The 72,089-nt window shown below is 36.1% G+C and overlaps 3 protein-coding genes across 4 annotated transcripts; all 3 read right to left on the reverse strand.

Moving 5' to 3' along the window:
• Positions 1 to 17,691: 17,691 nt before the first annotated feature.
• Positions 17,692 to 21,190, reverse strand: LOC110805618 (uncharacterized). Its single transcript, XM_022011237.2, has 5 exons — positions 20,732 to 21,190; positions 19,984 to 20,069; positions 19,457 to 19,762; positions 19,279 to 19,362; positions 17,692 to 18,321 (listed from the first exon to the last, which is right to left on the reverse strand). The coding sequence occupies exons 1-5, from the start codon at positions 21,173 to 21,175 to the stop codon at positions 17,970 to 17,972; spliced, it is 1,272 nt and encodes a 423-aa protein (XP_021866929.1). The 5' UTR covers positions 21,176 to 21,190; the 3' UTR covers positions 17,692 to 17,969.
• A 4,711-nt stretch (positions 21,191 to 25,901) lies between these two features.
• Positions 25,902 to 30,062, reverse strand: LOC110805620 (serine/threonine-protein kinase D6PK). 2 transcript variants are annotated; one of them, XM_022011239.2, is made up of 4 exons: positions 29,779 to 30,062; positions 28,968 to 29,077; positions 28,046 to 28,856; positions 25,902 to 26,918 (listed from the first exon to the last, which is right to left on the reverse strand). In XM_022011239.2, exons 2-4 carry the CDS (start codon positions 29,053 to 29,055, stop codon positions 26,087 to 26,089), a joined length of 1,731 nt encoding a protein of 576 aa, XP_021866931.1. In that variant the 5' UTR covers positions 29,056 to 29,077; positions 29,779 to 30,062; the 3' UTR covers positions 25,902 to 26,086. The 2 variants fall into 2 exon arrangements, with proteins under 2 accessions (XP_021866931.1, XP_056696329.1); XM_056840351.1 differs by lacking the exon at positions 29,779 to 30,062 and adding an exon at positions 29,662 to 29,762.
• Positions 30,063 to 68,792: 38,730 nt separating this feature from the next.
• On the reverse strand, positions 68,793 to 71,629 carry LOC110796562 (uncharacterized). Its single transcript, XM_022001623.2, has 3 exons — positions 71,489 to 71,629; positions 71,283 to 71,402; positions 68,793 to 69,118 (listed from the first exon to the last, which is right to left on the reverse strand). The coding sequence occupies exons 1-3, from the start codon at positions 71,522 to 71,524 to the stop codon at positions 68,939 to 68,941; spliced, it is 336 nt and encodes a 111-aa protein (XP_021857315.1). The 5' UTR covers positions 71,525 to 71,629; the 3' UTR covers positions 68,793 to 68,938.
• Between the last annotated feature and the right edge of the window lie 460 nt (positions 71,630 to 72,089).

Consider the following 72,089-nt stretch of genomic DNA (forward strand, 5'->3'; position numbering starts at 1 on the left):
CATAATTTAGATGCATACTCTTTGTTGCGTGCCCTCCCTAGCTGCGCCCGAACCGAACAAGAACAAGTCTTTAGGACTCCAAGTGTCGTCCCTCCGTAGATAGTCCACAGTACGTCCGGATCCGCCTTAAGATTGACCAACTAGAATCGCCCTTAAGGTACTAGAAAATTTCGGCACTTTTATGAGCAAGATGTGTGTTTTAATTTTCTCTCAAAAAACTCACTTTTGAATACTTTGAAACTCGTTATAAATTGTGAGCCCTAGCCTCATATTTATAGGGGTATGGAAAGGGAATCGAAATCCTATTCAGATACAAATTAATTAAACCTAGAATCCTACAAGAACTCTAATTTTAATTAATTTATCAAATAGAATTAGGAATTTAATCATTAACCGAACTCTGCATGTTTTAGGAAACGTGCACGAACACAAACACTTACGCACACACACACGGCAGCCTCGATGGGCCGCCCATGCGTGCGTGCGAGCAGCAGCCCACGCAGCGAGGCCTGCGCGAGCTGCAAGCCCACGCAGCTCCCGCGCGCGCTGCGCGCGCTGTGCGCGCTGCCACGGCCTGCTGGGCCTGGCCTTGCGCTGGGCCTGGCGTGGCTGTTTGTGCGGCGCGCTTGGCTTGCTGGGCGATGGCCTGGCTTCGTGCTGGGCCCTCGTCCGGCAGGCTTCGTCCGATGCTTATTCGTACGATACGCTTCCGATTAAATTTCCGATTCCGGAATTCATTTCCGATACGAACAATATTTAACATTTTCGATTCCGGAATTAATTTCCGTTTCGAACAAATATTTAATATTTCCGTTTCCGGAATTATTTTCCGATTCCGGTAATATTTCCGATTCTGACAATATTTCCGTTTCCGGCAATATTTCCGATTCTGGTAATATTTCCATTTCCGATAATATTTTCCGATACGTACCATGTTTCCGTTTCCGGCAACATCTACGACTTGGATAATATTTATATTTCCGATACGATCCATATTTCCGTTTCCGGTAATATCATCGTTTCCGGAGTATTCATTTCTTGCCTGTGACGATCTCAGCTCCCACTGAAACCAAGATCCGTCGATTCCGAATATCCATAGATAGAGTATTTAATGCCATTAAATACTTGATCCGTTTACGTACTATTTGTGTGACCCTACGGGTTCAGTCAAGAGTAAGCTGTGGATTAATATCATTAATTCCACTTGAACTGAAGCGGCCTCTAGCTAGGCATTCAGCTCACTTGATCTCACTGAATTATTAACTTGTTAATTAATACTGAACCGCATTTATTAGACTTAACATAGAATGCATACTTGGACCAAGGGCATTATTTCCTTCAGTCTCCCACTTGTCCTTAGGGACAAGTGTGCGTTTCCTAATTCCTTTGTCGCTCGATGCTTGCTCTTGAACATAAGGTAAGAGTTGTCATCCTTATTATGTCCAGAGGTGTTCCTCGGTTTCAGAGTTCAACTGATCAAATAAACAGACAATCATAGCCTATGATTCATCCGAGCACGGCCATGCATTTCACAGTTTCTAGCTCTCCGAGTGGCCTTGTACAACTTTTAAGCATCTCATCCCGATTTATGGGAGGACAATCCCAATCTTGCGATCTTGAGATTAGACTTCGTTTGATAGGTGATTACCTGAGCGTTGCCTTTATAGCCTCCTTTTACGGTGCGACGGTTGGTCAACGTCAAAGCAACCAGTTCTCAAACAAGTAATCTCAAATCTCTCAGGTATTGAGGATTTAGTGTCTAATAATTTAATGAAATTTACTTATGACAGACTTTCATCTCTTACAGTAAAGTTTCATAGGTCTTGTCCGATGCTAGTCTTCCCAAAGTAAGTATCTATGCAAATGATTATGACATTGCCATGTCCACATAGTTCAAGAAACAGAACTACTAGTCATCTTGCATTCTAGTCGTCTAACGTTTTCTATGCGTCCAATTTTATAGAAAACTCCGACTAGGGACCATTTTCAACTTTTGACATTCAAGTTCACTTGATAGACATTTCTTAGTCACAGGACTGGTCCTGACAGTCTATCTTGAATATATTGTCAAATTGAAGGGACTCATCATTTAATACTAAACCAAGATTAAATGGAATATGAAAACACATTTCATATATGATAAATGTTCAACCCCAATGTTTTACAACCATGGGCCTCTAACCCATCTTTAAAACAATTCATGGAATTCAAAGCTATGTTTGATTTCCAGTGCTACAACGTGAGTGTTGCTTCTCACTTGTTGCATAGGTTTAGTTATCATGCTTTGCCAATCTTAATATCCTTTTCATCGAATGTTCTTCGAGATATGATGATAAGATCTTTTGAGTTTGTTTATTATGTGATCTAGTCTTTCTTACTTCGATAGTGGTTCTACGCATTTTGCAATGAAGAATCATCAAGTTAGCAGACATGTGATCCACCCAAGTTCAATGAAGAACTCATTAATATAAACAACTCTGTTTTATTGCTTCTTAGGCAATAAGTACTTTTACTTCAACTGTTTAGGTTGCTAGTGATGCTTTGTTTTGATTTGCTTATCCAAGCAGTTCACAGATATGTGGAAGACTTTCCAGCTATATCTTAGAACATATTTAATTTCCCACGCAACAACTCATGGTCTTCAATCCATGTTGCCATTTCAAAACACGATGCTCTTTAGCTCGTCCTTGTCAATGGTTAACTCCAAAGGGTCTTGCTTGATCCTTTGCCAGTGTTTATGCGTGTAGCATCAATATTTAGCATATCTTTATTTCCTTGAATCAAGAAGTAATCCTATGTACCTTTTCAGGTACCATAAGTTTTTCTTGATCTCAATCTAATTGGTCTTCACTTAGATCAATAGAGATTGGTATATGTTCGTCATGCCTAAAGTCATACGATACGTTTTTGGCGATCCTCATATTATATCATACATGATAAATTCTTTTGTAGAATAATTCCCAATTGAATTCTATTCATGTAACTTTAGCTCATTCAATTTCAGTAGATACTGAATCCAACTAAATTCTTTGACATATAATATAGGTGAAGAATCTCATTAGATTCTTTGATGTTAACTTAGTAAATGCTTATACATAGTTCAAACATCCTTTACTTAGATTTATTCACATGGGTCGAATATCTCCAATGGAGACTTTCGTGTTTGATTTAGTAAATGCCATTACTTAATCCAAAACAATATCATAAGATCTTTGTAAATAGATCTTAATACCCAGTATGTACTAAGTTTCGCCATGGTCCATCATTGATGAATAATTTCAAATCTAAGTCATTAGCATTTGAATGTTATTTTACAATAGAGAGATATGTGTGTGATACACATAGGACCAATTAAGTTTTATGTACTCCCACTAAACTTCTTATATATCTATAAGAATCATGTACATTTTTATGAAACTAAAATACTTATTAGCTTCATTAAAATACATTTCTAATTCCCAATTGCTTGCTTAAATCTGTACTTAGATTTCATAAGCTAGCTTTCCTTTTCAAGCATTTATTTGGATCCACAAATCCTATGACATATCATGTACATAGTTTATTCCTAACATTTTATTGAGGAATTGTTTTGTCATCCAATTGCTATATGTACCGATATGCAATCATTGCTTGAATTATAGACTTGAGCATTATGATTATGCATGAGGTTTCAACACAATCCATGCCATGAATTTGCTTGTAACCTTTTAGCAACTAATCTAGCTAGCTTTGTGTTGTGAACACAATTTCATGTTTGATGGTTTTTATCCTTAAAACAAACTTGTAACCAATAGGTGTGAACCTATTCTTGCAAATCAACAAAATTTCAATTTTGTCATCAAAACATTGAGTATGTTTTATGGCCTTTAACCATTTAAAACATTTGAGTCTATATATGGCCTCTAACCATTTTAGGGAATCTGGGTTTCGTCATAGCTTTCTTACAAGTCACAAACTCATTAATCTACATGATAATAGTTTGACTGCAAGTTGTAGGTTTCTTCACTATTTAATAGAAGAATCTCATAGTTTCATTGACCTGATCTCTATGTTTCTTCACTATCTAATAGAAGAATCTCATAGTTTCAGTGACTTGAATTCTATGCCTACTTGGGTATAGAACATCAAACAATAGAATATCAATAGCCACTTGAAAGTCCTTTGAATATTCTGTTCTCCTTGAAGCACTTGTAAAGTCTTCTAAGAGATGTCTATTCTTTAAAGCCACTTCTAAAGTCCTTAAAGAATAAGTTCGGATTTTCTGAAGCACTTCGAAAAGCCTCCGGAATGTCCGTTTATGTTTGTTGTTCGCCTCGAAGACTTTCGAGGTCTATTTTCTCCCACTTGTCATTTTGGAAACGAATCTCCAAAAGGACATTATTCCGAGCAAACAAACATTATGTTCTCAAAAATTCGTGGTAGAAATAATACCCTTGTGTCTCATTTGAATAAATCATAATGAAACATATATCTATACTTGAGCCTTAGTTTGTCGAATGACAAACATTAAGCTCCCACTGAGTTTTGCAACTCTCTAGATATATTTTATGAAAAGTTATTCTGAAATTACTTTTCAATAGCTTTGACGAATTTGGTTTAGTTTGGTGGTAGTTGAGCATTTTGTTTTAGAAATTAAAGGAAAAGTCTTTATGATCCATCATTGATCGAATCAAGTACTAATCGACTTCGATCATTCCAACTTAGATATGCCATATCTTATGGAGCTAGATTGTGAATTTTACTACACAATCATTGATGATCATTCTTGATTTAAGTAATCATCAACATGATCTAACCTAGATCTTTATGATTTCTTACCAAGTGGATTTTATACTTCTGAATCTTTGAACTAGCCAAACAGATTCAACTTATATCACATTTTAGTAAATAAACCTATATTCACTCAAATCCATGTGAAATAATAAAGTCATAAAATCTTTCTTTAGCTTTGAACTCTATTGTCTAGGCGTTCTAACAATAGTTCATATCTTTTGTTACTTTCAACAAGTAAGACTAGCTTGTCTTGAATTGATCTAGAAATCAATCAACTTTCAAAAGTCCATCAAAATAGAGCTTTTGAATGTTAACTTATTGATATGGTCTAAGCAACAATGCCAAAGATTAGTGGAACTCAAATTAAGGGGTTGATTTGAACCTAGTAAAGTTCTTTAAAGAGTTGTTTGTTTTAATCAAGCATATTGACTCAACCTGTAATTGACCATTTCATTCAAATAAACAAACAAACATTGTTTTTGTTTTTCTTGAATGTGAGTCTTTCTGTGTTTGAAACAGAAATTTAGGTATGCTGATTATGGAACAAAATAGCCATTAAGTTCCAGCCTTTGAAAGGACTTAAAACAAACTTAGATGACCCTACAATTAATGTAGCATTGCCATGCTTCATTTCCCACTTGTAGGTCATTAGTGTATCCTAGCTTCCATTGTTTGAGTTATTACCAAAGTAAGAACCTCAAGCGGTATATGATACCAAGGAAGTTTGATTGCTAGGTCACTTCTCTTTAAACATAAACTTATAGGTAGAAACGGAATCGTAAATTCCTTTCATTGTTCCTCGTTTTCCTATTTCTTGTACCCTTTCTTATAGTCTTATTGAATTCTTTAGTGTTGACTTTTATACTTTGTTAGACATGTCCAATGTCACCAACAAGGTTCTTTACCATTTTAATTTATGTTGAATATTTTGTTTCAACTAGATGATCTTACCAGAAGCTTCTAAAGTTCTCTAAGCATCGATCTATTCGAATGTCTAGGGACTAGACTCATTCGAGAATTAAATGGACAAAGATATTAGGTTGTTAATCATTGGTAAAGCTGAGCGTATTAAACTCAATGCTTTATGATCTCAAAACTACAGTGTATTTTGAATTCACAAGCACCAATTGGTTTGCTATTCAATTTTGATATTCGAAAACAACCATAAAAGTCGATATAAGAAACGTACATTTTAAATTGCTCACTTTCTCTCTTTTCCGTGAATCGTTCTTGGATTCACTACCAATCGAGGAAATTTACTGTTACCTTTCTAAAAGGATTTATTGCAGTGCAAGATATTTAATTATAAACAATAATTAAAACATACATTGAAGCATGCAAAGTCTAAACATTTATCATGAATAATAACTTGAAATTAAAGCAACCATGCAATTCAAACAAGTTATTAGCATTTTATTCGATTTTATTGTTCCGGCAGGTGTGAATAAAATGATTCCAAGATCCTAAAGTCATTGAAGAACTAAGCACAGTTTGTCGACTTAATCCTAAAACATTTTAGGTAAGCAAAAGCCTTTTGCTAATAGTCTAGAAACTACTCTTGGTTGATAGGTACGTCTAAGAACTTATTAGGTAAACCTATCGATTTTGCCACGACATAAAAGGACTCCTTACTTATATCGTTGAGTTTCACCAAAACTAACATGTACTCACAATTATTTGTGTACCTTGCCCCTTTAGGACCAATAAGTAACACCTCGCTGAGCGAAAACTATTACTAGATTGATGTAAAGGATATCCAAGCAAGTGTATATTTTGGCATGGCACCTTATAACTCAATTTTTAAGTTTGGAACTTAAGGCTCTTACTATGTTGGTTAGATTTTAAGTGAACTAAAATCCTTAATCATGCAACATAATCAAGCCGTAATCTCATGCATTTTAAGACATATTTAAAGCAATAAATAACTTAAAACATGCATAAGATAAATGTGATCTAGTATGGCCCGACTTCATCTTGAAGCTTTGACTTCAAAGTCCGTCTTGAAAATCTCCGTGGGAGGCACCATTTTCTTCAAATAGGATAAGCTATAACTAATTACAACTATTTGATGGTTCGCAGACCATATTTGAATTGAAAAATAACTTTGGTACTTTAGACCAATTACATTCAAATTAATGGTACGCAGACCATATTTTCTATCCTATTTGGGCCATACTAGTCACTTCATAACCTGCAAAACAGTACATATACAATATATACCATTCACCCATTCATTATCATGAATGGCCCACATAGCTGGTTAGTAAAACACATTATGCATCACGTAAACATTTGCAGCAATTAATCAAGGGCACCAATAATCTACCAATTATTCAGTCCTTATTAATTCTAATCAAGTTGTTTTAACCTTACGGATTTGTAGACCTAATCAAGAGTTTATGACTAAAAGCGCTCCCACTTAAACCAATAAATTTATATGCTTTACTAATTTTAAACATAAAAATGTATTTCTAGTCCAACCGGAAACATACAAATTTAATTAAAATTTAAAGCTCATATCAATTTATAATTGAATCCAAAAAGTTTAATTTAATTTCAGTCGTATTTAAATTAATTCATGATTTTAATTTTAGTAAAATAATTAGAATAAATAACATTTATTATAATTACAATATTCAAAATTAAAATCCAAGAAAATAATTTAAATTATTAATTTTAAAATTAATTAAAATTACGTGAACTGAAATTTTCAAATTAAACATTCAAAACGATCTTTAATCGTAACGCAAACACCCTACGCGTTGCACGCCCATGGGCCGCACGCACACAGCCATTGCTGGCCATGTGCGCGCAGCCCATGCGCTCGTCGCATAGCTGCTGCATCCCCATCGCAAGCCTCCGCACGCATTGGTGCTCGCTGCGCGCGCCAGCGCTCATCGCACGCGAGCTATCGCTCGCAGTGCGCGCGCGACATCGCTCGCTGGGCGCGCGACATCGCTCGCTGGGCGCGCGAGCCATCGCTCGCTGGGCGCGCGACATCGCTCGCTGTGCGCGCGAGCAATGCTGGCTGTGCGCGCGCGAGTCCTCGCTCGTTGTGCGCACGAGCAATGCTGGGCGCAGCGCTCGTGGCACGCGAGCTTGCGCTCGCTGCGCGCGAGGCTGCGCGCTCTTGTGCGAGGCAGCGCGCGTTGTGGCGCAGCTCGCTTGCTGCCCACACGCGACTGCCTTGGCTCGCCCTTCGCCCATGCCCATTCGTCCATTGCTCGTGGCACACGACACAAGGCAGGGCTGCTGCCTTGTGCTCGTGCACTACGCCCTTGCTCATTGCATTCGTGCCGCACGGGCGACGAGCTCCCTTGCTCGTCGTCGCATGCCCGCATTATACAACACCCCTTAAGGGTAACACGAAGCGTCCATTGCTTCGTGCGTGCAAGTTTTATGAACGAATCGCATAAAAATTTAAAATTTATATTTAAAATTAATGACAAATTAATAAATAATATTAATTTCATAATTTTAGGGCGAAAAAATCGAAAATTTATTATCCAATTGATTTCCGATTGTTATGGATTCAAGTCTAGGTCATAAAAATTAAAAATTTATCATAAATTTACAATTTTTATGGTGGTTTTTAATCATAGGTTTCTAATTAAATTACAATTAATTATGAAAATCAAATTAATTCTAAATTATTCTAATTTTCAACAAATTAATCATAATTACAAATTAGATTGCATAATTAACAAGACTAGGCATTCAAACTTGTTAAACATATGCAGTAGGTCAATCAAAAATTCAAGATTTATCAACAAGAATCGCAAATATTTAATTTAACATCTTAAATTTACGAAATTTTGCATTCGAAAAACTAAAACCTTCGAAAAGTCATAGTTGGCCTTCGAATTTGAGAATTCTGGGTTCGGCAGAAAAATAATATTTTTGTCAAAATTTTAGAATGCCTTTTACATGCGGAATTGACACAAAAATCACTCAATTCGGATGAGTAACGAAGAAACTGCCGAAAAACTGCGTACGTATAATTAAATAAACGCAATTTGCAATTAATTAACAATTACGAAAATTAATCACCCCTTTTAATTCTTGCAAATTTGTAATATTTAACCATGTTCATGCAATTTAGATTATGAAAATAATAAGGGGCTCGTGATACCACTGTTAGGTTATGATACATATGATATTACATAAATCATGCGGAAACAACCATTAACCCAGGACAACATATTATTTACACATAATCATATAGCATAATTTAGATGCATACTCTTTGTTGCGTGCCCTCCCTAGCTGCGCCCGAACCGAACAAGAACAAGTCTTTAGGACTCCAAGTGTCGTCCCTCCGTAGATAGTCCACAGTACGTCCGGATCCGCCTTAAGATTGACCAACTAGAATCGCCCTTAAGGTACTAGAAAATTTCGGCACTTTTATGAGCAAGATGTGTGTTTTAATTTTCTCTCAAAAAACTCACTTTTGAATACTTTGAAACTCGTTATAAATTGTGAGCCCTAGCCTCATATTTATAGGGGTATGGAAAGGGAATCGAAATCCTATTCAGATACAAATTAATTAAACCTAGAATCCTACAAGAACTCTAATTTTAATTAATTTATCAAATAGAATTAGGAATTTAATCATTAACCGAACTCTGCATGTTTTAGGAAACGTGCACGAACACAAACACTTACGCACACACACACGGCAGCCTCGATGGGCCGCCCATGCGTGCGTGCGAGCAGCAGCCCACGCAGCGAGGCCTGCGCGAGCTGCAAGCCCACGCAGCTCCCGCGCGCGCTGCGCGCGCTGTGCGCGCTGCCACGGCCTGCTGGGCCTGGCCTTGCGCTGGGCCTGGCGTGGCTGTTTGTGCGGCGCGCTTGGCTTGCTGGGCGATGGCCTGGCTTCGTGCTGGGCCCTCGTCCGGCAGGTTTCGTCCGATGCTTATTCGTACGATACGCTTCCGATTAAATTTCCGATTCCGGAATTCATTTCCGATACGAACAATATTTAACATTTCCGATTCCGGAATTAATTTTCGTTTCGAACAAATATTTAATATTTCCGTTTCCGGAATTATTTTCCGATTCCGGTAATATTTCCGATTCTGACAATATTTCCGTTTCCGGCAATATTTCCGATTCTGGTAATATTTCCATTTCCGATAATATTTTCCGATACGTACCATGTTTCCGTTTCCGGCAACATCTACGACTTGGATAATATTTATATTTCCGATACGATCCATATTTCCGTTTCCTGTAATATCATCGTTTCCGGAGTATTCATTTCTTGCCTGTGACGATCTCAGCTCCCACTGAAACCAAGATCCGTCGATTCCGAATATCCATAGATAGAGTATTTAATGCCATTAAATACTTGATCCGTTTACGTACTATTTGTGTGACCCTACGGGTTCAGTCAAGAGTAAGCTGTGGATTAATATCATTAATTCCACTTGAACTGAAGCGGCCTCTAGCTAGGCATTCAGCTCACTTGATCTCACTGAATTATTAACTTGTTAATTAATACTGAACCGCATTTATTTGACTTAACATAGAATGCATACTTGGACCAAGGGCATTATTTCCTTCAAATACAAGATTCTGATACATGCTGCAAGTGGTTGTTGCTATTCTCTGCTATTTGATACAGGCATCCTGGCCAAGTGTGCAACAAACTGCACCAGAAGACTGCAGACCACCACAAAGCAAACCACAAAACTTCAAAGCTGCAACAACCACTCAAAACGAACAAGGAGTACCCAGTCTGATTGAACCAACCTTACACTGTTGATCTCTGTAGTAAGCTAAACTGAAAACAATAGGGCTGCAGGCATTTTGAAATTGTAACCCAAGCTTCTGCTTGCCTGTTCTAAAAAATCAGCCAATGTACGTTAAAGATTTTAGTTTACTTTTACATAAATTTAGTTTACTTTTATAGAGATTTAGTCTACTTTAAGATAAATAGACATTGGAGGAAATCAAGGCAGTGTTTTGGTCTTTGCTTTACTTTTATTTATTCTATTTAAAAACATTAGCCTACTAGCTCAACTGATAGAGCATTGTGCAAATGCACAAAAGATGTGGGTTTTGAATCCCACGTAGGTTCATCTTTACTTTTTGTATTACTTTATTTACTTTTAATTGGAAAACCTCTACTTTGTCCTCATACCGCTTTCTTATTTGTTTATGTCTCCCCACCACTTCAGATGTTGTGTCTGCTCTCAAAAGCTACATTTGACCTAACTGATTCGTTGATAAATGAATACATTTCCCACCTTACCTGCATTTCTAGTTTTCTATTTTTATTTACTTTTTGTATTGTTTTATTTACTTTTAAGTTAAAAACCTTTACTTTGACATCCGACCATATATTTATTTCTTATAGTTTGTTTCATATTGTACGGAGATGAAAATTACAATTGAAGTTTCATTATTGTTTTGTTTACATTTAAAGGGATTTAGTTTACTATTAGAGAGATTTAGTTTACTTTTGCTCAAACTTGTAGAACGTTTCCAGTTTTCTTCCTTCACAAAGTTCGATATTCATCATGTATACATGGCATATCAACTCAAAGCTTAGAATCACACTTAAGATGTCCAATATTCCATTTATGGAAAAATATTATACAAATTCATAATTAGCTTAATGAATTTACTTCTTAGACAAATTCATTTACTTTTATCAAATAATAGAAGAATACGATAAGACTTTTACACGTAGTAATCATCAACCTATGTAGGATTTGAACCTACACCCATGTGCAATGGCACATTGCTCTACCATTTGAGCTAATAGGTTTCGACTTTATATTTAAGAAAAAAATTAAAATAAAAGTTGTAGAACTGATTTCTCTGTGCCTATCTTCTTGCACATGAAGTCTATATGACTGTCAAATGTTTTGTGGGACTCGTCATCAGTGTTTAGGGTTGGAGGTTCGTCATTGGGACTTGCTGGGGTTCTAGTAATGCTGATGCTTATCCTATCCTGGCAAGACTCTGTTCAAAATTTTCTTTGGAAATGAGAGAAAACACCTGAACCCTGCAGTCAAAGGCAGCAATACATCAGCTGAAATGCAGCAGCAATGCATACAACAACATCATTTGAGCTTATAGTTATTGTTTGTTTTCTAGTCAAAACACGGATGATGTTCTACTGTGCATTATCTGAAAGATATCCCCAGGAGACACTAGAATCTGTTCTTGTCATAGCAGATGGATTGTTGCATTATACTAGCCGAATCCTGGTTGACCGACTCAAACAGGTGGCGGATTGCTTGGGATTGTGTCATTCCTGGAAATATTGGTTGCACCACGTCAAGGTGGTGGATTGAGACCAAAGGTGTGACTAGATGTGCTGCTAGCATCCCCAATAGGTCTCCGTACCCATCATACTGCATTTAGCAATTAGCATCACAACTTATAGTTTTGTTGTCTGTTAACTCAGTGGTATTGTCATACATATGTGCATATATTTGCCTCATTGCATTATTTCCAATTCAACTCCATTATTTCTCGAACATATGCCTCCCCAAAATAAAGTCCAAGATCAAACCATGAATTAAACAACCAAACAAGCGGATACTCTGCCTCATTGATTGAAAAAGCATACCCAAAAAATACAAAATTAAAGGCAAAAACTCAGATCGCAACTACTAAAAACTAAGATAAAATATGAGTCAATCACAAAAATGCATAATACAAACAATTTATAGCAAGAACTGTTCAAAGGTTTAATCATCTAGTGATTTAGTTTTCTTTTAAAGAGAACTAGTTTACTTTAAGAGAGATTAAGTTTAATTTTGTACAATTGTCATTTACTTAAAGTCTACAATGTAGCACCCCGTAACCGATTCAGTTTTCTTTTAAAGAGAATTAGTTTACTTTAAGAAAGATTACGTTTACTTTTGTACAATTTTCATTTACTTCAAGTCTATAATCTAGCAACCCCTAACTGACTTAGTTTTCGTTTAAAGAGAGTTAGTTTACTTTAAGATATATTAAGTTTACTTTTGTACCATTTTCATTTACTTCAAGTCTATAATATAGCAACCCCTAACTAACTAACAACCTGCAACAACAACAGCCCAATCGCAATACCCTAAGACATACTGCAAGCTTAGAACTTGAACCCTGTAGTCAGACCAAGCCAAAACCAGTTGCTAAAATGCAACAACATATTGTAAACAACAGCAGCTTCTGAGCCTGCATCACTCTCAAATGACTACACAAGAAGGATCTAGAACAAGCCTCTGTAACAATTAGTTTACTTTAAGAGATATTAGGGTTACTTTTGTTCAATTTTTATTTACTTTAACTCATTTTTAGTCTAGCTAAATGATTCACTTCTAATAACTTTCAATCTAATTTTAAAAACAGGAGAGCTATAGGGGAGAAAATATGCAATTGTGTTTGCTAGTCATCTATCCCAAATTGAGGATGAAAATATTATACCTAACAGTCAAAGCATAGAAAAACTATGCTGCAAAACATACCCTAGCATACCAGATTTTATACCAGTAGGCACAACTTTAACCCATCAGTCATGCTGGTCAACCCAGGCAGAACAAGAAGAAGCTGATGCTCTAACACAATTTTAAAAAAAAAAAACTGGCTATACATCAAACCACAATTCAGCACACTTGAGTTGTGCCTAAAAATTAAATTCAAAATTCGTTTGCAACATCTCTTAAGTATCACAAATTCACCTTAAGTTATAGCTAGCAAACTGATAAAATTTACAGAAATTAGAGCGTCAAATGTCCTCACAATTGACTTGAAAAAAGCACTTAATTCAGAATTATAGGTTGCTAATTTGCAGCGAATTGAACAATAAATTTTTGGATGATATTATTGTCGAACTTAAGCATATTCCAATATTTCCCGCTTTGAGCTCGATTTAGAAAATCCTAGAGACGAATTTACTGTCGTCGCAGAAGAAATTTGGAGTAAACCATATTAAGAAACTTATCGAATTTACAACTTCAAGTCGAAAAAGGATTTAATCAATATGCACAGATCAAAGAAAATTTATCAATGAAAATTAGAGAAATTAAAAACCTAGAAATCTAATTCAATCAAATTAGCAAGTAATACCTGTGTCCGAGATCAACTTCTTAAATCGATGAAGAATTCAACGCCGCATAATTCGATTTTGCAAAAAATCGACTGAATTTGTAACTTAATATTGACAAAAGTATCAAATTTGAGACCAAATTTCTGAAATTATGAAGCAAAATGAAGAGTAAGAAGTTGCAAAATGAAGAGTGAGTAATTTGCAGATATTTGTGCAAAATTCGCAGATAATTGAGTTTATTTTCAAGCAAATTCGACAAAAAAATAATTAAAGGAACAAAATCGAAAGAAGAATGCAAAATACCTCAAAATCTCTGCAATGTTCGCGAAATTACGACTTAATTTGCGGTCTTTCAAGTGTATTTCAAGAAAATTCGTTGAGGAGGGAGATGAGAAGAGAGAAAATGTCAGTTCGATCAGGAGGGAGAGAGGGAACCGCATCCAAATTCATTTAATTAGCGAGATATGATCTCTGATGAGTCATATTTGTATAGGGTATTTTAGGCGGGTTTAGGTTGCATTGTTAGGCATTTATATCATTTTAGTTGCATTTAGGATCACATTTGCATAAGTTATCGTTGCCGTACTCTATTAAGCCCCGTTTGTGTTTTCTTAATGTTTCAGGTGATTTTACGGTCATTTGGATGCTTTCGGAGTGTTATGAGTTGATTTGGATGATGAACGGATGAAATGTTGACTCGAGGATCATTACATGTCTCTAGGGATAATTTTGAGTCAACATCGAAGCTAAACGCTATTTTTCTAAGCATCGAAACGGACAAGAGTTCACTCTTTTGATGATATCTCAAGTTCTACATGTCGGAATGAGGCGATTTTGATTGGAATAGAAAGTAGGTTTCAAGATCTTTCCAACGACAGGTCACACGTCCCGATAGGCATTGTAGAACAAGAGTTATGACATAAACAAGATGGCTCGACTATCCGATTCGCCCACAGCCCAAACGATGGCCCGATTCCTCTCCTTGGGCGCGAAAACCAGCGACGGACCAGCGGGCCCGCTGATTTCTCCGCCCAACTTACTTCCGTGCAAAATCGTGTGCGTTCGTTTCTTGATCGTCCAATTAAATCATAGCTTATGTAATTGTTATTTTTTTTTCTATTTTCTTTAGAATTTTGGAAGCATATAAATACTTGAAGGGAATTAATTTATTTCCCTTATGCTTTTATTTTCCTAAGGTTTTAACTCTCCTAGAATTCTAATTCACGTTCTTTTTCTCTCTTTTCTTTTTCATGAACCCTAGTTTTTCTACATACTCCATCAATGTAATTCTTTGAGGTATTATCGAATTTTCTCTTTATTTTATTTATTGCTTTTAATTATGTTTTCATTCTTAGATTTGATTTTCATTGTTCGTTTCATGATTGAGTAGTTCGCTTTCTAGGGTTTGGGAATCCATGTTTATATTATGAATCCTTATTATTATTGTTGATGGTTTGATTATTCATTGACATTTCTAGTTGATTAGGTTCATTGATATTGACATTGTTAGTTTCGCCATACCTTGAAAGCTAGATTTAAATAGCCATCTCTCTGTAGATTCGACCTTGTTTACCCTACTACATTGTTAGGAGGTTTCGTTAGGATTTTATTTTTGACAGGTGTACGACAACCTATCAATCTCGGCCGTCCATTTTATGTTAATCTAACGGTTGTCATATGTTCTCATTGGAAGGAGGTTCTCATCTTAAGAGGGTTCTCACCAGAACCTTGTCTCTACTAATGTATTATATATATATGGGATCTATCAAATGTAAAGTTAATGTCTTACCATCTTAGCCAACCATTAGATATAATTTTTATTGCACATAAATATATATAACTTGGAACATCCAAGAGTATAATAAACACCATACTTTTTACATATGATATTCAAAGTAGTAACCCGGAGTATCGCCTGAGAACCAAACACTAGTTATTTGTTAAATCACGTGCATGATATCAAACGTAAAGATTAAAAAATGATGGAGGGAGTATAATAAATATGATTTAATTGAAGATCAAAAAGGAAATGTATGTATCAACAAATATGATTTGTAAATAGTGAAAATAACAGGCACTTCACAATTACATCAATAAGAAAAATAAATAAATAAAATAAAAATAAAAAACTGAACTAAATAAATAAAATTTGAGCTTAAATGAATAAACTTTGAGTTCAAATGTATATATTGAAAGTATATTCATTGAAGATGTTCATGTCATGTTGTTTGTATTATTATCAATTGATTTGGAATCACCCGATCAAAAGGTTCCCAACTTCCCATGCATATGCACTAAATGACGTTTGATCTAACTTTGAGGTCATGAAATACTTCGTACCCGGAGTTGTTCCAAGGGCTCACTCCCAAAATTAGGAACAAGGTACATTATTCATAGAATAGGGTTTAGAACTGGAGCTTTAAACTATACTCCGTAAAAAATCATATGTAAGAATTAAACTACCTTTGTTATTATTAATTATGATTTTAGATGGTCAAATCCGACCATTTAAGCTCTAGATCTAAAGTTTTCATAGTCGAATTCGACCATGTAAACCTCACACTTGACCTTATTGTGGTGGTAAATATGGAGAAGAGAGAGAAAGAGCAAACGACGGTGGAAAGTAGGAGGAGGGCAGTGGCCGAAGTGGAGAAAAGGCGACGACGATCAAGTGCAGAGGAGGCGGCAGCGGCCGATTGGATAGGAGGTGGTGAAATCATATGAGAGGAAGTGAATGGTGAATGGTGGGAGAAAGATGAGAGGTGAAAAACCCTTAAATGTCACACAAACAACCTATTCTTGTTTGGATGTGGTCCATAATAATACTAGTGTAGACCCAAAAGCAATAATTTCTCTAGCACATTTTTTACATAAGAACCTTTACTGTTCATGTAGTGACTATAATAAATTAAACACCAAATTTCTTAGACATATTAACTATTTTTTGAATCACAGTAACCTATGTTTTTAAAACTCAAATGTGACTTAAAAATCATATTATTCAAGCACAACATGTATCAACAACACCAATTTGATTTGTTTTTTTGTTCAAAATAATCCTAATAAGCATGTCAAAATAAATTAGGAACAAGTTTTTTACCTCTTTTAGGCATGGTCAACAATAAAAAATAGTGTGTACTAGATCTATTTAAGAATTAGTGTTATAACAAATGGATTTGATTTCTTTTCCCTTTCATTACATTACTTGATTTCATTCCTTTTAACTTGTGCGAACCTAACACCCCTTAGGCTCCGTTTTGCAGTGTGTGAAACATTTTCGTGGAAAACGATTTTCCCCCTTTCAATTATTTTACATTGTTTGGTTTGACAATTGATGAAAAATAATTTTCCATAACTTGCTCAAAGGTGGAAAACCTTTTCCATTTAAAAGGGAGGGAAACCACTTTTCCACCTTTTCTCTTTACCTCCCTCTCCCTTCTTCCCTTCAATCTTCACCATCTTCTCTCATTTTCTTTTAAGGAACCAAGCAAAAGAAAACTAGTTTGGATTTGCGTTTTTCCTTGTAAATATTTTCCATGAAAATCATTTTACACTGAACCCATTTTACCCCGTACAAAACAAAGCCTTAGTATCTTCCGGTCCTTTCCTTTTTCAATCGAAACATGGGCTGCTAATTTAAGCAGCAGAGTTATTTAAAAATCATCTGCCAACATATATTAGCTAATGTAGATCTATCCAATTCCAATTCCAATTCCAATAACTGAAAGCCAAGGTTTCTCGTAAGCTATACCTTTCCCTCCCCTATGCCCCATCCCATCAAAAAGCACACACACAAATACAATTGGATAAGTATCAATCATAGATGCACGAATAGAAAATATGTTTTACTGTCGGGTAATAGCTGGAAATTTACTAGCAAAGAAGTACAGATCAATTTCAATTTCAGACAAGGATTCTCCAATCCCCCGACATATAAACTGTGCAGTGCTTAAGAAGCAATATATTGGTACATCGAAGTGATTCATCTTAAAATCCCACCGAATCACCCAAATCTATCCCTACCTTTTAAGGGCTATACTAGCAGTTAACCAGTAACCAAAGGTGTGGGTTTAAGAATCATTGTTTACATCTTGCTACAAAAAGATCATCATTCACACAACAAATTGCAAGCAGACATTTCGAGAACCTATGCCGACCTTCTGAAGATGCTATAAGCCACAGCAACAGTTGCTACAGCCCCAACAACTGCACCAGCCATCAGAAGATCACTTTGCTCCCATTTCCCTGTCCAAGCTGGCAAGCATACCCTGATTTTCTTGCAAGGCTCGTTTGTGGATTTCTTCAAGTTTGCTTCTGCAACTTCACCATTGCCAACAGAGCTATCCCTGCAACATGAAACTCCATTTGTACCCTGGCAACAGCTTGTGGAGCTTTCCTTAACCTCGTTTCCAGAATCCTGCGATTTCTCCTGAATGTTTTCAGTTGGAGATTTGTTATCTCCTTTCTCAGCAGCCTCCAATTTCAAGCCCATTTGGCCCCTGAAATCGATTATCACGAGTCAAAGATACAACCAGAAAACACACTTCCCAGAATAATACTTCCTCCTCAAAATACAAGGCACGTAGAACTTTAACAAATAATTCTCTCAATAATATTGACAAATTGTTTTGTACCACCTAAAAAAATAAAAATTGTTTTTTACCACGTAAAAATGAAATAAACATTGTCTTTTACCACCTTTTAACTACAAAATGGACGAAAACGTTATATGAATTAACGGGAAGAGAAAATAGTAGCTTATATATACATGAAAATCGTGGGAGAAGAGAAAGAAATAGAAAATATAGTCGTTGAAATGTGTCCGCATAATGTTTCCGTCCATCTTTTCGGTTAAGAGATGGTAAAAAACAATTTTTATTTTATTTTTAGGCGGTGGAAAAAATTAATTTATCAATTTTTTTAGGTGGTAAAAAACACAATTTAACCCAAAAATATTCCTGGAAATTTTATAGGAATCATAGACTTGGATTCAAAGCAATTTTATATGTTTTATCATTCATCATTATCATTACCCCATTGCCTCAAAGAGGGCTCCCGCAAGAAGCGGGGTAAAGGGGGGTCGGACGTACGCTACCTTACCCATGCATTTGCAGAGAGGTTGTTTCCAATTGACCTACTAGCGATAACGGGACGACAAGGGGACGACCATTTTCTACTTCATGGAAAGGAAGCGAAGAGGTATTAAGAGCCATTTGTTTTATCAGTACCAAAAATTGAAGCTAAACCTCAAAAAGCATTAGTGACTTACATTATGAGGCCCAACAAATTTCGGTAGCAGTAAGCTAGTATTAAGCAAGGAGAACGAAGAAGAGTGCATGCCACCTTGGGCTATGGGAAGGGGGTATAACACATTCAAACCTTTAAAAACTATAACAGCACCAAACAAGACAAATAAATAAGTTATGTAACAGATATAAGCAAAGCTATAATAATACCTCCATAGCTTTTCTATTATTTCTCCTTTGCCAATGTGAACATCAAGCAAGTCTGAAACATCAGCTGGAGTGACGTAACCGTACCTGCAAACCAAGAAAGCAAGCAACAAATAAGCTCACATATCAATGTAAACGCTGAGAAAGTCCACAAAAGGAAGCAGGTGAAATAGTATCTTACCAATCACCAGTAACCTTGCCCTCAGCATTTGTCCCAAAGATGATCACATTTCCAGCGTACTTATGACCGCCAACATGAGAACAACCACTCACGAAAACCTTATCCTTCAAATCTCTGGACTCAATTAACTCGTTGAACTTATCAATGAGAACAGGACCACATACACCACACCTCATATCTCTGCTACCATGGGCACAAACAAAAACATATGCACCAACCAAGGACTCAGGCGTTTCAGAAGCCCATGTTTTACCGTTCACAAGAACGTCATCCACAAATGCATCCACATCAGACTCCTTCAAACCCCTATTATCACCAAAGTTGACCATTTATAAAGATGAAGATGCAATAATAAAGAAAATTGTTCAAAGAAACCAAACAATAAACTAGTCATGTAGAGCCAATCTGAGAATAATTTGTGCACACAAAAACTCTGAAATGAACAATAACCCAAAATGCCAATGGAAGCTAAGAAGCAATCATCATTAGACAGTAAATTAAGGGAAGTCATCGTAAATTTTCTTTACCTATATTTGACCATCTCTGGGAAAATGTATATATCACCATCTGAGCACTCATCCCCATTGCATCCCCCGCATATGGTCAGACGAGTCTGCATAGCAAGAGATATATGAAGGGGAATCATTATTCATTAACAGGTCACGATAAAAAAAAGTAGCCTATGCATCTCAATGCAGAAACAAAGATTCCAGCCCTTGTTATAAGAACCTTTACGAGTCCGTAAATACAAATACACATTTAAGAAGTCCTAAATACAAATGCAAGCTTTCCCGCTTTATTAATCTGAAATAAGAATGCACACTTTTACTACAACGAATTTTCTTCCACCAACTACTAAAACATCAAACCAAGAGTTTCATCCTAGAGGAACGGATTGATCTATTTGGTTATTAAGCAGCCTAGATGATTTCATACGGCATCACATACCATAATTTTACTCCAAACCTAAAAATAATCTATTTCTATATACATCTAGAGATTAGAAGTCTCCGTCATAATTATTTCAAGAGTAAAAATGATCAAATTCCTCGTTTCAAAATTGCGATACCGATAGTAAACAAACCTACATACTCTATAAATTTTGATTGTCAACAATTGCAACACTACGCACGATAATCTAGAGTCAAACCGCAAAAGTTCAAGGAAAATACATCAAAAGGATTCGACGGTCAACAAAAATAAACTCACAACAAATAATAAAACAATAAAAAATCGAACAGCCCACAAAAAAACCGAAATCGAAGAACAACAGACCTTGACAGGAAGGTCATCCTTGCGAGCCTTAAGAGCAGAGGATAGAAGTTTAGGAAGTGGATCGGCATCGGAGTTCTCAACGATAGCAGGCCAAGAATCAGGCGTTTTGTAGCAGAGAAAGACATGGCGATCGTAAGCATCGACAGTATTAGCCACGGAGAGTGAAAACATCTCAGGGCGATCGAAGCCATGGTTGGTGGAGTCGTCCGCCTCCATTGATGAAGTTCGAGGTGAGGAAGAGAAGAAGAAGGTTAGGGTTTTGAAGGGAGAAATTGAGGAAGAGGAGAGAGAAATGGAAGTTTTGAGGAAGAATGAGGAGAGAGAGGGGATGCGATGTTGTTGTTGTCGTTGTCGTTGTCGTTGTCGCTGCTGTTGATGAAATTGCTTTGTGTTGGTTGAATTTATCAGAAGCGGACTTCTTCCACGGGGAAAAGCCAAACGCATTTTTTCCCTTACTACATAGGCAAGAGCCTTTCCGAGTTAATATTACTATATCCCAACACTTATAAAGTCTCATACTTTATTTACTATTTACGCAATAGTGTTTTTCCCATTATGCCCCTATTTTGTGCTTTGTTTTCTATTTTGTCTTATTCTTAATAATAGTGTACATCCCATATTACCCTCAGAGTTTGGGTCATCTTGCACTGCCAGGCGCTAGCCACCAGCCACGCTTTTGTCTTATTCTTGTCAATAATGTTGAGACATTCATACACTTGGTCATATTGCTACCATCTGTCTCTCTTTTTTTCCCCTCTTTTGCCTTTTCTTTTTCCTTTTACGGCCAACCCAATAACTCATTTCACCAAATTTCTTCCGTCACTCTTACTAGCCTAGCTTTCCTCTGCCCACTCGTCTCTCCTATCAATGTTGTTGCTTGTGGAATGCTACAATATCAATGACACAAATATTGTAAACGTATGTATAATTTCATATTATTACTTACATGCAAATCGAACTTTAGCATTGCTTTCTAGCATATAACGTAAATTTATAAATGTTAGTATTTTATGTAACATTTTTGCAAACTAAATTTGTATACCTTGGGGATCGTGCACGCTAGCGCACTGTCCAACAACTAGTTAACTAAATGGCAAGAGCCTTTCCTAGTGATTTGGGGAATTTTTCCAATCAAATGGCATTTTCGTAAATAAATAATGTTTTTATTACGAAAATAATATTAAATGTGGGTTAAAGTACAATGACATGTCATCAAATATGGGCCACATGTACGGTCATTATAGTATTCCATAATACATCAACAACTATATAATATACAGTCAACAGCTCACAATACACAGTAAGCTTCTACTAATAAACAGTCCACAACTATAAATATACAATCAATCACTTACCAATATTACATTTTAGTAATTCATCAATTGTCATAAAATATACAGTTAACGATAATCAAACCGAGTAATATGCAGTCAATAACTACAAATATACAGTCAACACCTAACATTACACCACCAATTGTTTTTAAGAAAAACATTTACGAAAATGCCATTTGATTGGAAATTTTTTCCAATCACTGAGATTAGCTCGGAATTTCTCCATAGGCAATGTCAATAAAAACTTTTTATATAGCTCAAATTTTACGAGAAACAACACTATAAAATTTTGGAAAAATTGATAAAGCAGGTCCTAATTATATGAACATTCATCTTTAAAAGATTTCAAGTATGGATTATTACTGGCAGGTCCCAACTAAAGAGGTGTTGACTTCGTGTGTGGTTCTTTTTACTGGTGACCGGGCCCAACGTTCCTAGATGAATGTTCATAGTTGGCAAAGTCACTTTTAACTAAAATTTCTTTGCAAGACACAACCTCTTTCCATTATGTGACAATAACCTGAATTCTCAAGCCATTAACTCTCACGTGTCAGGCACATGTGCTCACTTTTCACTACGTGCACTCTTTTTCTCTCCATTTCCAACACATAAATACTAACCCCTTGCCTTTCATCTCTCCCCACCCAGAAATATCAAAAAAAGATATCTCTGCATCCAAAATCGCTGAAATTGCAAGGCTTGGAGGTGGATTTTTCTCAATTCAATCATCCATCATGTTTCGACTGTGTTCATCCACATCCGAGAAAGTTTTATGTATAATTTTCTGGAACTTTAATTTTTTAAAATTAGAAAATTATGGTTTTTTCCCTAAATCTTTGAATTGGATAGTGTTTGTTAATTGTTGCAGAAAATAATGCTCCCGTCAACAAAGTAAAATGTGGATTTGGGTTTCCTGTTGCTAAGAGGACGGACCATAGAATACCAGAGAAAAATTTAGTATCTTGCAAATTCTACAATACCGAGACCGAACAAAGGGCTTGCACAAAGTTTGATTCAGTTGATGAAGATATTGTTGATTGGTAAAGGAATGTCACTAATGTCCTTGTAGCAGAAAAGCATAGGTTGTCAACTGATTGAATCGTTCTGAGAAATAGAGTCTCATGTGTTGAGCAGGAGAATAATACGCTAGTTGAAGAGCTTGACAGATTGAAGAACAAGAGCATGAGGAAGAATGACTAGGGGTTTAAGAAGGACGATGTAGACATATAATTTGTATCTCCCCAAAAGTGTCATGTGATTGGACTAAAATCAAGATTTTGTACCTGGTCTGACTTTAATCATGTGGGACCGCAATCACAAAAAGGGTTAAAATGTCATTTCACTTGTTCATTAATCATCAAAACACATTTACAAACATTTTCAATTGCTTTTGGGCTCGATTGTACCTAAATCCCTAAACTCCAACCTTATTAATGACTGGATTAACATAATTTAATATGTCGTCATTAATATCTTCATAATCTTTCAAATTTCTTAAATCAATTTGGCGGCTTACACCAGCACCCAACGCAAGCCGCTGGCCTTGGCAGCCCGAGCTGGATCCAGCGTCTCCCTCTGAGTTTAATGGCTCGTCTATTTCTTAACCTAATTTCTAATGTTTTGCCATAAATACAATAGAAGTTAGGGTCATTGGACATCTTATTATGCATTAAAGCCACCCTTTTCAACTTGAAACTCAAAAACACTTCATTTTCATTTACATGCTAAAATTCGCATTAATCATTTCACAAATCGTTCATCGAATTTAACCACAATTTGACCCTTACGTGATTGCGCCCTATTGAAGGCTCGTAATTCTTTAAGACCCAAAAAATATTCGTTATAATTATGTCATTTTGCATAGTTAATTAATATTCTATAACGTTTGAAATCCTTAAATGCGTACGTGTATTATTGTGTACAGTATAATTTGATAATTTGATTAATTACTAACACCATTTTTTGTAGGTTTTAATGTGTGATTCCGTGCGTTCATTATACACATTCAATATTGTTAACTTGTTGCATTTTTTAGAATTTCATTGATGCACGAATCACACATAAATTATTTTATAATCGCTTAATTAAATGAGTTTTATTTCAATTAATCGTTTAAACAAACAAAAAACGGAAGCAAGCGTACGCGCATGTTCCTAGTGGGGCCCGCCAATTACCGATTGGGTCCGGCGTGTTGTGCCTGGTACAGGCGCGGGCCGCCTTCTTCTAGCGCTCTTGGTGGAGTTCGGAGGCCTTCTCTTATCATGGGGCTGAATGTTTTCGCATCCAATCAAAAAAAAACTAACTTTGGCGTTTTACTCGTTTTTTCTCAGGTATAATAAGACTCTTTATTATATAGTTAGTGAGAATAATTACGCATGTAATTATTTATTTATACGACTAATTAATTTGTTTTGTAAGGGTTGTCCATGGGCCAGCGCTGCGCCCATGGGCCTTGCGCCTCGTGTGCTTGGCTCGTGGGTTTGCTTTCGTGTTTGCTATTAAATTATTATTCAATAATTTATTTATCGTCATACTTGAAGATCCATTGTCGTACAATACGATTATTCGTTTCGCCTAGCTTACGGATATACGCAACACGATATACGATTTCACAATCCAATGTTAAATCGTATAATTATGTTTTCCGAACTAATTTCCCGAAAAGCTATTAAATGAATTTCCGATTCATTTTAATCCGATGATCTGTTACATGCCAATGGTGTGACCTTATAGGTTCAGTCAAGAGTAAGTTGTGAGCCTAATTAGGATTAGAACTCACTGATCGGAAGCATTGCTCTAACCAGCTGTTCCGATCACTTGATCTCACTGAATTAATTGTTCGTAATTAATCTGAACCTTTGGTATTAGACTAATGCACATTGGGTTATAGGGTCAATCAAAGCCAAATCATGATGCCTCAAATATCATCATCTAGCTAGATAGTTGCACCCGAGTATATATAATATAATTTCTGACTATCAGAAAATACATGGTATATATCTCTAACTCATAACACTCCTTCAATTTATGTACTACTATTGTACGAAACAAAAGCTCAAAAGATATAAAGTGTAGTTTAATCTTTGTGATTCATCAATTCCATGACAAATTGACAGCAAGTCAGCAACACTAGCCAAAGAGGATCAAACCCAGTAATCAATTAAGTTTTTATCTCAGTGTAGTGTAAAAAAACTAAGGCCCCTCTTGAAACTCCGGTAGCACAATGGGGACTTGGTCTCCTTTAATTCTCTTCAAACAACAATTACAATTGAACTAAAGCAGATAAATCACAATTTGATAAGAGAAAAAGAGACGAAAAGTCAACCTAACAACCACAAGAAACAGAGATAAGAGAAGAACCTGTAGTTCATTAAGATAATTGATGCCATGAACATCAACCCACGAGACATAAAAAATAATCAACCCAAATAAGGTCATGTGGAGATCCCAATGTAACTATATGGAGTACTTAAGCTTCTTTCCAAGTAATAGAGAGGAATAATAAGGTCAAGTAAAGTCTAATAAGGTATTTTCATAAATAAAAAAAATAAAAAAAAAGGGTCCAATAAGGTCCAGTAAGATCTAATATGGTCCAATAAGATGTTATATGGTCTTATAAGGTCCTTATGGTCCAATAAGGTAATATTATAAGGTCCTACAAGTTACTAACGCCTTATAAGTTGAAGAGAAAAGACCATAGTTTGCTTTAGAAAGAGTATACGTGGTTGATTTGAAGGTAGCTGAAACAAAAACTAGGTCATAAAATTCATGCATACATATTGTAGATTTGTCTTTATATTTGGAAAAGGAATCAAATTATTGTATTAAGAAAGGAATGAAGAATTTTGGTTAGAATAAAAGAATGTAAAATATACAGAAATTCCAGTATGTATTCAATAAGAGTTGCTATTTGTGAAATGGGTTATTCGTATCTACTACAAGCGCATTATGCAGTGATTTTATGAACAAGAATCTGATATGAGATATGTGACATGATCGAACAAAAGGTGACACAGAATGATCAGAAGAAATCAATCTCAACATAATTAGCCGAGGGTTGCACTACCTTAGAAGCTGTGGCAGGTGGATTAGCAGGTGAAAGGGTGTAAGGCCTTGGAACATCAGGCGGGGTAGCACAGCGAATTAGTGCCCAATTGATGCTCTGAAAGAATGGATGCTGCTTGATTTCTGTGGCACCACGTCTATAGGCAAGGCGGTGTTGAGGCTCCTTTACCAACAAACCTCTTATCAAGTCTCTTGCTGCAAAGCTTACACAAGGGTTGTCTGGAAATCTTAGAGGCTGTCCTACCACATTAAACAATGTAGCACGGTTTCCCTGCCCTTTAAATGGTGTTTTTCCAAACAATAACTCATACAGAAATATTCCAAAGGTCCACCAATCTACAGCACTGCCATGCCCTTCACCTTTAATGATTTCAGGTGCCAAGTACTCATGAGTTCCAACAAATGACATTGATCGAGCATTTGTCGGTTCAGCAAGGAGCTCTGGCAGAGGACAGCCTTGAGAATATAGATCAGTCTTTGGTTTCGGTTTCTTTGCTTTCTTGTGCTTGTTGAATAAGAAACGTGGTGAAAAACACGCAGGCTGAATGATACAAGATGGTTCTATACAAGCAGGTTGAGCACAGTATGCTGAACTTTTCGATTCCAGGCTTGAGTTTGATGACTTAACAAGCGTTGGGCAAACCGCACATCTTAAAGAAAGGTCAAAATCAGAAAGCATTATATGTCCATCTTCTCTAACTAACACATTCTCTGGCTTTAGATCCCGGTAGATAATACCAAGCATATGTAGATATTCCAAGGCAAGGAGAATCTCTGCAACATAAAATCTGTTGAACAAAAGACAAACTTAGACCAAACAGCTGATAGATTAAGGAAAACAAAACATGTATTAAAGATGCAACTCAAAACTAAATAGCCTCTACATGAGCAAAACATGGATATACTCATAGCAACAATTTAAATATAAAAGTATTGAGCAACCACTAAACCTAAAGCTATCATAAGTAATGGAACTTATAGAAAGACAAAAACAAACGACTAAACTCTGAGCGTACCATGGTAGAGGCAAACTTAAATATCATTGTAGTAATAATAGCAGTGAAGATAGTTTTTGCAAAAGTACAAATAAAACAGAAGATCACTTTTCTGTGAGCTTCAGACTCCCGATTTAAAGTAAATACCAACTTTCTTATTTTTCAAAATTTGTAACCAAATAGAAAGTAATCAACTATCCAAAAACAGAGCCTTTTGTGCTTGAGTTTCCATGACATTCTCCATTCTACATATTTCTAGAACATCACTTTACCTAAGTTGATAAACTGTTTTCTTAAGATAAAGATAATAGTATCAATCCAAAAATGTGTGTAAATTCTTACTTATGAACACCTACAATGATCATCTCCTCTCATAATCCAAACCAGACCAGATAACTTCGCTTCAGACACCAACAAGCAACCTCCCCCCCCCCCCCCCCCCCCCTTCCCCCCTCCAAAACAAAACAAATAAAAAAAAACAAGACAAACCAATCTAGGTTCTCATGTTGTCATACTTCAAAACATCTTCCACCTGCTCAAATATATTGCAGCTAAAGTTCACTTTCCAGTTTTGTTTGTGCCATTAATCCATGCAAAAGAAATTCCTTACTCAAATCATCTTAAATTTCCACAGTAGGAGATAACACATCTTAATAAACATGTTCATAAATTCATAAGCTATGAAGTCAGGTACGTGGAAAATTTTCAGCACAGTATGGCTCACATCAATGCCAGGATGACAATAATCTGAACACTACTTCTATAATCCATAACATTAAATGATTTCGTGGGAGATATTAAGGGTGATTTAAGTTGAACAGTCACGGACTTTTACTAGATCAAACCAACAATATTTTCACGAAGATACAAGAAACTGGCAGCATAGCATAAATGCAATATTAAGGACAAAGGATATTCACCTTGCAGCATGTTCAGTAAAGCATTTATGAGGTTGTCTCTGCCTAAGTGAATGCAGATCACCTCCAGGGCAGAACTCCATCACCAAACAAGAATGATTCTCTGTTTCAAAATGTGTATACAATGTGGGCAAGAATGGATGATCCAGGGACTGAAGAATCTCTCTCTCCGTTTGAGCCCTCAAAAGTTTCTTTCGGCTCTCTAAAGCTGCTTTGTTCATGACCTTCATTGCGAAATGAGTTCTGGTCCCAACCAATTCAGATAGATACACCTTCCCTATGTCTCCACATCCCAACTGTTTCAGAAGTCTGAAATGGGTCAACTGCAGTAGCCCGTAATGAGATTGAGCTTTGCGAATAGCAATCCATCTAACATCGTTAACTTTGTGAGGCTTGTACATGGTGCTACTCATGCTACTGGAGCTGCTTTCATCGCTAACATCACTTCCTGTGCTGCATCTGTAAGTACTACTCACTTTCCTACTCTCAACAAAGTCAAAGGATTGACTGTTCTCACCACTTTCACTCGATTTCTCAATACTACTGTGGCATTCACTTGCTTCCGTGATGGTGTCTTTGGCCTCTATAGACTGGTTGGCAGAGTGAAAACTGTTTGGAGGGCTAGGACAAAAACTGATTGCTGATTGAGAAGCTAATTGGTTATTTAGCTGTCCGTCATCTGTGCCATGGCCTAACCTAAAAGCTGCCGGACCCAACGAACTTCTTGAGTCACAGGCCTCGGAATCCTTAACAGGATGCTTAATAGAACATTTGGACTCAAACCCAGAAACCTGATTGCAACTGGAACTTTCCCCTACATTATCATCATCATACAAGCTTATCAAAATCGATTCTAACGGCCAACTAAATTAGTACCATGATTTACAACAGCTGAACGTTATTTACTAAGTAACAGGAGAATCACCTGAAGGAGAGAGAAATTTTTTGCCAACTATACAAGCAGAATTCTGAGATTTCATCACCAAGTTAAGTGCATCACCAACAGATTCCATTAATGGGATTGATGCTAACACCCTGTTACAATAAAACCCAGTTCACCAAATTGATTCTTGTCCAAAATTTATCATTAAAGAAACATAAATAAATTCAGAAACAATCTCAGTACCTAAATTATTGGTACAAAAACAATAAATATATTAAAGAAAAGAAATGTGAAATCCAGATAACATAACCAATCTAATTCCAACTAACATTATATTAAATGGAAAATTCTATAAATAAGTGCACCAAATATCATCATTATTACCCAATTAACAAAACTTATCCACAAATTCATCTGTAACCATTAATTGAAGCATCAAAAAGTACAAGATTACATTCCAAGAAAATACCAAATATTACGTCGCCTGCAATGCATGAAAATCCCATTACTCACTCAATCAAATACCCCCAAAACTACACAATTAGTTAGAAATTGCCAAAAAAAAAAAAAAATCAAACCCATTAAAGAATCAATCAAAACGTCCGAAAAAATCATATTAAACAATCAATAGAAAAAAAAATCCCCGAAAGATCAAACTCATTACATAATCAATCAAAACTTCACAAAAAATCTAACCCAGTACACAAACAATCAAGAATTCACAAAATAATCATACCCATTGCTCAAACAATAAAATTCAAGCCCAATTTCTAAACCCAGAAAAACCACAAGAAAATGATGAACAAATTAAGTGGAGAAAATCCAGAAAACAGAAGGAGAGAGAAAAAGTAACCTGGAAAGAAGAGTGAAGTTGGAATGCGAACAAAGGAAATGATCATGTGAGTTAGTGAGTTAGTGAGTGAGTGAGTGAGTGATAAAATGCGAGAGGCGATGAACTTAGAAAAGTGGGAAAACTTTATTTGCAAATTGCAATTTATCTTTTTTCTTTTCTTGAAAAAATAATTCTCAGATCCGATCGTAAACTGTTTGAAAGAGAAAGAGAAAGAGAAAGAGAAAGGTGTCGGGAAAATATACCCACCAACGTGGGTTGTTATTTCTCGTCGTTTTTCTGATATCAAAATTTGAGGTTTATGAATTTTGGGAAAGTTATTTTATTTTTCAAAGTTCTTTTCTTCTGGGGTTATTTCGTACTTTTGCAATTTAAATGAAAAATGTTTACTCCGTAGTTGTTGTAAATGATCAATGATCGATATGTCAAATATTCAAATTCTAATCTCCTTTATAAATTTTTAGGAAAGGTGGTTTAACAGTTATATTGTATACTTGATGTTCAAATTCACATAAACCCCGAGAAAATTAAATTGGGGAAAAAATTCAAGGTTCCTATTCAAATAGAGAGGAATCCAATCCATTTCTTTTTGGAAAATTTGTAATTATTAATCCAACCTTTGCCCGGTTTTCTTTAATTAAGCCTACCTATGCGATATTTCTAAATAATCCAACCTTTATGACCCAACTACTATTATTAAGCCTGGATGACCGGTTACCTGCTACAAAGTCAAGGAAAATTTGTAATTATTAATCCAACCTTTGCCCGATTTTCTTTAATTAAGCCTACCTATGCAATATTTCTAAATAATCCAACCTTTATGACCCAACTACTATTATTAAGCCTGGATGACCAGTTACCTGCTACAAAGTCAACGTTAAAAACGTTGACAACCTAAAGTTGGTTTCCCTCCTAAAATATTGGACACGTCATCATCACTTGCCACCTAAACAAGGATTTCATTTTTTTTTTTCAAAAAACCCTTAACCCTTCTCTTCTCTGTACCGCGCGTGTTTCAGTTCCTCTCTCCTCCATTACTGCTGCTTCAACCAAAATTGTACTGGTTCATGACATCATCAGCGATTTTCTTGTGGAAATAGGTGACTTCATCCACGTGCATTCAAATTTCGTCTCCAAAATCGTACAATTGAAGGTGAACTTACGAACCTTAGCGTTTTTGTTCCTTTTTTGGTAAGTTTTGAATTTTGGGCTTCCTTGATGGTCAGTTCGTAAAACCCGAGCTGTTGCAAGAATATAGTTTTTTTTTATGTTGTGGGATGTTGGTTATTTTGGTCTTGTTGGAAAATTAGAAAGAAAAAAAAACCTTGAATTTGAAGAAGATCCAGATCCGCAATTGCTTTACCCCAGCCATAGCAATTGCTGATTATTTTTGATGAACTTCGAATGGAGAGGTATGAGGGATCGACAATGGTGGAGAAGAGGTAGAAGAGAAATAATGGAGAGGAGTGCAGAGATGAAGCAGAAAATCGCAGAGGAGAGAGGAACGAAAATTAAAATAGAAATTAAAGAAAATAAGGGGAAAAATAAAATAAAATAAAATAAAAATTATAATTGTTATATGCCACGTAAGGGTGAATACCGCCTATAGCAGGTTAGTAACTTGTTAGGCTTAATAATAGTAGTTGGGTCATAAAGGTTGGATTATTTAGAAATATCGCATAGGTAGGCTTAATTAAAGAAAATCGGGCAAAGGGTGGATTAATAATTACAAATTTTCCTTTTTATGGAATTCCGACCGCGATTTTTTGCGATAGATTGTCTGCAAAGAGTGGTATTGTGTTATTGTGAGTCTTGAATTTGATGAGTTGCGTCGTGCCTGTGATTTGTATTTCAATTTTTGGTTCTTTGGTAAACTCTATTGGTCGGGGGCAAATTTTATACTGCTTGACCTGGATAAGAATTTGTATATCAATGGGAACGGTAATCTTAGGGTCAGTGCGGGAGTGAGTAAGGTTGACGGTGGAGGATGGGGGAGAGAGGGGAGGTGGGGCAGTGGAGGAAGGAGGATAAAATATGACAATGGTGGTGATATTAGAATAAGGACAGAGAGGAGGAAGGAGGAAGGAGGAAGGAAGAAAGAAAAAAAATAAGGAAATAAAATAAAATGAAAACAAATTATTAGTTTTAAAAAATAAAATAAATTATGACAAAGGGTTGCATGTCACGTGTATAGGTTACTTGGTGTGTTAGGTTGGTCATCGGTTGGGTGAAATAAAAATAAATGGGGTGCAAAGGTTGGATTATTAAGTAATAATCCAAAGGTCGATTATTAATGGAAAATAGTCAAAAGGTTGGATTATTTAAAATAATATTTCCTATAATCTATTAATGAAAATTTGCAAATTACTATCAGTTCTTTAGTGACTTTGCAAATTACTACCTAACTTGTTAAAATTTGTCAATTACTACCAGATCTTTAGTAACTTTGCAAATTACTACTTAACTTGTTAAAAGTTGTCAATTACCTAACGTATATGTCAAATAATATACGTTAGTTGCTAACACTGATTAGAAAATATATGTTGAGAATAATTGTTGTTTTATTACTAATTTTCTAAATTTACGTAATATGTACGCATAGAAAGATTAAAAATATTACGGAGTATGATTTTCAAAGATTTTTTTTACCTACTTAATATTCCGTAACTTTATAAAATGATCGACTATAATAGTTAAAATAAATAAAATTATGCATTACTATACGTCAATACCTAAAAAATAATTTATTTATTTTCCTTCATTTTATTACATTTTATGTAAAGGAAGTGTTAAAAAGTGGGTTAAAGAAAATTACCTAAAAAACCAATATCCGATCAAATATCCGACCAAGAACATAGGGTATTTTAATTGATATGGTTATCAGACTTGTCACATATGTCATTATTGCTTTACATAAAATTTGGAAGCGAGTACGATCAAGAAATCATCTTTATCTATCTATATTTACAATTTTTCATTTATTGTGAATAAACAGGAGAGATAAGAGAGAGAATAGTGTTGTATGTCTTATTCCATATAGTACTTCCAGGGGTATAATAGGCATCCATATTATATTTCAGTTAGGGTTTTGATGAACCCTAGAATATTCCAGGGGTATAATAGGCATCCATATTATATTTCATAACGCTCCCCCTTGGATGTCCATTATACAAAAATAAAATTTCTCTCTTAAAATAAAATATTTCCTAATGCGCGTACGATGCTGCCTCGTTAAAAACCTTACTAGGAAAATCCAGAGGGAAATACCATGGTTAAGGGAAAAAGAGTGCAGCGCGCATCTACTCCCCCTCATGATTACATAACTTGAGATCTTTGAGACGACGCAATCCAATCTGGTAAACTAATTTCTTGAAAGTAGCAGTTGGAAGGTCTGCCAAATTCTCACTTGAACGAATCTGCAGAATCTGTATATCACCATTCTTCTGCAGGTTATGGGTGAAGAAGAATTTTGGTAAAATGTGCATTGTTCTATCACCTTTGATGTATCCATCCTTGAGCTATGCAATGCAAGCTACATTATCCTCATACATAACCGTAGGAGCTTCTTTCCCTGTGGATATGCCACAATCTTCTCGTATATGTTGAATTACAGACCTTAACCATACACATTCACGACTAGCTTAATGGATAGCTAACATTTCTACATGGTTAGAAGAAGTTGTTGCAATAGTTTGCTTCATGGAATTGAACGCCAAGAACTGGCAGTACCACCACATGTGAAAACATATCCTGTTTGTGATCGAGCATTATGGGGATCAGAAAAAAACCCTGCATCTGTAAAACCAATTAAGTCTTCTTTGGACTGGTTAGAAAAGAATAAACTCATATCTTTCATTCCTTGGAGGTAACGAAGTACATGTTTTATCCCATTCCAATGCCTTCGAGTTGGACATCAGCTAAACCTTGCTAACAGATTTACTGTAAACGATATGTCAGGTCTCGTATGACTAGCAAGGTACATCAATGCCCCTATTGCACTTAAGTATGGTACTTCAGGACCAAGGATTTCTATATCGTTTTCCCGAGGACGGAATGGGTCTTTATCCACATCAAGGGATCTTACAACCATTGGACTACTCAGCGGATGTGCCTGATCCAAAGAGAATCTTTTTAGCACCTTTTCTGTGTATGTTGTTTGATGCACAAGGATTTCATTCTTTAGGTGCTAAATTTGTAGCCCCAAATAAAAAAATTTCTTTCCAAGATCTTTCATCTCAAATTCCTTCTTCAAATATTCTACAATATGTAAAATCTCTTCAGGAGTCCCAACAATGTTTAAATCATCAACATACACTGCAATTATTACAAATCCTGCCCCAAAGCTCTTGATAAAAATGGATGGAATAATGGGGTCATTCTTATACCCTTCCTTTAACAAGTACTCACTTAGGAGATTATACCATATACACCCTGATTGTTTCAATCCATAAAGAGATCTATTTAATTTTATATAGTAATGTTCTGGAGAACTAGAGTTTGCTGATTCTGGCAGTTTATATCCTTCTGGGACTTTCATATAAATGTCATTGTGTAGTCGCCCATATAAGTAGGCTGTGACTACATCCATTTGTTAGGTTATGATACATATGAACAACATAAATCATGCGGAAAAACCTTAATGTCAGGAATCATATTAATTGCACATAATCATATAATTAGTCTAGGATGCATACACTTTGTAGCGTGCCCTCCCTAGATGTGCCCGAACCGAACAAGAACAAGTCTTTAGGATTCCAAGTGTCGTGCCTCCGTAGAAAGTCCACAGCACATCCGGATCCGCCTTAAGCTTGACCAACTAGAATCGCCCTTAAGGTACTTAGAATTTTCGGCTAATGTAGGGCAAGTGTTTGGCTGATTTTTGCTTGAAAATCTTACCTTTGAATACTTGAAAAATCTCGTCCATAAATTCTGAACCTAGGCACATATTTATAGAGTCATGGAAAGGGATTTAGAATCCTATTAGGATACTAATTAGTTTAGTTAGAATTCTATTAGAACTCTATTAAACTGATTCTATCTATTAGGATTAGGATTTAATCATAGAACGAATTCTAATAGTTTTAGGATTCGTCTCGAACACAAACGTCGTACGACCACGAGCCTACCACACAACCCGCGCAGGCCTTGCGGCCCACACGAGCATGCGTAGCTCGCAGCCCACGAGCGCGCGCGCCATGCCTTGCTGGGCCTGGCCTTGCGCTGGGCCTGTCGAGGCTTTGGCAACGTGTGTGTTGGGCGCTTGGGCTTGCTGGACGCGGGCCTGACTTTGTGATGGGCCTTCGTCTAGCAAGTCTCGTCCGATGCGCTTCCGATTAAATTCCCGATTCCGGAATTCATTTCCGATACGAACAATATTTAACATTTCCGATTTCGGAATTAATTTCCGTTTCGAACAAATATTTAATATTTCCGTTTCCGGAATTATTTTCCGATTCCGATAATATTTCCGATTCCGACAATATTTCCGTTTCCAGCAATATTTCAGATTCCGGCAATATTTCCATTTCCGATAATATTTTCCGATACGTACCATGTTTCCGTTTCCGGCAACATCTACGACTTGGATAATATTTATATTTCCGATACGATCCATATTTCCGTTTCTGGCAATATCATCGTTTTCGGAGTATTCGTTTCTTGCCTTTGACGATCTCAGCTCCCACTGAAACCAAGATCCGTCGATTTCGAATATCCATAGATGGAGTATTTAATGCCATTAAATACTTGATCCGTTTACGTACTATTTGTGTGACACTACGGGTTCAGTCAAGAGTAAGCTGTGGATTAATATCATTAATTCCTCTTGAACTGAAGCGGCCTCTAGCTAGGCATTCAGCTCACTTGATCTCACTGAATTATTAACTTGTTAATTAATACTGAACCGCATTTGTTAGACTTAACATTAAATGCATACTTGGACCAAGGGAATTATTTCCTTCAGTCTCCCACTTGTCCTTAGGGACAAGTGTGCATTTCCTAATTCCTTTGTCGCTCGATGCTTGCTCTTGAACATAAGGTAAGAGTTGTCATCCTTATTATGTCCAGAGGTGTTTCTCGGTTTCAGAGTTCAACTGATCAAATAAACAGATAATCATAGCCTATGATTCATCTGAGCACGACCATGCATTTTACAGTTTCTAGCTCTCCGAGTGGCCTTGTGCAACTTTTCAGCATCTCATCCCGATTTATGGGAGGACAATCCCAATCTTGCGATCTTGAGATTAGACTTCGTTTAATAGGTGATTACCTAAGCGTTGCCTTTATAGCCTCCTTTTACGGTGCGACGGTTGACAACGTCAAAGTAAGCAGTTCTCAAACAAGTAATCTCAAATCACTTAGGTATTGAGGATTAGTGTCTAAATTTTTTTAATGAAATTTACTTATGACAGATTTTCATCTCTTACAGTAAAGTTTCGTCCGATACTAGTCTTCCCAAAGTAAGTATTTATGCAAATGATTACGACATTGCCATGTCCACATAGTTCAAGAAACAGAACTACTAGTCATCTTGCATTCTAGTCGTCTAACGTTTTCTATGTGTCCATCTTTATAGAAAACTCCGACCAGGGACCTTTTTCAACTTTTGACATTCAAGTTCACTTGATAGACATTTCTTAGTCACAGGACTGGTCCTGACAGTCTATCTTGAATATATCGTCAAATTTGAAGGGACTCATCATTTAATGCTAAACCAAGATTAAATGGAATATGAAAATACATTTCATATATGATAAATGTTCAACCCCAATGTTTTACTACCATGGGCCTCAAACCCATCTTTAAAACAGTTCATGGAATTGAAAGCTATGCTTGATTTCCAGTGCTACAACGTGAGTGTTGCTTCTCACTTGTTGCATAGGTTTAGTTATCATGCTTTGCCAATCTTAATATCCTTTTCATCGAATGTTCTTCGAGATATGATGATAAGATCTTTTGAGTATGTTTATTTTGTGATCTAGTCTTTCTTGCTACATTAGTGGTTCTACGCATTTTGCAATGAAGAACCATTAAGTCAACAGACATGTGATCTTCCCAAGTTCAATGAAGAACTCATTAATATAAACAACTCTGTTTTATTTCTTCTTAGGCAATAAGTACTTTTACTTCAACTGTTTAGGTTGCTAGTGATGCTTTGTTTGGATTTACTTATCCAAGCAGTCCACAAATATGGGGAAGACTTTCCAGCTGTATCTTAGAACATAGAAATTAATATTTAATTTCCCACGCAACAACTCATGGTCCCCGATCCATGTTGCCACTTCAAAACACGATGCTCTATAGCTCATCCTTGCCAATAGTTAACTCCAAAGGGATCTTGCTTGATCCTTTACCAGTGTTTATGCGTGTAGCATCAATATTTAGCATATCTTTATTTCCTTGAATCAAGAACTATTCCTATGTACCTTTTCAAGTACCATAAGTATTCTTGATCTCAATCTAGTTGATCTTCACTTAGATCAATAGAGATTGGTATATGTTCGTCATGCCTAAAGTCATACAATACGTTTTTGGCGATCCTCATATAATATCATACATGATAAATTCTTTTGCAAAATAATTCCCAATTGAATTCTATTCATGTAACTTTAGCTCATTCTAGTTTCAGTAGATACTAAATCCAGCTAAATTCCGTGACATATAATATAGGTTAAGAATCTCACTTAGATCCTTTGATGTTTAACTTAGTAAATGCTTATACATAGTGCAAACATTCATTACTTAGATTTATTCATATGGATCGAATATCTCCAATGGAGTCTTTCGTGTTTGATTTAGTAAATGCCATTACTTAATCCAAAACAATATGTAATCCCCCGTAATTTTATTTATATATTTCAACGAATATTTAACATATTTAATATATATTTAAGCATAATTTACGGATTTTAGAAACGAATATGTAATTGAAATATAATTATTTTATTTCATTTCGAATATTTTAATGATTATGAAATCAAAATGTATTTTCGAGTTTCACTTTAAAACGAACTCGAATTTCGAAACCACGTTCTATTGAAATTAGAAAGCAAGTCCTAACCATTTCGGATTCAGCAACCTAAATTCTACTCCTGGCCCAATTGGGCAAAGCCCAAACCAATAAAACCCCAAAAACCATACTCCCTTCCCTTTTCCTAATTCACGTAAAAAAAAAAAAGAAAGAAAAAGATCAGACTCCCCTTTCTTCAACCTCACGTACTCCCAGCCGTCCCTCTCTCTCAGTCGTGTGCTCTCCACGCCGTCGTCTCGGCCGCCGACCACCACGCACGGTAATCTCAGCCCTCTCTCTCCTCTCGCAACCCTCTTTCTTTCTTCCTCTGTTTTCGGTCCTTCCCTCCCCCTCGTTTTTTTTCGTGCTTCACTTAACCCCTCACGTTTTGCGCAGCAACACCGCGACCCAGCACCACCGTCCGCCGGTGAACCTTGCTGCGAGCCACCACCTGTCCGCCGACCAGCCTTCTCTCTCCCCTTTAGTTCTTGGTTATTTCTTAAACCCTAAGCAACTAATTATTTTAATTAATTATAGTTGTTAATTTAAATTATGTTCTTGATATTAAAGTTATAATTTTTATGGTTTGAACATGATTTTCAGATGTTGGTTGAGATTAAAAACGAATTAATTTTCAGTTTTGATTAATTAAAATTAAGTTAGGGCTTAATCATGATTTATAAATTTGAATTATGTTTTCTTGAATTAAAGTTATGGGTTTTGTGATTTAAATTATAAATTTAAGATTTTATGAATTTTATAATAAAGTTATTAATTTTAAGATTATCTAATTACATTGAAATATTGGTTTTTGGTTGTTTAAAGTATGAAATTCAAGGTTTTTATGATTATTAATCATGATAGGTTGAGTAGGGATCATTGAATTGGTTGTGTTGGGATACTAGGAACGTAGATTGACCATGGTGAAGTTTTTAAATGAATTTATATTGCTGAAAATTTAAAGTACGATGTTTGCAAAAGTTTTCAACGAATTTCAATCACTAATTCAATAATTATGATTCTAGGAAATCAAATGTTTAAGTTTTGATATTGGGGGAAAGTTCTAAATATGCTTAGGATGCATTTAGAATGCTTTATTATGGTTGTCAATGATTAGAAATTGATTGAGATTATTTATTGGTTGTTTTAGGCGGAGAATTCTCTTTAGGCGACTTTTGAAAGTGTTAAAGTGGCCTATCAGTTTGTTTACACAAGGTACGTACATACCTGCGTGCTTGGAATGTGTGCTAATTGTTGAAATCATGTTGAATTTGTTGTTGAACTTGGTGATGTTGATATTATGGACGAACTTGGTTATATGGAATGTGCATGTTTAATACTGTTGGACAAACTTATTGAACTTATTTTGCACTATGAGAACTGTAACATGTTAGTATGGATGATTGATACAAACATGTTGGTTGGGAACACTAGATTATTCTATATGATTGGTTTGGATCGATTTGTTGTTGTTCCCTTTCTATCTTTTCACTACTTTATGAGGGCGGTGGACCTTGTTTAGTAAGTTGAAACTTTATGCCCATATACAGGGTTGCTCATGGTTAAAGGAAAGGTTGGATAAATTGGATTGAGTCTTGATTGATGCTTTTATGATCACTTACTTAATTCCAAGATAAAAACAGTTGTGAACAAATGTGAATTGTATGTCTTATGTGATTGTTGAGTCATAACGAAATCTCAATTGTAAATCATGTAAAGTGAAACTGAGTAGCAATAGCTTTAGACTGTGCACGTCTAAAGTGACGGACAAACAGGAGTTGGGGTTCATGGTGGTAGCCCATGGCCTTTTCTGGGACCGGATTGATCACCGTGTTCTATTTTTATTTAAACGTTCCTCGATATCGCTGGTCACTGAGGTTACGGAGTCGCGCCCGTACCTCGTCTTCCTTAGTGAAGACTTCTGGATGGACAACTCGGTCCATTGTCTATTTCAACCAAAATAATATTATTGTCATAAGTCTAGCCTAGTCTAGTCAAGTATGGTCGTCAAATTATCGTGTTTTGTCTGCCCTTACTTATGTTTAATAGTATCATGTTAGGGTTCATTTAATAGTATCATGTTAGGATAATTATTGTTTTAGTATGTAGTACCCAGCTTTGCTGATTACGTGCTTTGTTTGTGTGTGTTGATCATGGCTATGCCTTATTGATCCTGTGATGACCCATCTTTGGTGAGCAGTCTCTAAGGATCAATAAGCGTTGCCCATCTACAGGTTTGAAGATGATGCATCATTGGGGATCGGGATTAGAGAGCTTGTAGTTATATTTGCTTTATTAAGTGATTTGGTTTGTTAACTTAAATTTGAAATTTGTCGTACTATTCGTATTTCCTTATTTCAGTTAATTGGTTTTGGACCGAATATGTAATAAGATTAATTATGAACCTACAAGTTAGTTTTATGTTTTCCGCTGCAAAATTCTGAATAAGCCGTTACGTTTTCACACGGGCGATAATACTTTGATAATTCCCTACAGTTATGTTTAAAAAGGGGTATTTTAGAAAATGGGAATTGTCGGGGTGTTACAAAGTGGTATTTTTGAGCTAAAAGTTTTACTGACATTTCGTGTCTACCTTTTAAATTTTAGGCGCCTAACTAACTAATTAGTTACGTAAAAAGAATTCGTTGAAGTAAACTACAACTAGTGAATAAATTGAAAGTTATTAGTTAGAAATGTTTGAATTTATTTTAAAATTAACTCTTGAATTACATGCTTTGAAATACGTTCTTGTTTATGTGACTTCATGTATTTCGTTTTTTTTTTTTAAATTTAAATTAATATTTTCGTAATTATATATTAAAAAAAAAAAAATGACTGCTGCTGCTACAGTACCGTGAAAAAAAAAAAAAATTTGTATTTATTTATTAATTATTTGTCGTTTAAATAATTATTCGTTTAAGCAAATTAATTCTTATAAATCATTCTCGTTTTATTCTTTTATGCTTCAATGTTTGATATACTATGTTTATTCTGAGAGATGGGTAGCATAGGAAAGGGCATATAGAATAGGAACATTGTGTCTGCATTATGTCAACATGATTGTACTTTTGTGCCTGCTAACTGTCGTGTCTTTCCTATGCTTTGCCATTAATACATATTCTTACTTGTTGTGTATTGTGGGATCATACGGCAAGCGAGAGTACTAATTACTAACATAGAAACTATGTTTAATTGTTATAGATCATTAATCATGTCTGGCATACAAGGAAATAGAATAGGGAGCAATTCTAACCCTATTGTTCTGAGCGATGATGAAAATGAAATGGATTACGAGTCTGACATTAACAGTTACACCAGCCATGAACTTGTTCTGCGTCAAATTTTAAGAGCAGGAGAACCTGATAGTGATGATGAAGCCCTTCGTGAATTTGATCGTGCTAGAGGGCAAACTAGGGTCGATATTTATCAAGCTGTTTTGAGACCTGGAAGCGATTCGGAGCCTGAGTTTGAGCATGAATTTGGGTATGAGTTCGAACATGAATTTGAATTTGAGTTCGAGCATGAATTGGAGGTTGAGCCTGAGTTTGAGTTTGAGCCTGAACTCGAGCCTGAACATGAACCTGAACCTGAGCCTGAGCCTGAGCCTGAGGAAGCTAATCATCAACTTCAAGGTCTACGAAGATCCTCTAGGCCAAGAAAGGAACTTATTATTTTGATATGGATGATGATGATGAACTTAAATATGAGTTATTCACCCTAGAAGGTTATAGCGAATCAAAGGACAAGTCTGATGATGTTTCCCTTTAGCTTTGCTTACATATTTAGTTGTGTGTGAGAAAAATATTGGACAATCCGCCCAACCATGGTTTATGTTTATGTCGTAGAACCTTTTTACTTTATTTTGAGAATAGGTGTGTGTTAATATTTAGGATTGTTATTGACATTCTTCTGAGGAATAAAAGCTAAATTATTGACTATCTAAAAGATCAAGGTTTATTACGGGCACGCAAGGGGGAATGTTTTATTCTTTTATTCTACCTTATTATTCGTGATGTTTGAAGTTATTCCTTGTCTCTCGGTTGAATGTTCTGCATGATTGTCCATTTTGTGTGAATTTTGAATGTTGATGTGATATTGCATTACTAGAGGATAATATAAGTAAAGTTTGAACCTGAATTAGAGTATATGAATTTCAGGTCGCGCTCTAGGATGGCCAATAATAGTGACCTGGCTGCTGCTATTCGCCTCTTGGCGGAAAAACTAACCCAGGAAAGAACTGAGCTCCCCGATTCTGCAGGGGACATGTTTGAAAGGCTTGCGAAAGTTAAGCCACCATACTTTAAGGGGCAGGCAGACCCCACCTTCCTTGAAAACTGGATCAGGGAATTTGAGAAACTATTTGGGGCGGTAAACTGTCCTGAGAATATGAAAGTAGGCCAAGCTGTCCTCTACCTAAAAGATGAGGCCGACCTTTGGTGGAGGGAAAATGGGACTAGACTAAGTGCTGCTGAGGGATTCAATTGGGATTCTTTTATTGTTGCCTTGAGGGGGAAGTTTTATCCTCCTTTTATGAGGAAGCAGAAAGCACAGGAGTTTATCAACCTTAGGATGGGGAATATGACCATTGCTGAATACTACAGTAAGTTTATAGCTTTGTCGAGGTTTGCACCTGAGGTAGTAGCTACTGAGGAACTAAAGGCTCAGAGGTTTGAGCAAGGGTTAACCGATGAGATCCAACTGGGATTAGGCGGGGAAACCTTTACGTCCTTAGACATTGTGTATGGGAGAGCTGCTCATATTTATGGCCTGCAGACCAGGAGAGACAAGAAGAATGTTATTGTTGGGGATAAAAGGAAAGAGTTTAATGCTGGGGGAAGTCAGGGGAACTTCAAAAGGAATAGAAATGGGAATGGTAATGGTAATGGTAATGGTAATGGTAATGGTAATTTCCAGGGAAGAAACAACCAGGGGAATAACTATAACAACAGAAACCAAACTGACAGAGTGTACCACTGCAGGAGGTGCAACAACAACCACCCTGGGAAGGATTGTAAGGGGGAATTGGTAATTTGCAACTATTGTCATAAGAAGGGACATAGGGAGTTTGAGTGCTTCACAAAGCAGAAGAAAGAGCAGAATGGTAGTGGGAGTAGTAACCAAGGGAAACCAGGGTTTAACCATTCGGGGAACCAAAGTTCGAAGCCTGCTGGGGCACCAAATAACCAGGGAAACCAAAACAAACCTACCAATGGAAACAACAATAACAACAGGGCTCCTGGAAAGCTGTTCGTAATGAGTAGAAATGAAGCTGAACGTTCTGCAGATGTAGTTTCGGGTACTTTCTCTGTTCACTCCTTACCTGTTAAAACGTTGTTTGATTCAGGGGCAACTTATTCTTTTATTTCGTCCTCTATTGTTAAAAGTTTGAAGCTAGTAGATTTTGAGGCAATTGATTTACCTGTTAGTATGCCTACTGGTGCAACCATAAGGTGTACGAAATTATTTAAGAACTTGCCTTTGAAGATAAAAGATTGCACTTTTCCATCTAATTTGATAGAATTTAGTTTGGGGGACCTAGATGTGATTCTGGGGATGGATTGGCTAAGCTTATACAAGGCCAGGATAGATTGCGAGATTCAGAAAGTAAGCCTAAAGAACCCTACTGGGAAATCAATATCATATAAACGTTTTGGGAAGTCTAGGAACTTTGGGGTGATCTCCGCATTGCAAGTGAGGAAATTGGTTAATAAAGGGTGTGAACTATTTTTCTGTAGTGTCCAAGATGTGAGTAAGGAAGTTGGGGTAAAGATAGAGGATGTCTCAATAGTAAGAGAATTCGTAGATGTATTTCCGGATGAGATCCCGGGTATGCCACCGGCTAGAGCCCTCGAGTTTACCATAGAGTTAAATCCCGGAACCGCACCTATATCCAAAGCACCTTATAGGATGGCACCCCCAGAAATGAGTGAGTTAAAGACACAATTGCAGGACTTGTTCGACAAGGGGTACATTAGGCCTAGTGCATCACCATGGGGAGCTCCAGTATTGTTTGTCAAAAAGAAAGATGGGAGTATGCGGCTATGTATTGATTATAGGGAGTTGAACAACGTAACAATAAAAAACAAATATCCTTTGCCTAGGATAGATGACCTGTTTGACCAGTTGAACGGGGCAAGTGTATTCTCAAAGATTCATTTGCGTTCGGGATATCACCAATTGAGGGTAGCTGAAAAAGACATTCCTAAGACTGCATTTAGGACCCGTTATGGCCATTATGAGTTTACAGTAATGCCTTTTGGGTTAACCAATGCACCCGCCATATTTATGGATCTGATGAATAGGATTTTCCATGAGTTCCTAGATAAGTTTGTGGTGGTATTCATTGATGATATTCTGATCTATTCGAGGAATGAAAAGGAACATGATGAACATTTGAGGGTTATCTTGGAGACGCTTAGGAAGAACCAGTTGTATGCAAAGTTCTCTAAGTGTGAGTTCCGTCTGGAAAAGGTAGCATTTTTGGGGCATTATGTGTCAAAGGAAGGAGTCTTTGTGGATCCTGCCAAGATTCAAGCTGTGAGTGAGTGGCCTACTCCGAAGAATGTGTCTGATATTCGGAGTTTCTTAGGTCTAGCTGGGTATTATAGGAGATTTTTGAGAGATTTCTCAAAGATAGCAAGACCCATGACCAACTTGATGAAGAAAGAATCAAAATTTGAGTGGAGCGAAAAATGTGAGGAAGCCTTCCAAATTCTCAAAGAGCGTTTAACCTCAGCACCTGTTTTAACCTTGCCTGATGGGAATGAAGGGTTTGAGGTATATAGTGATGCGTCGAAGAATGGGTTGGGGTGTGTATTACAGCAAAATGGGAAGGTGATTGCGTATGTGTCGCGTCAATTGAAACCATATGAGGCTAATTACCCTACCCACGATCTAGAGCTAGCTGCGATTGTTTTCGCTTTGAAAATTTGGAGACATTACCTCTATGGGGCAACATGTAAGATCTTCACAGACCACAAAAGCCTAAAATACATTTTCACCCAGAAAGATCTCAACATGAGACAAAGAAGATGGTTAGAGTTGATCAAGGACTATGATTTGAACATCCAGTACCATGAGGGGAAATCAAACGTAGTTGCCGATGCATTGAGTAGGAAATCTAGCCATAGTATGAATGTCTTGGTAGTGCCTGAAGAGTTGTGTCGAGACATGCAGAGACTTAGCCTGGAAATAGTAAATCCTGGGGAAACCAAAGCAAAATTGAGTGCATTATCGTTGGGGTTGTCTATATTCGAGGAGATTAGAGAAAGTCAAGCTGGGGATGAGTACTTAGAGAAAATCAAAGAAAAGATGGGTCAAGGGAAAGAAGTGGATTTCAAGATTCATGAAGATGGTAGTTTGAGGTTCAAAGGGAGATGGTGTGTACCACAGAAGTGTGAAGAACTCAAGAGACGTCTTATGGATGAGGGGCATAATACTCCATATTCTGTGCACCCTGGGGGTGACAAGTTGTACAAAGACCTGAAGCAAATCTATTGGTGGCCTAATATGAAACGGGAAGTTGCCGAGTTTGTGTCTAGATGCCTAACCTGTCAGAAAGTCAAAATAGACCACAAAAGACCCATGGGGAAAGTTCAACCTTTAGAAGTGCCTGGATGGAAGTGGGATTCCATTTCTATGGATTTTGTTACTGCCTTGCCTAGATCAAAGAACGGAAATGATACCATTTGGGTTATTGTGGACCGTCTAACAAAATCAGCCGTGTTTATTCCGATTAAAGAGACATGGAAAAAGAAACAGCTCGCAAGGACTTACATTAAGCATGTAGTGCGGTTGCATGGGGTCCCAACCGATATTATCTTAGACCGTGATTCAAGATTCCTCTCGAAATTTTGGCAGAAGGTCCAGTTGAACCTTGGGACAACTTTGAAAATGAGCACTGCTTTCCACCCTGCAACCGATGGTCAGACTGAGAGAACTAACCAGACTATGGAAGATATGTTGAGAGCTTGTGCAATTGACTTTAAGGGTAGTTGGGAAGACCATCTAGACTTGATCGAATTCTCATATAATAATAGTTACCATGCAAGCATTAAGATGGCACCTTTTGAGGCACTATATGGGAGAAAGTGTAGAAGTCCCACCTGCTGGAATGATTTCATTGAAAATATAGTTTTGGGAACAGAATTCATTGAGGAGACTGTCAGGAATGTAAAAATGATTCAGGCTAGAATTCAAGCTGCCCAGGATAGGCAAAAGAGTTATGCTGATTTGAAAAGAAGAGATGACGAATTTGCAGTAGGTGATAAAGTGTTCTTGAAAGTATCACCAACCAAGGGTGTGATGAGATTTGGGAAGAAGGGCAAGCTAAGTGCCAAGTATGTAGGACCATATGAGATTCTGCAACGAATAGGGAAAGTAGCATACAAGTTAGCCTTGCCAATGGAGTTCGAAAAGATGCACGACGTGTTTCACATTTCCCAACTAAAGCGCTATATCCCTGATCAGCGTCATATCTTAGAGCCTGAGAGAATCCAGATTGATAGTAGCCTCACTTACGAAGAAAGGCCTGTGAAAATCCTTGATAGGAAAGTGCGTAGTACACGCAATAAGGACGTCAGCATAGTGAAAGTGCTTTGGTCGAACCACGAGTACGAAGAGGCAACGTGGGAAGCCGAAGCTGAAATGAAGATCAAGTATCCAGAGTTATTTTCTGAGGTGAGTTACGAGGGCGTAACTCGTTTTCTTTAAGGGGGTAGAATGCGATAGAAATTAGCGCTTTAACCTATTTTTATGGTATTTTTATGCATTTTATGCTTATTTTAAACAACATTTACATGTTGATGCAAGTAAATAGATTCTCCGCATAAGAAAATATGTTCTTGAGTATTACAAGTAACTTTTAGTGGGCAAAAGAGTGCAGTTGAGTGGCACAAAGTACTTCTACAATAAGAATAAGTTGAAAAGTTTGGAAAGATATGTGAATTTTCGTGCCAAGTTTCGGGACGAAACTTCTTTTAAGAGGGGTAGATTGTAATCCCCCGTAATTTTATTTATATATTTCAACGAATATTTAACATATGTAATATATATTTAAACATAATTTACGGATTTTAGAAACGAATATGTAATTGAAATATAATTATGTTATTTCATTTCGAATATTTTAATGATTACGAAATCAAAATGTATTTTCGAGTTTCACTTTAAAACGAACTCGAATTTCGAAACCACGTTCTATTGAAATTAGAAAGCAAGTCCTAACCATTTCGGATTCAGCAACCTAAATTCTACTCCTGGCCCAATTGGGCAAAGCCCAAACCAATAAAACCCCAAAAACCATACTCCCTTCCCTTTTCCTAATTCACGTAAAAAAAAAGAAAGAAAAAGATCAGACTCCCCTTTCTTCAACCTCACGTACTCCCAGCCGTCCCTCTCTCTCAGCCGTGTGCTCTCCACGCCGTCGTCCCAGCCGCCGACCACCACGCACGGTAATCTCAGCCCTCTCTCTCCTCTCGCAACCCTCTTTCTTTCTTCCTCTGTTTTCGGTCCTTTCCTCCCCCTCGTTTTTTTTCGTGCTTCCCTTAACCCCTCACGTTTTGCGCAGCAACACCGCGACCCAGCACCACCGTTCGCCGGTGAACCTTGCTGCGAGCCACCACCTGTCCGCCGGCCAACCTTCTCTCTCCCCTTTAGTTCTTGGTTATTTCTTAAACCCTAAGCAACTAATTATTTTAATTAATTATAGTTGTTAATTTAAATTATGTTCTTGATATTAAAGTTATAATTTTTATGGTTTGAACATGATTTTCAGATGTTGGTTGAGATTAAAAACGAATTAATTTTCAGTTTTGATTAATTAAAATTAAGTTAGGGCTTAATCATGATTTATAAATTTGAATTATGTTTTCTTGAATTAAAGTTATGGGTTTTGTGATTTAAATTATAAATTTAAGATTTTATGAATTTTATAATAAAGTTATTAATTTTCAGATTATCTAATTACATTGAAATATTGGTTTTTGGTTGTTTAAAGTATGAAATTCAAGGTTTTTATGATTATTAATCATGATAGGTTGAGTAGGGATCATTGAATTGGTTGTGTTGGGATACTAGGAACGTAGATTGACCATGGTGAAGTTTTTAATTGAATTTATATTGCTGAAAATTTAAAGTACGATGTTTGCAAAAGTTTTCAACGAATTTCAATCACTAATTCAATAATTATGATTCTAGGAAATCAAATGTTTAAGTTTTGATATTGGGGGAAAGTTCTAAATATGCTTAGGATGCATTTAGAATGCTTTATTATGGTTGTCAATGATTAGAAATTGATTGAGATTATTTATTGGTTGTTTTAGGCGGAGAATTCTCTTTAGGCGACTTTTGAAAGTGTTAAAGTGGCCTATCAGTTTGTTTACACAAGGTACGTACATACCTGCGTGCTTGGAATGTGTGCTAATTGTTGAAATCATGTTGAATTTGTTGTTGAACTTGGTGATGTTGATATTATGGACGAACTTGGTTATATGGAATGTGCATGTTTAATACTGTTGGACAAACTTATTGAACTTATTTTGCACTATGAGAACTGTAACATGTTAGTATGGATGATTGATACAAACATGTTGGTTGGGAACACTAGATTATTCTATATGATTGGTTTGGATCGATTTGTTGTTGTTCCCTTTCTATCTTTTCACTACTTTATGAGGGCGGTGGACCTTGTTTAGTAAGTTGAAACTTTATGCCCATATACAGGGTTGCTCATGGTTAAAGGAAAGGTTGGATAAATTGGATTGAGTCTTGATTGATGCTTTTATGATCACTTACTTAATTCCAAGATAAAAACAGTTGTGAACAAATGTGAATTGTATGTCTTATGTGATTGTTGAGTCATAACGAAATCTCAATTGTAAATCATGTAAAGTGAAACTGAGTAGCAATAGCTTTAGACTGTGCACGTCTAAAGTGACGGACAAACAGGAGTTGGGGTTCATGGTGGTAGCCCATGGCCTTTTCTGGGACCGGATTGATCACCGTGTTCTATTTTTATTTAAACGTTCCTCGATATCGCAGGTCACTGAGGTTACGGAGTCGCGCCCGTACCTCGTCTTCCTTAGTGAAGACTTCTGGATGGACAACTCGGTCCATTGTCTATTTCAACCAAAATAATATTATTGTCATAAGTCTAGCCTAGTCTAGTCAAGTATGGTCGTCAAATTATCGTGTTTTGTCTGCCCTTACTTATGTTTAATAGTATCATGTTAGGGTTCATTTAATAGTATCATGTTAGGATAATTATTGTTTTAGTATGTAGTACCCACCTTTGCTGATTACGTGCTTTGTTTGTGTGTGTTGATCATGGCTATGCCTTATTGATCCTGTGATGACCCATCTTTGGTGAGCATTCTCTAAGGATCAATAAGCGTTGCCCATCTACAGGTTTGAAGATAATGCATCATTGGGGATCGGGATTAGAGAGCTTGTAGTTATATTTGCTTTATTAAGTGATTTGGTTTGTTAACTTAAATTTGAAATTTGTCGTACTATTCGTATTTCCTTATTTCAGTTAATTGGTTTTGGACCGAATATGTAATAAGATTAATTATGAACCTACAAGTTAGTTTTATGTTTTCCGCTGCAAAATTCTGAATAAGCCGTTACGTTTTCACACGGGCGATAATACTTTGATAATTCCCTACAGTTATGTTTAAAAAGGGGTATTTTAGAAAATGGGCATTGTCGGGGTGTTACAAAGTGGTATTTTTGAGCTAAAAGTTTTACTGACATTTCGTGTCTACCTTTTAAGTTTTAGGCGCCTAACTAACTAATTAGTTACGTAAAAAGAATTTCGTTGAAGTAAACTACAACTAGTGAATAAATTGAAAGTTATTAGTTAGAAATGTTTGAATTTATTTTAAAATTAACTCTTGAATTACATGCTTTGAAATACGTTCTTGTAAATAGATCTTAATACCCAGTATGTACTAAGTTTCGCCTTGGTCCATCATTGATGAATAATTTCAAACCTAAGTTATTAGCATTTGAATGTTATTTCACAATAGAGAGATATGTGTGTGATACGCATAGGACCAATTAAGTTTTTATGTACTCCCACTAAACTTCTTATATATCTATAAGAATCATGTACATTTTATGAAACTAAAATACTTATTAGCTTCACTAAAATACAGTTTTAATTCCCAATTTGCTTGCTTAAATCTGTACTTAGATTTCATAAGCTAGCTTTCCTTTTCAAGTATTTATTTGGATCCACAAATCCTATGAAATACCATGTACATAGTTTCTTCCAACATTTAATTGAGGAATTCGTTTTTGTCATCCAATTGCCATATGTACCAATATGCAATCATTGGTTGAATTATAGACTTAAGCATTACGATTATGCATGAGGTTTTAACACAATCCACGCCGTGAATTTGCTTGTAACCTTTAGAAACTAATCTAGCTTTGTGTGTGAACACAATTCCATGTTTGATGGTTTTTATCCTTAAGACCAATTTGCAACCAATAGAAGTAAATCATTCTTGCAAATCAACAAAATTTCAATTTTGTCATCAAAACATTGGTTATGTTTTATGGCTTTTAACCATCTAAAACATTGAGTCTATATATGGCCTCTAACCATTTTAGGGAATCTGAGTTTCGTCATAGCTTTCTTACAAGTCACAAACTCATTAATCTACATGATAATAGTTTGACTGCAAGTTGTAGGTTTCTTCGCTATCTAATAGAAGAATCGCATAGCTTCGGTGACCTGAACTCCATGTTTCTTCACTATCTAATAGAAGAATCTCATAGTTTCAGTGACTTGAACTCTATGCCTACTTGGGTATAGAACATCAAACAATAGAATATCAATAGCCACTTGAAAGTCCTTTGAATATTCTATTCTCCTTGAAGCACTTGTAAAGTCTTCTAAGAGATGTCTATTCTTTAAAGCCACTTCTAAAGTCCTTAAAGAATAAGTTCGGATTTTCTGAAGCACTTCGAAAAGCCTCCGGAATGTCCGTTTATGTTTGTTGTTCGCCTCGAAGACTTTCGAGGTCTATTTTCTCCCACTTGTCATTTTGGAAACGAATCTCCAAAAGGACATTATTTCGAGCAAACAAACATTATGTTCTCAAAAATTCGTGGTAGAAACAATACCCTTGTGTCTCATTTGAATAAATCACAAAGAAACATATATCTATACTTGCGCCTTAGTTTGTTGAATAATAAACACTAAGCTCCCACTGAGTTTAGAAACTCTTTAGATATATAATTATGAAAAGATATTCTGAAATTACTTTTCAATAGCTTTGACGAATTTAATTTAGTTTGGTGGTAGTTGAGAATTTTGTTTTAGAAATTATAGGAAAAGTCTTTATGATTCATCATTGATCGAATCAAGTAATAATTGACTTCGATCATTCCAACGTAGATATTTCATATCTTATGGAGCTCGATCGTGAAATTACAACGCACAATCATTGATGATCATATTTGGTCTTAAAGTAATCATCGTCATGATCTAACCTAGATCTTTATGATTTCTTGCCAAGTGGATTTTATACTTCTGAATCTTTGAACTAGCCAAACAGATTCAAATTTGTATCACTCAAATCCAGGTGAAATAATAAAGTCATAAAATCTTTCTTTAGCTTTGAACTCTATTGTGTAGGCGTTCTAACAATAGTTCATATCTTTTGTTACTTTCAACAAGTAAGACTATCTTGTCTTGAATTGATCTAGAAATCAATCAAATTTCAAAAGTCCATCGAAATAGAGCTTATGAATGTTAACTTGTTGATATAGTCTAAGCAACAACGCCAAAGATTAGTGGAACTCAAATCAAGGGGTTGATTTGAACCTAGTAAAGTTTTTATTGTTAAAGAGTTGTTTGTTTTTAATCAAGCATATTGACTCAAACCGTAAATGACCATTTCATTCAAATAAACAAAAAAACAAGTATTGTTTTCGTTCTTCTGAATGTGAGTCTTTCTGTGTTTGAAGCAGAAATTTAGGTATGCTGATTATGGAACAAAATAGACATTAAGTTCCAGCCTTTGAAAGGACTTAAAACAAACTAGATGACCCTACAACTAATGTAGCATTGCCATGCTTCATTTCCCACTTGTAGGTCATTGGTGTATCCTAGCTTCCATTGTTTGAGTTATTACCGAAGTAAGAACCTCAAGCGGTATATGATACCAAGGAAGTTTGATTGCTAGGTCACTGCTCTTTAAACATAAACTTATAGGTAGAAACGGAATTGTAAATTCCTTTCATTTGTTCCTTTGTTTTCCTATTTCTTGTACCCTTTCTAATAGCCTTAAGAATTGAATTCTCTAGTGTTGACTTTTATACTTTGTTTAGACATGTCCAATGTCACTCCAACAAAGTTCTTACCATTTAATTTATGTTGAATATTCTGTTTCAACTAGATGATCTTACCAGAAGCTTCTAAAGTTCTCTAAGCATCGATCTATTCGAATGTTTAGGGACTAGACTCATTCGAGAATTAAATGGACAAAGATATTAGGTTGTTAACCATTGGTAAAGCTGAGCGTTTAAACTCAATGCTTTATGATCTCAAAACTACATTGTATTTTGAATTCACAAGCACCAATTGGTTTGCCATTTGACTTTGATACTCGAAAACAACCATAAAAGTCACTATAAGAAACGTACATTTAAATTGCTCATTTTCTCTCATTTCCGTGAATCGTTCTTGGATTCACTACCAATCGAGGAAATTTACTGTTACCTAAAAAGGATTTACTGCAGTGCAAGATATTTAATTATAAACAATAATTAAAACATACATTGAAGCATGCAAAGTCTAAACATTTATCACGAGTAATAACTTGAAAATTAAAGCAATCATGCAATTTAAACAAGTCATTGGCATTTTATTCAAATTTATTGTTCCGGCAAGTGTGAATAAAATGATTCCAAGACCCTAAAATCATTGAAGAATTAAGCACATTATGTATTTTGACTCAATTCTAAAATATTTTAGGTAAGCAAAAGCCTTTTGCTAATAGTCTAGAAACTACTCTTGGTTGATAGGTACGTCTAAGGACTTATTAGGTAAACCTATCAATTTTACCACGACATAAAAGGACTCCTTACTTATATCGTTGAGTTTCACCAAAACTAACATGTAATCACAATTATTTGTGTACCTTACCCCTTTAGGATCAATAAGTAACACCCCGCTGAGCGTAAAACTATTACTAGATTGATGTAAAGGTTATCCAAGTAAGTGTTATTTTGGCATGGCACCTTTTAACTCAATTTTTAAACTTTGGAACTTAAGGCTCTTACTATGTTGGTTAGATTTTAAGTGAACTAAAATCCTTAATCATGCAACATAATCAAGCCATAATCTCATGCATAATTAAGACATATTTAAAGCAATAAATAACTTAAAGCATGCATAAGATAAATGTGATCTAGTATGGCCCGACTTCATCTTGAAGCTTCAACTTCAAAGTCCGTCTTGAAAATGGATTAGAAACTCCGTCTTGAATTTCACCATGGGAGGCGCCATTTTCTTCAAATAGGATAAGCTATAGTTAAACTAATTACAACTATTTGATGGTACGCAAACCATATTTGAATTGAAAAACAAACTTTGGTGCATTAGACCAATTACATTCAAATTAATGGTACGCAGACCATATTTTCTATCCTATTTGGGCCATACTAGTCACTTCATTAAGCTGCAAAACAGTACATATACAATATATACCATTCACCCATTCATTATCATGAATGGCCCACATAGCTGGTTAGTAAAACATGTTATGCATCACATGAATATTTGTCGCAATTAATCAAGGGCACCAATAATCTACCAATTATTCAGTCCTTATTAATTCTAATCAAGTTGTTTAACCTTAAAGACCTAATCAAGAGTTTATGACTAAAAATGGTCTCACTTAAACCAATAACTTTATATGCTTTACTAATTTTAAACATAAAAATGTATTTCTAGTCTAACCGGAAACATACAAGTTTAATTAAAATTTAAAGCTCATATAAAATTATAATCGAATCCATATATTTAATTTATTTTCAGTTGAATTAAATGAATTTAAATTAATTCAAGGTTTAATTTTAGTAAAATAATTAGTATAAATTAAAATTTATAATAATTATAATAATCAAAATTAAATCCCGAGAAAACAATTTAAATTATTAATTTCAAAATTAATTAATATTATTTCCGAACTGAAAATTCAAAATTAAAAAAACAAAACGTGTCAATCGTCGCAAGACGAGGCATTTGGGCGCGAGCCAACGCTCGCTGGCGCGGGGCAGTGCGTGCTGTGGCGCAGCTCGCTTGCTGCCCACACGCGACTGCTCGCAGTGCCTTGTCCATCGCCCATCGCTCATCGGCCATCGCATAGCACACACGGCCAACACCTTTGCCTCGCGCACGCACCATGCTATGTTGCTCGCTGCATTCGTACCGCACGGGCGACGAGCTCCCTTGCTCGTCGTCGCGTGCCCGCACTATACAACACCCCTTAAGGGTAACACGTAGCGACCATTGCTTTGTGCATGCAACATTCATGAGCGATTTTCATAAAAATTTAAAATTTTTAATTTAAAATTAACGACAAATTAATAAATCATATTAATTTCATAATTTTAGGGCGAAAAATCGAAAATTTATTAATCAATTAATTTCCGATTAACATGGATTCAAATCTAGGTCATAAAAATTTAAAATTTATCACAAATTAACAATTTTTATGGTGGTTTTTAATCATGGATACCTAATTAAATTGTCAATTAATTATGAAAATCAAATCAAATTCTAAATTATTCGAATTTCAACAAATTAATTACAATTACAAATTAGGTTGTATAATTAACAAGCTTAGGCATTCAAAATTTTTAAACATATACAGTAGGTCAATAAAAAATTCAAGATTTAACAACAAGAATCGCAAATATTCAATTTAACATCTTAAATTTACAAACTTTTGCGTTCGAAAAACTAAAACCTCCGAAAAGTCATGGAAAGGGATTTAGAATCCTATTAGGATACTAATTAGTTTAGTTAGAATCCTATTAGGACTCTATTAAACTGATTCTATCTATTAGGATTAGGATTTAATCATAGAACGAATTCTAATAGTTTTAGGATTCGTCTCGAACACAAACGTCGTACGACCACGAGCCTACCACACGACCCGCGCAGGCCTTGCGGCCCACACGAGCATGCGTAGCTCGCAGCCCACGAGCGCGCGCGCCATGCCTTGCTGGGCCTGGCCTTGCGCTGGGCCTGTCGAGGCTTTGGCAGCGTGTGTGTTGGGCGCTTGGGCTTGCTGGACGCGGGCCTGACTTTGTGATGGGCCTTCGTCTAGCAAGTCTCGTCCGATGCTAATTCGTACGATGCGCTTCCAATTAAATTCCCGATTCCGGAATTCATTTCCGATACGAACAATATTTAACATTTCCGATTCCGGAATTAATTTCCGTTTCGAACAAATATTTAATATTTCCGTTTCCGGAATTATTTTCCGATTCCGATAATATTTCCGTTTCCGACAATATTTCCGTTTCCGGCAATATTTCAGATTCCGGCAATATTTCCATTTCCGATAATATTTTCCGATACGTACCATGTTTCCGTTTCCGGCAACATCTACGACTTGGATAATATTTATATTTCCGATACGATCCATATTTCCGTTTCCAGCAATATCATCGTTTCCGGAGTATTCATTTCTTGCCTTTGACGATCTCAGCTCCCACTGAAACCAAGATCCGTCGATTTCGAATATCCATAGATGGAGTATTTAATGCCATTAAATACTTGATCCGTTTACGTACTATTTGTGTGACCCTACGGGTTCAGTTAAGAGTAAGCTGTGGATTAATATCATTAATTCTACTTGAACTGAAGCGGCCTCTAGCTAGGCATTCAGCTCACTTGATCTCACTGAATTATTAACTTGTTAATTAATACTGAACCGCATTTATTAGACTTAACATTAAATGCATACTTGGACCAATGACATTATTTCCTTTACCATTAAACGTAAATTAATTCCTTCTCTTATTTCCAGGCTGATAAGGAAACTGAAAGTAGTTGCGTCCACCACAAGAGAGTATGTTTCTTCATAATCTATTCCAGGTCTCTGTGAGAATCCTTGTGCAACTAAACTTGATTTGTATCGCATAATTTCTCCATCTTCATTCTTCTTTTGCACAAAGACCCATTTAATTCCCACTGGTTTTACACCTTTAGGTATACGGACTACTGGTCCAAATACTTCTCTCCTTGCAAGAGATTTTAATTCTGCCTCAATTGCTTCCTCCCATTTTGGCAAATTATCTCTTTGTGTACACTCTTCAATTATCTCTTTGTGTACACTCTTCAATACACTCTTCACTTTAAAATATCTGTGCGAGCGGGCTAATTTCTGGTGCGAGCGCACGATATTCCAAATAGTTCCTGCATCGTTTTTGCGATTTCGTGCGAACACACACTCTTGGAACACGATCGCACGAGCCTGATTGACTTGAAGGCCAAGTCTACTGACCCATGCGAACGCACAGAATTCCCGTGCGATCGCACGGGCCTGATTCGAGCATATTTCCACTCTTTTCCATCATTCTCCATGTTTGGTTATGATACATATGACAAAACATAAATCATGCGGAAAACCTTAATGCCAGGAAACATATTATTTACACATAATCATTTAGCATAATTTAGGAGCATACACTTTGTAGCGTGCCCTCCCTAGATGCGCCCAAACCGAACAAGAACAAGTCTTTAGGACTCCAAATGTCGTCCCTCCATAGATAGTCAACAGTACGTCCGGATCCGCCTCAAGTTAGACCAACTAGAATCGCCCTTAAGATTACTAGGAATTTCGGCTATTGTGTTTGCAAGTGTTTGGCTGATTTTTCTTTCAAAAACTTACCCTTTGAATACTTCAATTGTCTCTATAAATTATGACCCTAGGCACTTATTTATAGAGGTATGGAAAAGGAATTATAATCCTATTAGGATATTAATTAGTTTAATTAGAATCCTGCTAGGACTCTATTAAATAATCATTATCTAATAGTTTTAGGATTTAATCATATTTCGAATCCCGATTGCTTTAGGATTCCCGCACGAGCATTGCACGAGCACCGTACACCCGCGCAAGCCTTGCGGCCCTAGCTAGGCATTCAGCTCACTTGATCTCACTGAATTATTAACTTGTTAATTAATACTGAACCGCATTTATTAGACTTAACATTGAATGCATACTTGGACCAAGGGCATTATTTCCTTCAGTCTCCCACTTGTCCTTAGGGACAAGTGTGCATTTCCTAATTCCTTTGTCGCTCGATGCTTGCTCTTGAACATAAGGTAAGAGTTGTCATCCTTATTATGTTCAGAGGTGTTTCTCGGTTTCAGAGTTCAACTGATCAAATAAACAGATAATCATAGCCTATGATTCATCCGAGCACGGCCATGCATTTCACAGTTTCTAGCTCTCCGAGTGGCCTTGTACAACTTTTAAGCATCTCATCCCGATTTATGGGAGGACAATCCCAATCTTGCGATCTTGAGATTAGACTTCGTTTGATAGGTGATTACCTGAGCGTTGCCTTTATAGCCTCCTTTTACGGTGCGACGATTGGTCAACGTCATAGCAACCAGTTCTCAAACAAGTAATCTCAAATCACTCAGGTATTGAGGATTTAGTGTCTAATAATTTTAATGAAATTTACTTATGACAGATTTTCATCTCTTACAGTAAAGTTTCATAGGTCTGTCCGATACTAGTCTTCCCAAAGTAAGTATTTATGCAAATGATTATGACATTGCCATGTCCACATAGTTCAAGAAACAAAACTACTAGTCATCTTGCATTCTAGTCGTCTAACGTTTTCTATGCGTCTAATTTTATAGAAAACTCCGACCAGGGACCATTTTCAACTTTTGACATTCAAGTCCACTTGATAAACATTTCATAGTCACAGGACTGGTCCTGACAATCTATCTTGAATATATCGTCAAATTGAAGGGACTCATCATTTAATAAACCACAAATTAAATGGAAAAATGAATTCTATTCATTTATTGTGAATGATTAACCAATAATGTTTTACAAAGATTTAAACTCTAAAACTTTAAAACATTAAATAAGGACATCAAAGCCATTCTCCAATATGCTTGATTCCTATGGCTGCAGTGTGCGAGTTGTGCTTCGCCTGCGGCAGAGGTTTAGTCAATGGATCTGATATGTTGTCATCAGTTCCAATCTTGCTTATCTCGACTTCTTTTCTTTCAACGAACTCTCGTAGAAGGTGAAATCTACGAAGTACATGCTTGACTCTTTGGTGGTGTCTAGGCTCCTTTGCCTGTGCAATAGCTCCGTTATTATCACAATACAGGGCTATTGGTCCTTTAATGGAGGGGACTACACCTAGTTCACCTATGAAATTCCTTAGCCATATAGCTTCCTTTGCTGCTTCATGTGCAGCAATGTACTCCACTTCAGTTGTAGAATCCGCAATGGTGCTTTGCTTAGCACTTTTCCAGCTTACTGCACCTCCGTTGAGGCAGAAGACAAACCCAGACTGTGATCTGAAATCATCTTTGGCGGTTTGGAAACTTTCGTCCGTATAGCCTTTAACAATTAATTCATCATCTCCACCATAGACCAGGAAGTCATCTTTGTGCCTTTTCAGGTACTTCAGAATATTCTTGGCAGCAGTCCAATGCGCCTCTCCTGGGTCTGACTGGTATCTGCTCGTAGCACTGAGTGCGTACGCAACATCCGGGCGTGTACATATCATAGCATACATTATTGAACCAATCAATGATGCATACTGAATCCCATTCATTCGTCTACGCTCATCAAGTGTTTTTGGGCACTGAGTCTTGCTTAGAGTCATTCCATGAGACATGGGTAGGTAGCCTCGCTTGGAGTCTGCCATCATGAACCTATCAAGCACCTTATTGATATAAGTGCTTTGACTAAGTCCAATCATCTTTTTAGATCTATCTCTTAAATCTTGATGCCCAATATGTACTGTGCTTCTCCTAGATCCTTCATCGAAAAACATTTCCCAAGCCAAATCTTGACAGAGTTCAACATAGGAATGTCATTTCCGATAAGTAATATGTCGTCGACATATAATACTAGAAAAGAAATTTTGCTCACACTGACCTTCTTGTATACACAAGATTCGTCTGCGTTCTTGATGAAACCAAAGTCACTGACTGCTTCATCAAAACGTATATTCCAGCTCCTTGATGCCTGCTTCAATCCGTAGATTGATTTCTTTTGCTTGCATACCTTTTTAGCATTCTTTGGATCCTCAAAACCTTCAGGCTGTGTCATGAACACAGTTTCTGTTAAAATGCCGTTTAAGAAAGCGGTTTTGACATCCATCTGCCATATTTCGTAATCGTAATATGCAGCGATTGCTAACATTATCCGAATAGACTTTAGCATTGCAACTAGTGAAAAGGTTTCATCGTAATCCACACCGTGGACTTGCCTGTAACCTTTTGCAACCAATCTAGCTTTGAAAACTTCAAGTTTCTCATCCTTGTCCTTTTTCAGTTTGAAAACCCATTTGCTTACAATGGCTTGGTAGCCATCTGGCAAATCGACCAAATCCCATACATGGTTTTCAGACATGGAGTCTAATTCAGATTGCATGGCATCTTGCCATTGCTTGGAGCTAGGGCTCGTCATAGCTTGTTTGTAAGTCGCAGGTTCATCACTTTCAAGTAATAGAACGTCATAGCTCTCGTTCGTCAAAATACCTAAGTACCTTTCCGGTTGAGATCTATATCTTTGCGATCTACGCGGGGTAACGTTTCTAGATTGACCATGATTCTCACCAGATTCTTCTAAAGATCTCTGAGTTTCATCCTGAATGTCATCTTGAGCATTCTCTAGAGTTTGTTGTTCGTCTCGAATTTCTTCGAGGTCTACTTTTCTCCCACTTGTCATTTTGGAAATGTGATCTTTCTCCAAAAAGACACCATCTCGAGCAACAAACACCTTGTTCTCAGATGTATTGTAGAAGTAATACCCCTTTGTTTCCTTTGGATAGCCCACAAGGATACATTTGTCAGATTTTGGATGAAGTTTGTCTGAAATTAATCGTTTGACGTATACTTCACATCCCCAAATCTTAAGAAAAGACACATTTGGAGGCTTTCCAAACCATAATTCGTATGGAGTCTTTTCGACAGCTTTAGACGGAGCTCTATTTATTGTGAGTGCAGCTGTATTTAGTGCATGTCCCCAAAATTCTAATGGAAGTTCGGCCTGACCCATCATTGACCTGACCATGTCTAGCAAGGTTCTGTTCCTCCGTTCCGACACACCGTTCCATTGTGGTGTTCCTGGAGGCGTCAATTCTGATAGAATTCCACATTCTTTCAGATGGTCATCAAATTCATAGCTCAGATATTCACCGCCTCTATCAGACCGCAGTGCCTTAATCTTCTTGCCTAATTGATTCTCTACTTCATTATGAAATTCCTTGAATTTGTCAAAGGATTCAGACTTATGCTTCATTAGGTAGACATAACCATATCTACTGAAGTCATCAGTGAAAGTGATAAAGTAGCTGAAACCACCTCTAGCATTTGTACTCATTGGTCCACATACATCTGTATGGATTAAACCCAATAGTTCATTTGCTCTTTCTCCAACTTTAGAGAAAGGTTGCTTTGTCATTTTGCCAAGTAAACATGATTCGCATTTACCATAATCCTCTAAGTCAAATGGTTCTAGAATTCCTTCCTTTTGAAGTCTTTCTAAGCGTTTCAAGTTTATATGGCCTAATCGACAGTGCCACAGATAGGTGAGATCTTAATCATCCTTTTTGGCCTTTTTGGTATTTATGTTATATACTTGTTTGTCGTGATCTAATAAATAAAGTCCATTGACTAATCTAGCAGATCCATAAAACATCTCTTTAAAATAAAACGAACAACTATTGTCTTTTATTAAAAAAGGAAAATCCCTTAGCATCTAAGCAAGAAACTGAAATGATGTTTTTAGTAAGACTTGGAACATGGAAACATTCTTCCAGTTCCAAAACTAGCCCGGAGGGCAACGACAAATAGTAAGTTCCTACAGCTAATGCAGAAATCCGTGCTCCATTTCCCACTCGTAGGTCGACTTCACCCTTGCTTAACTTTCTACTTCTTCTTAGTCCCTGTGGATTGGAACATAAGTGTGAGCCACAACCTGTATCTAATACCCAAGAAGTTGAATTAGCAAGTATACGAAAATACCTGAAGATGGAACGACTGTTCCGTTCTTCTGATCTTCCTTTAGCTTTGGACATTCTCTTTTGTAATGGCCTATTCCATCACAATAAAGACAGCTTGATGTGGACTTGTCCTGCTTTGATTTAGCATTGCCCTTGGACTTTCCACTTTTCTTGAATGGTCTCCTTCTAGCCTTGAGTAAATCTTTGGCTTCACAGTCCAGTATTATTTCAGCCTTTCTGACAAGGTGAACAAATTCTGCAACTGTTTCTTCTCTTGGTTCACTTAGGTATAGTTGCTTGAAGCGACCAAACCCACTGTGTAGTGAATTGAGCAAGATAGAGACTGCCATCCTTTCGCTTATTGGTGTTCCTAGTAGATTTAGGCGATCAAAGTATGAACGCATAAGATCCACATGGAACCTCAGTGGGACGCCTACCCTCTGTTTAGTGCGAAGGAGCTGGACATGTGTTTCTTGGACCTCCATCCTATAACACCTGTTGGGAGAACTAACCTTTAGACCAGACATTGATTCAATCAACTCATGGACGTTCAGGTCCCTGTCCTCCGTGCTTCCACGACAGATATCCCTCAGATTCTTGATGAGCGTAAAAGGTTCATAGGCTACAAACCTTCTAGCCCAATCATCAGGGATATTGTTCAGCATGAGACTCATAACCCTTTTGAGATCCGCATCCCAGGCGTAAAATCTCTCAGGGGTCATGTCTCTGGCATAGTAGCTTGGCATGGGATGTGACAGTACATACTCAAGTCCATTGAGTTTGACTATTTCAACTAGCTTAGCTTCCCATTCAAGAAAATTTGCCAGGTTCAGCTTGACCATAAGCTCAGAACCTTCGATGATGTTTTGATTGTTGTTTGCCATATTAAAAACTACAATTGAAAAGAATAAACTAATAAATAACCATTCACATTTTCTCTTAATAAACTTAAATTCTAGCATACATGCATAATTCAATGTTTATTAAGCATTTTATTCAAGTTATGTGTTCCGGCAGGTGCGAATAAAATGATTCCAAGATCCTAAAATCATTGAAGAACTAAGCACAGTTTGTCGACTTAATCCTAAAACATCTTAGGTAAGCAAAAAGCGTTTTGCTAATAGTCTAGAAACTATTCTTGGTTGATAGGTACGTCTAAGAACTTATTAGGTAAACCTATCGATTTTGCCACGACATAAAAGGACTCCTTACTTATATCGTTGAGTTTCACCAAAACTAACATGTACTCACAATTATTTGTGTACCTTGCCCCTTTAGGACCAATAAGTAACACCTCGCTGAGCGAAAACTATTACTAGATTGATGTAAAGGATATCCAAGCAAGTGTATATTTTGGCATGGCACCTTTTAACTCAATTTTTAAGTTTGGAACTAAAGGCTCTTACTATGTTGGTTAGATTTTAAGTGAACTAAAATCCTTAATCATGCAACATAATCAAGCCACAATCTTATGCATAATTAAGACATATTTAAAGCAATAAATAACTTAAAGTATGCACAAGATAAATGTGATCTAGTATGGCTCGACTTCATCTTGAAGCTTTGACTTCAAAGTCCGTCTTGAAAATCTCCGTGGGAGGCACCATTTTCTTCAAATAGGATAAGCTATAATTAAAACTAATTACAACTATTTGATGGTAGGCAGACCATTTTTGAATTGAAAAACGACTTTGGTACTTTAGACCAATTACATTCAAATTAATGGTACGCAGACCATATTTTCTATCCTATTTGGGCCATACTAGTCACTTCATAACCTGCAAAACAGTACATATACAATATATACCATTCACCCATTCATTATCATGAATGGCCCACATAGCTGGTTAGTAAAACACATTATGCATCACGTAAACATTTGCAGCAATTAATCAAGGGCACCAATAATCTACCAATTATTCAGTCCTTATTAATTCTAATCAAGTTGTTTTAACCTTAAGGATTTGTAGACCTAATCAAGAGTTTACGACTAAAAGCGCTCCCACTTAAACCGATAAATTCATATGCTTTACTAATTTTAAACATAAAAATGTATTTCAAGTCTAACCGGAAACATACAAATTTAATTAAAATTTAAAGCTCATATAAATTTATAATTGAATCCAAAAAATTTAATTTGATTTCAGTCGTATTTAAATTAATTCATGATTTTAATTTTAGTAAAATAATTAGAATAAATAAAATTTATTATAATTACAGTATTCAAAATTAAAATCCAAGAAAATAATTTAAATTATTAATTTTAAAATTAATTAAAATTACGTAAACTGAAAATTTCAAATTAAACATTCAAAACGATCTAATCGTAACGCAAACACCATACGCATCGCACGCCCATGGGCCACACGCACACAGCCATTGCTGGCCATGTGCGCGCAGCCCATGCGCTCGTCGCATAGCTGCTGCATCTTCCATCGCAAGCCATCGCACAAGTGGTGCTTGCTGCGCGCGCGCCAGCGCTCGATGCACGCGAGCCATCGCTCGCTGTGCGCGCTCGCCAGCGCTTGCTGCGCGCGCTCCAGCGCTCGATGCACGCGAGCCATCGCTCGCTGTGCGCGAGCCATCGCTCGCTGTGCGCGAGCAATTGCTCGCTGCGCGCGATCGACGCTGGGCGCAGCGCTCGTGGCACGCGAGCTTGCGCTCGCTGCGCGCGAGGCTGCGCGCGTTGTGGCGCAGCTCGCTTGCTGCCCACACGCGACTGCCATGCCTTGCCTTCGCCCATGCCCATTCATCCATAGCTCGTGGCCCACGACACAAGGCAGGGCTGCTGCCTTGTGCTCGTGCACCATGCCCCTGCTCATTGCATTCGTGCCGCACGGGCGACGAGCTCCCTTGCTCGTCGTCGCATGCCCGCACTATACAACACCCCTTAAGGGTAACAAGAAGCGTCCATTGCTTTGTGCGTGCAAGTTATATGAACGAATCGCATAAAAAATTAAAATTTATATTTAAAATTAATGACAAATTAATAAATAATATTAATTTCATAATTTTAGGGCGAAAAATCGAAAATTTATTATTCAATTGATTTCCGATTATCATGGATTCAAGCCTAGGTCATAAAAATTTAAAATTTAACATAAATTTACAATTTTTTATGGTGGTTTTTAATCATAGGTATCTAATTAAATTATAATTAATTATGAAAATCAAATTAATTCTAAATTATTCTAATTTTCAACAAATTAATCATAATTACAAATTAGATTGCATAATTAACAAGGTTAGGCATTCAAACTTGTTAAACATATACAGTAGGTCAATCAAAAATTCAAGATTTATCAACAAGAATCGCAAATATTTAATTTAACATCTTAAATTTACGAAATTTTGCATTCGAAAAACTAAAACCTTCGAAAAGTCATAGTTAGGCTTCGAATTTGAGAATTCTGGGTTCGGCAGAAAAATACTAATTTTTGTCAAAATTTTAGAATGCCTTTTACATGCGGAATTGACACAAAAATCACTCGATTTGGATGAGTAACGAAGAAACTGCCGAAAAACTGCGTACGTATAATTAAATAAACGCAATTTGCAATTAATTAACAATTACGAAAATTAATCACCCCTTTTAATTCTTGCAAATTTGTAATATTTAACCATGTTCATGCAATTTAGATTATGAAAATAATAAGGGGCTCGTGATACCACTGTTAGGTTATGATACATATGACAATTCATAAATCATGCGGAAAAACCATTTAGCCAGGAATACATATTATTTACACATAATCATATAGCATAGTTTAGATGCATACTCTTTGTTGCGTGCCTTCCCTAGCTGCGCCCGAACCGAACAAGAACAAGTCTTTAGGACTCCAAGTGTCGTCCCTCCGTAGATAGTCCACAGCACGTCCGGATCCGCCTTAAGATTGACCAACTAGAATCGCCCTTAAGGTACTAAAGATTTTCGGCACTTTTAGTCAAGGAATGTGTCTAAATTTTCTCTCAAAAACTCACTTTGAATACTTGAATAATCTATGAAAATATGTGACCCTAGGCACCTATTTATAGAGTTATGGAAAGGGTTTTGGAATCCTATTAGGATACTAATTTATTTAATTATAACCCTACTAGGACTCTAATTAAATAATCATTATCTAATAGCTTTAGGATTTTAATCACACTTCGAATCCTGATTGCTTCAGGATTCCCGCACAAGCATTGCACGAGCACCGTACACCCGCGCAAGCCTTGCGGCCCACGCACAGCGCTCGGCCCACTGCTGTGCTCCCGCGCGCGCGCCCAAGGCCTTGGCTGGGCCTGGCCTTGCGCTGGGCCTGGTCGAGGCTTGGCGTGCGCTGGTGCGCGTTGGCTAGCTGGGCGACGACCTGGCTTCGTGCTGGGCCTTCGTCTAGCGGGCCTCGTCCGATGCTAATTCGTACGATACGCTTCCGATTAAATTCCCGATTCCGGAATTCATTTCCGATACGAACAATATTTAATATTTCCGATTCCGGAATCAATTTCCGTTTCGAACAAATATTTAATATTTCCGTTTCCGGAATTATTTTCCGATTCCGATAATATTTCCGATTCTGACAATATTTCCGTTTCCGGCAATATTTCCGATTATGGCAATATTTCCATTTCCGATAATATTTTCCGATACGTACCATGTTTCCGTTTCCGGCAACATCTACGACTTGGATAATATTTATATTTCCGATACGATCCATATTTCCGTTTCCGGCAATATCATCGTTTCCGGAGTATTCATTTCTTGCCTGTGACGATCTCAGCTCCCACTGAAACCAAGATCCGTCGATTTCGAATATCCATAGATGGAGTATTTAATGCCATTAAATACTTGATCCGTTTACGTACTATTTGTGTGACCCTACGGGTTCAGTCAAGAGTAAGCTGTGGATTAATATCATTAATTCCACTTGAACTGAAGCGGCCTCTAGCTAGGCATTCAGCTCACTTGATCTCACTGAATTATTAACTTGTTAATTAATACTGAACCGCATTTATTAGACTTAACATTGAATGCATACTTGGACCAAGGGCATTATTTCCTTCACGGCAATATTTTCATTTCCGATAATATTTTCCGATACGTACCATGTTTCCGTTTCCGGCAACATCTACGACTTGGATAATATTTATATTTCCGATACGATCCATATTTCCGTTTCCGGCAATATCATCGTTTCCGGAGTATTCACTTGCTTGTGACGATCTCAGCTCCCACTAAAACCAAGATCCGTCGATTCCGAATATCCATAGATAGAGTATTTAATGCTATTAAATACTTGATCTGTTTACGTACTATTTGTGTGACCCTACGGGTTCAGTCAAGAGTAAGATGTGGATTAATATCATTAATTCCACTTGAACTGAAGCGGCCTCTAGCTAGGCATTCAGCTCACTTGATCTCACTGAATTATTAACTTGTTAATTAATACTGAACCGCATTTATTAGACTTAACATTGAATGCATACTTGGACCAAGGGCATTATTTCCTTCACTCCAGCATTTTACCTGAAAAGGTGCAAGATGGAATAAGGGGATAAAAAATGTAACAAAACTATACAAAACTATCAAAAAGCATAATAAAATTCTATAAAATCCTAAGCTTAGAGCGACATAAATGTCGCTCATCAATGACTTTATCAATAAACAATTATTTACTTTATCCCTTTCCCAAAAAAAACACTATCAATCATTGTTTTTCTTACACACTTTTCAGTTTTCTTAATTACTACAAATTCTCTCAAAGTGGACACTTATTTAGGAATGGAGGGGGTATTGGTTATCATCCAAAAAAACGTCTATTTTACTAAAAACAAGTGATAATAGCCCAAGTTTAAAATAGATTTCTTACAAAACTCGACAAGTTCTTCTTCATCCAATAACGAAAATAAAAATGAAAATGAAAAAAGAAAATAAAACAAAATTCGTGCAACACACGACTTTAAATCTATCTATCTATATATATATATATAGTGCCACGAAGATAATTAAATAGGTGACGCATAGATATTTTAATTAATTAATTAATAAAATATATAACTCCATCCAAAATCAAACACTAATCTCAAATAAAATTTATTCCAAAATCAAACACTAATCTTAAATAAAAATTCAATCCAAAATCAAACACTAATCTCAAATAAAATTTATTCCAAAATCAAACACTAATCTTAAATAAAATTCAATCCAAAATCAAACAGTAATCCAATATTAGAGCGCCACGTAGGAAATCTAATGGCTTTGGCTAATGAAAAATAAGATTTCAATTTTTTTTTTGAATTAAAAAAGTCGAGTGCCACGTAGATAAATAATTAGGTGCCACGTAGATATTTTTATTAATTAATTATTAATATTACGCATATAAAATTTCATCCAAAATCAAACACTCTAATTATTAAAAAATAAATCTAAAATGAAATTCAATCGAAAAAAAACTAATCTAATGTAATATATAAAATATAGCAGTTGGTATATATACGAGTTTATTTTAACTTAACAATTAAGTCGAAGCCGTACATCGCACGGGCTAAAATCTAGTGTATATATATATAAGAGACATATTTGCTGAACTATATTAGAGAGCCACGCAGAAAATTTAATGATTTCGGCCAATAATAAATAAGATTTCTAATTTGTTTTTGAATTAAAAATAATCGAATGTCATTCAGATAATTAATTAGGTGTCACATAGATATTTAATATATACAACTCCATCTAAAATCAAACACTCTAATAATTAAAAAATAAATCTAAAATAAATTTCATTCAAAATAAACACTAATATAAAATAAAATTCAATCCAAAATCAAATACTAATCTAGTAATAGAGAGCCACATAGGAAATCAAATGGTTTCGCCCAATGAAAAGTAAGATTTCAAAATTATTGTTGAATTAAAAAAGTCGGGTGCCACATAGATAAATAATTAGGTGACACGTAGATATTTTTATTAATGAATTACTACTATTACGCAGGTACAATCCAAAAACAAACACTCTAATAATTAAAAAATAAATCTAAAACGAAATTCAATCCAAAATAAAAAACTAATCTAATATAATATATAAAATATAGCAATTGGTATATATAGGAGTTTTATTTTAACTTAACAATTTAATAGAATACGTGCATTGCACGACCTAAAATATAGTTATACTATGGCCTCATTTAGTTCACCTTATTTCATCTGATCTTATTTGGTCTAATCTGATATGATATGAACTTATTTTTTCTGATATGATATGATCTTATCTGGTCTGATCTGATCTGATCTGATTTTTCATAATTAAGTTTAAACAAACATCTACATTTATTAATATTAAATGATTTACGTGTTCACAAATTTATAATATTGTTATTATTTATTTGACTTTGCTCATGATTTAACTATTCCTTATATTAGATAGACCTAAACATGATCTAGATAGATCGGTTATGATCTTGACATATGGGTTTTGATATGGACATGATCTTGACAAATCAGTACAGATTTAGACATGATCTAGATAGACCGATATGAATATATGAGTTATGATCTACAAGTATGGGTTCTAGTATGGACAGATCAGTTCTGATCTGGACATGATTTGTGTATATCACCTCTGATTTGGACATGATCTATACAGATCAATTGTGATCTGGACATGATCTATACAGGTCAATTTTGATCTAGACATGATCTATACAGGTCAATTCTGATATGGACGTGATTTGTACAGATCAATTCTGATCAGATTCAATCTGAAATAAGTAATAAGGTTTTGAAATAAGGTGAACTAAACAGGGCCTATATAACAAGGTCATGAAATATTCATTGTTAGTAAATGGGAAATTCCCGTTTACAAGTATTATTAATGTACTACTCCGTACTATACTAGGTATTAATTACATTACAAATATTATTGTCCCTGAAATAAATCAAGAATTTTGCAACAAATTTTCAAGATACAAGTTCAAAATGTATCTTCCAGAGGACAGAACATCAAGTCTCTTCTCTCTGGGTTCGTATTTACCTTTTCGGAGTTGGTACCGATGAGTAACAGCTGAGATTGTGTATGTATGTCCTTCAATTGTAACGCTCTCCCCACACTGAAGGTTCTGTAAGAAGAAAACATAATGACAATAATAAGATAGATGCCACAAAACAAGTTTATCTTATCATGCATGAACAACAACACTCATTGATTCATCACTGTTCATTGTCCAAGTATGTGGCTCTAAGCTATTTCAAATAAACATGACAGATTGGCATTTTAACTTGTGTTTTCTCATTGTTGCTTTCTCATCTACAGAGAGTCGTGCTCAACTAACCCCACCACCCTTCTCCCCTCCCCGCCACCTCCCCAAAGCGAATTTTCAGAAACACTTATTTTTTTAATCACAAATATAAATAACACTAAAAAATAAACCATAAGTCACCTACCAACATTGAAATATTGGCAACCCCTGCAATATTTTTTTATTAAAATATTTGTTGGAATGTCAAAATATAGAAACTTACACAAGTACCATTTTTACATGTCGACTGTCCTGTTCTAAGTAGTACCCCATACGGCCACAATGAAATCCCTATCCATTTCAATGCAATCTAATCTTAAACTAACAGCTACGTTTCACGCCCAATTCCATTTCAATGCATACTCTCGCTCAATTTTTAAGTGCACCACAAGTGTTACATTGGGATGCAGCAACTCGTATTTTACGCTATTTGAAAGGTAACCCTCGCCAAGGGATTTTACTACGCCCTTTGCCTAATATGTCTCTTACGACATTTTGTGATAGTGATTGGGCGGCTTGTTCGTTAACTCGTCGTTCTTTATCTATCTCTATTCTTCTCACCAAAATAGGTAAAACCCCTCTTATCCGGGAGAGGAAGAAGGCCGGGGTGGTGGCGGAAGAAGTGAGAGGAAGATCTGGGAAGGTCAGGGAAGAAGGAAGGTGGTTGTAATGGAGTAGGAGAGAGAGTGAAGAAGGGGGGCAGCCATGGAAATCCTTGAGGTGGGTGGTGGGTTATTGGAAGAATGAAGGGGAGAGAGAAAAGAAAAATAAATGGGTGGGTTGGTAATTAGGGATTAGGGGGTTATTTAGGGATTAGGTGAGTAATTAGATCGTAATTGGTTGATTATGAGGATGATGATGTCATGGAGGGGTATTTGGGGTATTAAGTTATTTGTGAGGGGTATTTTATGAATTATTGAAACTTGATGAGCATTTGGTGAATTAAGGCAAAACTCGGGGGTATTTCATGAAAAATCCGTAAAAACAAAGCATAAATTAATTTCAATTTCCTATTTGGAAATCGAAACCCACCTCAAACTTTCCAAAGACATCGCTTAGGGCAGATTTCCTGTATTTAGGCGTGCCTTTTTCTAAGATTTTTGTTCTTTAGAAAACCTAAAACAAAAATATGGAAACCGGAAAAATAAACATGATTACTTCTGTATGACTATTTTTAATTTATGATTGATGACATATGACTTTCAAAATCATAAAACTAAAAACTGAAAACTTACGATAAAACCAAACGGGCCCTTAGTTGTCCTAAGCAATTAATATAACTAACAACCATGTTTGGTCACATAGTCAAGTCTTGGGAGTTGTTACTTTACTTGTTATTTTACATCCACTGTCCAAACCTTAAATTTTGTTCAATAATAGGACATAGTTGTTATACTTCGTATTTTATCCACTTCTCCAAACCTCTAACTGAAAAAGCTACTATATTGAACTTTTTCAATAATAGCTTTTATTCCATACTCTCTTCCAAAGCACTCCTAACCAAACACTCCCATTAGATTTTTGAAATGGTAAAACCTTTAAAACACTTGAAAAGCTTTTTTTTCGTACTCCTTCAAAATTTACTATCACAATGAGGAGAGGATAACACAAATTCTCAACCCAAGTAAAATCCAGTAATTCTCACCTTCCATGATTAAGTCCAAATTACGAAAATTCCTTGGTGGATCTTTCCTAGTTTCCAAAAAACTATCTCCGCCGCCCGCCGGACTCAGTTGTGGCATTAACAATTCAAATTACACTATCCATTGTGATTTGTTTTTTGATTCTGATTTGTGAGTATGTGACAATAAATTCTAAAACGAGCAAGTACTCAATGTCAATAAGCAACGAGCAAAACAACTATGAGAGGGTAACAACAATTCTACAGCATAGTCAAATTCAAGTTTGAGGTACCATTTTACCTTACACCCATTTCAAAATTAAATGCAGATTAAAGAATAAGACAAGAAAAAAAGGAACTCACAGGAGGGAAGCAACGGGTACCAAGATGTTTGGGAGGTGGGGTAATTTCAATGACTTTATAAGGCTGATGTTGATCTCTTTCTCTATCTCTTTTCTTGCAAACGATTAACGCCACCTGCGCCTGCAATTTCACAGATTAATTTGTTGATTAAATTTACTAGTAATTTCAATTTCAGGGAGATCAATTCGATTAACTTAAGTTTAAACCTTCTGCATTGGAGGAGTTAAGCTCGACCAACTCATTGTTGGAAGGAAAAAGGTTGGCCTACCAACTCTAGGGAAATACCAAGTAATCTATTTCAACACAAGTGGATGCAGCAAGCCACCAAAGCCGCATAAATGCTAACCACAAATTCTTAGTAAGGTGGTGTATATAAATATTACCACCTTATAAAGTTCACTTTTTTTAATTTATCACCTTATAAAATTTTAATTTTAAATTAGTACTTTATAAAATCACAAGTTTAAATTGTTTTTTACCACCTAAAAAAATTAACTAATTGTTTTTTACCACTTAAAAATAAAATAAAAATTATCTTTTACCACCTCTTAACTACAAAATGGATGAAAACGTTATGTGAGTTAATGGAAAGTAAGGAAAAATGATAGCTTATATGCATGAAGGAGAAAAGAAGGAAACAAAAAAAATAGTCCGTGAAATGAATCCGCATAACGTTTTTTTGCATTTTTTTGGTTAAGAGGTGGTAAAAATCAATTTTTATTTTATTTTTAGGTGGTAAAAGACAACTTTTATTTTTTTAGGTGGTAAAAAACAATTTATCAATTTTTTAGGTGGCAAAAAACAATT

Source organism: Spinacia oleracea, chromosome 3, assembly GCF_020520425.1.
Source record: "Spinacia oleracea cultivar Varoflay chromosome 3, BTI_SOV_V1, whole genome shotgun sequence".
Classification (NCBI taxonomy): Eukaryota; Viridiplantae; Streptophyta; class Magnoliopsida; order Caryophyllales; family Amaranthaceae; genus Spinacia; species Spinacia oleracea.

What these genes read in the sequence shown, in the direction of transcription:
- LOC110805618 (XM_022011237.2), bottom strand. Translation starts at nt 21,175, where the DNA reads ATGCGTTTGGCTTTTCCCCGTGGAAGAAGTCCGCTTCTGATAAATTCA. An exon ending in AGGATGACCTTCCTGTCAAG is followed by an intron (nt 20,070 to 20,731) that starts GTCTGTTGTTCT and finishes CTTGCTATGCAG; the next exon opens with ACTCGTCTGACCATATGCGG. An exon ending in ATAATAGAAAAGCTATGGAG is followed by an intron (nt 18,322 to 19,278) that starts GTATTATTATAG and finishes AATCGATTTCAG; the next exon opens with GGGCCAAATGGGCTTGAAAT.
- LOC110805620 (XM_022011239.2), bottom strand. Translation starts at nt 29,055, where the DNA reads ATGGAATCTGTTGGTGATGCACTTAACTTGGTGATGAAATCTCAGAAT. An exon ending in AAAATTTCTCTCTCCTTCAG is followed by an intron (nt 28,857 to 28,967) that starts GTGATTCTCCTG and finishes ATGATAATGTAG; the next exon opens with GGGAAAGTTCCAGTTGCAAT. An exon ending in TTTACTGAACATGCTGCAAG is followed by an intron (nt 26,919 to 28,045) that starts GTGAATATCCTT and finishes TTTGTTCAACAG; the next exon opens with ATTTTATGTTGCAGAGATTC.
- LOC110796562 (XM_022001623.2), bottom strand. Translation starts at nt 71,524, where the DNA reads ATGAGTTGGTCGAGCTTAACTCCTCCAATGCAGAAG. An exon ending in TAACTCCTCCAATGCAGAAG is followed by an intron (nt 71,403 to 71,488) that starts GTTTAAACTTAA and finishes GTGAAATTGCAG; the next exon opens with GCGCAGGTGGCGTTAATCGT. An exon ending in GTACCCGTTGCTTCCCTCCT is followed by an intron (nt 69,119 to 71,282) that starts GTGAGTTCCTTT and finishes TTCTTCTTACAG; the next exon opens with AACCTTCAGTGTGGGGAGAG.